Source organism: Natator depressus, chromosome 10 (assembly GCF_965152275.1).
Source record: "Natator depressus isolate rNatDep1 chromosome 10, rNatDep2.hap1, whole genome shotgun sequence".
In the NCBI taxonomy this organism is placed as follows: Eukaryota; Metazoa; Chordata; order Testudines; family Cheloniidae; genus Natator; species Natator depressus.
In genome coordinates this window covers 67,310,667-67,375,852 of record NC_134243.1, presented here as the reverse complement: position 1 = coordinate 67,375,852, position 65,186 = coordinate 67,310,667, and the positions used below count along the sequence as shown (strand labels likewise).

General features: G+C 40.8%; 2 protein-coding genes across 2 annotated transcripts; both read right to left on the bottom strand.

Annotated features, from left to right (window-relative positions):
* Positions 1-5,602: 5,602 nt before the first annotated feature.
* Positions 5,603-10,817, bottom strand: STARD5 (StAR related lipid transfer domain containing 5). The gene is made up of 6 exons (XM_074964797.1): positions 10,612-10,817; positions 9,572-9,621; positions 9,301-9,433; positions 8,251-8,368; positions 7,142-7,235; positions 5,603-6,500 (listed from the first exon to the last, which is right to left on the bottom strand). The coding sequence occupies exons 1-6, from the start codon at positions 10,699-10,701 to the stop codon at positions 6,314-6,316; spliced, it is 672 nt and encodes a 223-aa protein (XP_074820898.1). The 5' UTR covers positions 10,702-10,817; the 3' UTR covers positions 5,603-6,313.
* Positions 10,818-11,253: 436 nt separating this feature from the next.
* On the bottom strand, positions 11,254-42,879 carry TMC3 (transmembrane channel like 3). Its single transcript, XM_074964796.1, has 22 exons — positions 42,624-42,879; positions 41,106-41,249; positions 39,339-39,414; positions 35,120-35,201; positions 33,084-33,190; positions 32,119-32,217; positions 31,874-32,016; positions 29,741-29,888; positions 28,283-28,326; positions 27,976-28,123; positions 26,939-27,048; positions 26,695-26,773; positions 25,904-26,158; positions 21,188-21,316; positions 20,148-20,215; positions 19,775-19,903; positions 17,882-17,992; positions 17,098-17,223; positions 15,309-15,387; positions 15,067-15,109; positions 13,529-13,814; positions 11,254-12,816 (listed from the first exon to the last, which is right to left on the bottom strand). The coding sequence occupies exons 1-22, from the start codon at positions 42,731-42,733 to the stop codon at positions 11,952-11,954; spliced, it is 3,381 nt and encodes a 1,126-aa protein (XP_074820897.1). The 5' UTR covers positions 42,734-42,879; the 3' UTR covers positions 11,254-11,951.
* Positions 42,880-65,186: the final 22,307 nt, after the last annotated feature.

Below are 65,186 nucleotides of genomic sequence, written 5' to 3'. Positions count from 1 at the left end.
GCACATGCATCTGAAGAACATTGTACCGCAGCACAGTATTTACTGTGAAACAAGAATCTGAAAAACCCTCACAATGCCCAGGCATTGCGTTGTGAATTAAAAATATCCTAAGTACAGGGTTGAGAATTTTGAAAGGCATTCAGGGATTTCTCTGCTCAGCGCTGCAATGCCTAAATGATGCAGGAGCCTAAGTCATCAAAAGTCACTTAGCAGCCTACATTTCATTACAAGTCAATGGGTCCCTAAGTGTCGAAGTCACCTCTGAAAAATGAGACTTGGGCTCCTAAGTCACTTAGGCCTTGCAACACTGAGCAAAGCAATACCTAAATGCTTTTAAAAATCTGGGCCAGAGTAACAAGGACATTTAGAACTGAACCTGGTTATCTGAATATATAGTTTGTGTAATTTTTAACATCACTGCATTAGTATTTAAAACGAAAATACCAATGATTGCTTATGGGATTTAAGGCTCGTTGAGCCAGTTGGTGACTGGAAATACTAAATACTTTGGGGACAGATCTGGCATTGATGGTTACACAAGGCATGCCATTGCTTCAGATGGAGAATGCTGTGTAAACATTGATAGCGTACTACAGCATCTTTGTCAGGGTTTGTACGTACACCCAAGAATTGACCAGTCTTCAATACCTACTAGTACAATGCCCTGGAAGATATTACCTCCTTGACCTCCTCTATATATTTCTAGCACTTACAATAGAATTTAAAGTAACAAAAAGTTAATGCAACCGTAACTTATTTACTTAATTTATTATTGTGCTAAAACTAAAAGACAAGAGGGGAACAAATTCTGTGATTCATGCTAGTTCATATACAGTAAATGAATGTATGACCAATACGAATGACAAAAGAAAAAAAAAAAGCCCTAAGAGCATCAGAATCCATGGTTCAACAGTCCAATTATTTCCCCCCGTTTGTTTAAAGAGATGTTGCTGAAAGCAGCACCAACCACGGATTGTTCCACTGTTACCACTGCTAGTAGAATTTTAAGAGGTTTTGTTATTTTCAAAATACGCAATGGACTTAAACACGGAGACAAGTTTTTGCATATTTTTATTGGCCCCAAGTTTTCAAAATAAGTCTCTTGTGTACATGCACCTAACACTGCATTATCACTAGGATTTGTATTATCAGAGCACCCAGGAGCCCCAGTCATGGACCAGGGGCTTATCTGAAAGATGCTGTATAAACAGAACAAAAGGACAGTCCTTGCTCCAAAGAGTTGTCTTATGAGAGGTTAAAGCTGCTGCTTAGTTTGGTCAAGACAGTGCCTCTTTGCCCTGTGGTCCTTTTGGTCTCCTCAGACCTGCTTTGTTAATATAGGGACATAACATTAAGATCACTGATTATTACATACCACAGTGTTAATCCTAAAGGGCAAAAGCAATTGTTATTCTTTAATCAACAGCCAAAAGAAATATTGTAGCAATAGGCCATGCGAAGATAAGCAATACAAGAGTCTAGTCAAGCCATGATTTCCTTTTTTTGCACAGTACATATTTTACAATTTCTTGTTTAGCTCCCTCTCTTTCTCTCCCTACATGTGAAATCTCATCTGGTTAGCCACTTCTAAGTAAATATCATTTCCGCAGTGTGTATACAGGAGGATCAACATTTTTAAAGCAGCTGTCCATACAGATCAGTGGTTCTCAACCAGGAGTATGCGTATTCCTAGGGGAATGCAGAAGTCTTCTAGGGCAGGGGTGGGCAAACTTTTTGGCCTGATGGCCACATCGGGGTTGCGAAATGGTATGGACGGCCGGGTAGGGAAGGCTGTGCCTTCCCAAACAGACTGGCCCCCGCCCCCTATCCCCGCCCCCTGACTGCTCCCCTCAGAACCCCTGACCCATCCAACGCCCCCTGCTCCTTGTCCCCTGACCACCCCTCCGGGACCCCGCCCCTAACCACACACCCCCTGCTCCCTGTCTCCTGACCCCCCCCACCTCCACCCCATCCAACCGCCCTCTGTCCCCTGACTGCCCCCCAGGACCTCCCGCCCCTTTCAACCCCACCCCCACCCCCTTACCATGCCGCTCAGAGCAGCAGAACAGGCTTCTTAGAAAGCCTGGGAGGTGGGCGGGCGCAAGCCGCACTGCCTGTGTGGCGGTGTAGCTGTGGGGGAGGGAGGACAGCAGGGGAAGGGACTCCCCGGCCGGGAGCTCAGGGGCCGGGCAGGACAGTCCCGTGGGCCGGATGTGGCCTGCGGGCCGTAGTTTGCCCACCTCTGTTCTAGGGGCTACATCAACTTATCTAGATATTTGCCTAATTCTACAACAGGCTACATAAAAAGCACTAGCAAAGTCAGTACAAACTAAAATTTCATACAGACAATGACTTGTTTATACTGCTCTAGATACTATACACTGAAATGTAAGTACAATATTTATATTCCAATTGATTTATTTTACAATTATATGGTAAAAATGAAAAAGCCGTTTTTCAGTAATCGTGAGCTGTGACACTTCTGTATTTTTATGTTTGTTTTGTAAACAAGTAGTTTTTAAGTGAGGTAAAACTCAGGGGTATGTAAGACAAATCAGACTCCTGTACAGGAGTCTGGAAAGGTTGACAGCCACTGACACAGGTAACACGAAAAATCTGAATCAGTGGTCACTCTAGCGGCTGTACAGTGAAGCAGGCCCTGAGCTCCTTAGTTCTGTTCTGGCTCAAGTCTGCAAAAGCCAGGTCAAACTCTTTTTGTGGGTTTTCACAGCCTTGCTCAGAAAGCCTGAGAGATTGTATTAGATAACAGACCTTGTACAGGGCAGAAAGAAAGATTGTATTAGATAACAGTCCTTGTACAGGGTGGCCTGCGCTAGCATCAGGTTTAGTCATTAACAAAAAAATCATCCAAAACTTCAACCAAGCTTTTCAAAGGTTGTAATAATTTCAGATCACCCGTGTGCTCCTCCCTCTCCTGGCTACCAGTCTTTTAGGTTTCTGAACCTCTGCATTTCCTGGTTCTGGCAGAGACCAAAAGCAGGAATGCCAATGTCCCATGTAAAACAGAAGTGTCTCCCAATATTCCAGTCTCCCCCAAAAGCAGGAAGTCCCAGAAATCTTACAAGACAGCCAGTACTTACAAATTTCCAGCCTACTTTGGCAGAGTAGAGGGCTCATGGAGCAGTCCTGTGATGGGCTGAACACCCTCAGATTCTATTGAGCCGAGTGTGCTCAGCACCTCACAGGACTGATCCTTTAAATTATTCAGGTTCTGGTTCTGCCCTTCTGAGTAATATTTACTCATGGGTAATGCCATTGACCTCAAAAGGACTACAGGTATGAGTGAAGGTGGTTGGATCAGGCCTAAGGTTTAGATAAACCCTTGATCTTTTGGGTACTTAAAAAACACAAGACTACACACATGCTTAACTTTATGCACAGTGAGTGGTCAGTAGGACAACTCAAGGTGTGTAAAGTTAAGCATGAACATAAGCCATTGCAGGACAGGGGCCCAAAACTCTCCCTCACAGAAGCACTTGTCATTCTTCATAGTTGCACTATGCAGCAGTCTAAGTTAAAAACAAAAAAAAAAAAACAGGACTAGACAACAGCTGAAGGGCTCAATTCTGCAAGATGCTGAGTACCCACCCCCATCACTAAAATATCTATCTCATCCTGCAGCCATCTCCATAGTGTCTGAGCCGCTAAGGGCATTCCCAACCTCACAGGATTGGCCTAAAGCCCCAAAAGAGCACAGAGCGATCTTGAAAGGTGCAGAGCTCCTTTAAGTCTCATTGGCAATGGGAGTTGAGGGGACACTATGACAGAGTTAAAGGATAATTCAGAAGAACAAAAATGTGAAACAGAAAATATTTTATTTAATTTGCTACACACACTGGCAAGTTTTAAAAGCCTCAGGCACAAAAGAAACTAAATTTAACCCCCCTTCCCTAAAATTCTATTACATACATTAAAAACTACAGTGGAAATATTTGTACATAAATGTCCCACAAACCACAACACATGAACAGAAATTTAAATGTATTAACATAATTAAATACATAATAAAGTAAAAGCATTACAATTGCAACCTGATTAACATGTTTCCAACTCAATCACAAATGATCATTTTTTCTTTTGTAAAAGGATAATAAATGAATAGTATGCTGTTTATAATAACTTCTGACATTACCTAAGTAACCAGATACATAAATATCTTTGAAGACTGCACACATCACTGTATTTTACATAAATAGCTGATTTCCTAAGATATGCCCTGAGGTGTGTCCGTCTTGGAGACGGAAACAAGAATGTCTTACTTTTATGAACAAGTCAGTCAAGATTAGTCCACAATACTTTACAGAAAGGACGATTCACAAGTTCACAACACTTTCAACAACATATTGGAAAATTGTTCAAATGCATGATCATTTCAAATGCAGTTAGAAAAATGACAAGTAAAGTACTTCAATACATCTCTTTATTTATTGCCATTATGTCAGTGCAGTTTGGTTTATGACATTTTGTAAATCAGAATTTTTTGGTAGAAAGGGGATGATGGGAGAGGACAAGGCCCAGGGATCTGTGAATTGGTTGAGGATATTAGGCCCTGATTCAGCAAAACACTTAAGTATATGCTTAACATTAGCACTGAACTCAGTCGAACTTCAGTGCATGCTGAATCAGGCCCTTATAGTCTAGAATGAGTGGGTCCATAGGTTCTCACCTACCCAATTCATTGTGGTTTATCCCATTTTTGGGATTGGTCCCAGTGTAATATCTCAAACTATATTGATGTCAGCAGCAAAGGAGCTAGCTCTCCCCCTTCAGAAAGGAACATTGTTTCATATGGGTCATTAGGTAGAATCTGAGATATAACAGGGCTCCCTCGGATCTCACTTATACTGGTGGAACTATATTGACTTCAGCAGAGCTGCTCCTGGTTTTACTCCTGGGGGAATTCTGCACCACTGTGCACAATTCATGTCCCCCGCAGATTTCTTTGCTTCCCCGCAGAAAAATGATTTTCTGACAGGGAAGCAAAGGGAAGCTGCAAGAGTGGTCACGCACCCTTCCCTAGCAGTGCAGGCACATCATTTCAGGCACCCGGAGCAGTTCGTGGAGAGGTAAATCACTATAGTGGCTCTTACCCTGACCTGGGATCAGCTGCTAGACCCACCCCCAGAAACCTTCCCTGGCTGTAGGAAGCTCAGCATCCTCTCCCGCTTCCTGCCAGCATCGCTCCTCAGCCACAGGGGAGGGGTCGCTGTACAGGGAGCTGCTCCCCTGTCCGCCCAACCCCCTGTATTGAACCCCCCATACTCAGACCCCCCCCCCAAGCCTCACCCCATACACCCAGATGCCCCAGAGCCCTCCATACCCGAACCTCACCCAGCTGAATCTAAACCCCTACACCCAGACCCCCACCTCTGCACCCAGACCACCCCCTGCAACTGAATCACCCTGACGAGCCCCCCACACTGACCCCCAGCTAGCTGTACCTGGATTCCCAAGCCCCACTCCTCCAGCACCCAGACTCCCCCCCCCCCCCCCCGAGTCCCCCACACCCAGACCCGCTGCTGAGCCCCAACCACCTGCACCTGGAACCGCCCCCCCAAAGAGCCTCTGTGCATCCAGATCGTTCAATACAGAACCCTCTCACCCCACACCGAGCCCCTCCACACTTGGATCCTGCCTGGTTGAGCCTGCTTGCCCCACACCTGGTACATCTGGCACGGAGGATCAGGGCCCTGGGGTGTTTCTGAGGCAGGCCCTGCCCTGGTGCTGTGTCAGGATTGGGTGCAACCTCACCACGAGTCAGTGTCCTGGGAGTGGGGAGGGAGGGAGGCTGGGCAGCAAGTGGCCTGTGCTCCCCACTGCCGTGCTGGAGCCTCCACATTTGTTTGACAAATAAAACTTGCAGAATTTTAAAATATTGTGTGCAGAAGTTTTTTAGCGCAGAATTTTAAATTTTTGGGGCAGAATTCCCTCAGGAGTAACCTGGTTTACACAGATGAAATATGATCATAAACAGGCCTGAAGTGTGGCTTCTCCTCCAGGAAGGGGCAGCAGAATTTCCTCTGGAATACTGTCACTTATTTTAATAGTTACAAAAATACAGTATCACAAGGTAGTGCATTTTTAAACAGAAAAGCAGGTACAAAAATTATAAATCCTATATTAAAAATGGACTTTGAGACAAGGAACTGTTCCCACTTCAACTTTCCTACCTATCTATATTGTTAGAAAGGCATTGTAGGTTGGTTTCTGATCCCATTGTTTCTTCCATTTTTATCTTAATCTAATCTGTAATGCCACCAATCATAGCTTTTCTAACCCTCCCTTTTAAGTCTCAGCAACGAGACTCGTATTTCCTTTGAGAAAGTGCTGGTTGAGTTTTCACTGTCTTTACCGCTTTGGACAGATTGCTGTAAAATCCAGCCATGCTGCTCGGAAAGAATGAGTCCACTACAGTCTGGGGAAGATAGCCACCAAGATCAGTCTGAAAGAAAGTGAGGACTTGGGTCTTGTCTGGTACCCTGGAAAAACAACACATCAGTGCAAGTCATCTTACAAACAGAAGAGTAAAATATTAAGAACTTTATAAGATTTCTTATATTTCGGTTATGTGTTATCTGTGGACAAATATTTCTATGCCTGTTCCATAGAATGGGCACAAAGCAAACTTCCCAATTACTCTCCCATCAATTTGCCTTTACCTACCCCTACAAGGAAAGGATAGTAAATTTCCCAGTTAATTTAGGCTGATTCAGCAGAGCACTTAAGTATGTGCTGAACTTTAAGTAAGTGAAATTGCCTCACTGAAGTCAGTGGGACTAGCCATATACCTAAAGTTAAGCACATGTTTATTTGCTCTACTGGGTCAGATTTTTAATCCTTGGCTTCTCAGCTGAGAATGCCAATGAGGATACCCACTGTGATGATAGTTTCTGTAACGTTAACAGATGTCCGCTAGGAAATGGAAAAAAGAGACTAACTCATTTCATGTAGGGCACTGAACATCACTAAGTTTAAATGACAATGTCTACCCAGCCACAACCAGATATAAACCAGTAACTGGCAGAGGGTTCTCTGTTGAATGGTGCACATTAACACACACACGATAGCTATGGATAGGACTTTCAAGTACAGCATATGTAGTATTCAAATAGATTCTTACCCTGGAACAGGTATACAGAAACAGCCACAGGGATAATTAAACCCTCTAACGTATGTGGGTTGGGGAGGACTGAGTGGATGTTCCACATTGGTTGCTATAAGAAAAAAAATCACTAACAGTAAAAGTTTTCTACCACAGTAAACCCGCCAGCTGACAAGCATTTACAATGAAAGCTAATCAAAGATTCTTGAGGTTGAGGTTCTTTGGCCTGTGTTATGCATGGTGATCATAATATTCCTTTCTGGTCATCAAATCTATAAATCAAAGTACTGCATGCATTATAGGAATGATTTCTGCTGGTATGGACTGTACATCAAGGCACTTCAAAAGACATTTACTGGGCTTGTACAGTATTATGGCACCACAGTGTTTTAATAGTAACTTGAGTTGCTTGCACTCTGAAAGTAAGATAAATGCATTTCACAAAGATGATCCTCTCTTGGTCTTTTGAGAAGGCATAGGCTCACTGCACTATCTATCTACAGAGAGCGCGCGCGAGAGAGATTCCTGCCTGGTGATCCAAAGAGGCATTGTGGGGCACTGACACTCTTGACTTAAGACTTAATGAAAGATGTAAATGAACGTGAACAAAGAAAGATGAATATATGCACATAGTACCAGCAGCTTGAAATAGTTGCTCTCTGCAGGAAAACTAATCACTAGTGGGGTACTCTATGGGCACATCTCTTCACTGGCTTTAGTTAAGCAAAATTTAACAGCTTTCAGTACATCTTATGAAGTGATCAGAGGCAATGCCTCTAAAGGGACTTTCTTAGGCACTTCTACAAGCTCTAATACTAACTGAAATATCTATTCCTTCCCAGAAGAACACTATCAAAAAGAACAATCGGCAAACAGTATAATCACTGACTGAAGAGTGTAAATATTGCTGATATTCTATATGGAGATAATGATGTAATTAAGCACTAATATATGCTAATAACTATTGACTAAGCATCTTCTGACCAAGATTTTTATTGTATATCCAACAAACATATATATTTTGAAAAACAAAAAGAATATATCCTGGAAGAATTTTCAGTTATATTCACTAACTTACTGTTAATATAAAATATAATATAAATGGATTGGAAATTTAACTATTTTACCAGCAGATGCTATAGTCCCGTCTTCATACTGCTTAATTAGCACCACATCTACAAAATCTCTTGGAGAAATAATCTTCATGAAGGCTGATGGGGTAATAGTTCTGCATATAGAGATAGTCTACAAAATACAAACAGCATTAAATCACACTGTATATGTACATATAAATGCAGTGATGTGCTTCTAACATAATAAGAGAGAGATTGTGATATCTGTTATCATGCTTACTTGACAAGCAGTGCCATTTATTTCAATTACACAAATTTGTAGAATAACTTACTATTCAGCGTGAATAAATGTATCCACTAAGTCTTGACTCAAGGGCATTTTTATGGGACAATGCAGTGATGCAAGGTGGATCCAATGCCATAAGAACAAGCAACACAATGCTCTTTAAGAAGAGAGTCACCCACAGATATACTCATAGATGTAATAATTTACAAACTCCAATTTCAGGGAGATAATAACTTTGTGGCATCAAACTTGGTGTATAGACCTATTATCCCACAGGAAATTTAACACAGTTCCCTTGTATCTAAACATCTGCTCCACCACAATGGTGAATGTTATATAAGCTGGACAAGTCTGTACATACAGAATGGAAAACTCTCTCATAAGTAGTTTACAAATGTATCTTTTTGTATTTAATTCTAAATAACGTGAAGATTCTCACAAGCTGATAAAAATAAAAGGCTCTGAAATTCAATTGAATGTTCCCTGCGCTCATGTTGGTGTGCTTAGGTACTGAAGAAAGGCAGGATGAGTTCAATGCAGAATGTGTTGTGGTGGCAAAATGCCTTAAACTCAAGGCTCTGAGTTAAATATATAAATGACTTTGCATTTGTTGGGTGGTGATAAACCTCTTCATTAGTTAAACACAGATGTGTATATTTTATTTTTTTAAGTTTACCTTCTTTTACCAATAACTATTGTTTAAAATATTATGAATGAACACTTATGAGAGTAAGCATGATAAAACAATATAACTCTGGAGTTATGTGATGTGATGGGAATTTAACCACAATGCTCCGTAACATTTTCATGGAACTTACATCACTAATAGTTTCAATCAGCTCAAAGTCCTTCACATTTTGGTCCCATTTTGTTCTAAGTCCACCAGCTTCTGGTTTTAAGCACTCCCAGACAGCCTCAGGACTTGCAGAGATTATTCCATCTCCTTTGTATCTGTAGGAAAACAAACATGAAACTAAAATTAACTTTGCATTTTTCTCCTGCTCCTTTACCCCTAACAGGCAAGAGTTATTCACTCACACACAGACAGACACCGCCCTCACCCATGTAATTTTTGAATACCTTACTTACATGTTGCCAGAAAACTCAGTTGATGGTCTCCAGTAAATTGAAACTTCATTCTATCAAAAGTGAAATAAGTGAAGACAGCCTTCAGACTTCATGTAGCAATTAACAGGCTAATCTCTTTGCCACAGCTAGCTAGTTGACATGCCAAACCCGTGGAAAAAAAGCAGAAATTGGGCTTACTTTTGGTTTAATTGTCTTGTGAGTTGTTTGTTGGCTAGTTTTTGGCTTATAGATTGTTTTGCTTGTAGCTTGTCGCAACTTGTTCCTTTTTTTTTTTTTTTTTTTTTTTGATTGGCTCCTGGCAGCTGGGGCAGGGTGAGGGGGTGGGGAAGCAGGGGTGCACAGCAGGCCCACCACACTCCCAGGCTGCATGCTGGGGGGATTCTAGTCACATAGAGTGTTGGGGTTCTTAGGGATTTGCTTGTTTTGAAATGGGATTAGCTTGATTTTTGGCATATTGTGAAAGTCGGGGTGCTTATTTATCGCGTGAAAGTTGGCCACTGTGCTAGCTAGTTTTCTTTGTCAGTGATTACTGACCCATCTAAAGGGCTGGCAAATAAAATAACTACCTAGGATTTTAATTACAAATCCTACCTCAGAGCTAACCGTTAGCAGAATTGTATAAAGGTCTGAACTGTCACAACAAAGTCCTGATCATTGTTAGCTGCCAACACTTTGCCAGGAGAGTCACAAATCTGGGAAATAACTTCCGGCCGTAGTCTGCAGGGGGCTGAGCGCCTCCTACTAAGTCCCCCGGCCACCGACCCTTGTTTGTCATTGGCGCCCAGACACGAGGGTGATGGGCATCCAGGAAGACCAGCGAGAGAGCAGCAGCGGGACCCAGAACCCCGCAGGGCCGGCCACGGTTTGAGTGCTCCCCCAGGCGATCCAACACCCTCCTGCGGCAGCGCCCAGATGAACCAGTGACCGGTTCTGCCCTGCCCCGAGGGAGGAACGGGAACCGGGGCCGAAATGGAAGCGGGGCGGCCGAGCTGCCATGTCCCCAGTGGACTCGCTCCGGAGCCCGGGCCCTGCCTGCTCACCGTGCGCTTACAGCTCTGCCAGCCGCTCGGGTCCTTCCGGTAGAGCTGCACGGTGTCCGCCAGCGAGCGGACCCGCTCCTGGTAAGCCATGGCGAGCGCCGGGCTCCGGCGCGGCGCTGCACCGGGCCGGCCGGAGGAGCCACCGCCCACAGGGGGCCGGGCTCTCGCCGATAGGCGCTCCCCGCCTAGGCCGAGCCCAGCGCCTCCCACTCACCTGATGGCGCTGCCCGTGCCTTTTTGGGAGGGGCGCCGGGGCTCCTGGGCGGGCCTCCCCAGGCCGCCAGCGCCAGCCTCTGCTCCCGGCGGCGGCGGCGGGTTAGCAGCGCCCCGGTCCCTGGGGGCTGCTCCACCCGCTCGCCGCGCGGCCCCGCCTACTCGGCCCGCCCCCAGCACCGCGCCCTGCCCCCTCTTCCCGAGCTGGCCGGGGCTGAGAGGGAGGGGCGGGGCGTGCGCATGTGAGAGGAAGGGGCGGGGTGTGTGTGTGTGTGTGTGTGTGAGGGAGGGAGGGAGGGAGAGGAAAAGAGGGTGTGTATGTGGGGGGGGGAAGGAGAGGAAGAGAGGGTGTGTGAGAGGAATGGAGGGTGTGTGTGTGTGTGTGTGAGGGAGGGAGGGTGTGAGAGGAATGGAGGGGGTGTGTGTGTGGAAGAGGGAGAGAGGGGTGTGAGGAATGGAGGGGTGTCAGAGAAAGGGAGAGAGGTGTGTGTGTGTGACAGAGAGAGAGGAAGAGAGGGTGTGTGAGAGTGTGAGAGAGAGAGAGCGCACACGCACGCATAAAGCAGGCCATGGAACCTCACCCAGTAACCTCTGAATCAAGCCCATAACTTCTGTTCCAGCTACAGCATAGCTTTCTGCTAGACTGACACACAACTATAAAATGTACTGTAAGCAAGAAGCCTTTATTTTCAGAGAGATGGGCTGGATATCCTTTTCCTAGGATAACACAGACCTCTTCAAACTATGGCATTTTCAGGTGGGACTGGGAAAATTATGCACATATTTGAGAGCTTGAAGAAGGTAAAATAAACCTCCCTGACATACTTTTGCATGGGTTTAATTATTCCTGGAGCCCCATGTACATATTTTATTTTTACTGTATAGTAATGAGCAATAATGCAGAAATACTTCTCTCTCCAGATTTTTGTAATGCATCTGTGATGCGTACTGTACTTGGGTACAATTAAAATTAAACAGAAAGCTAAATACTGCTTTCTCCACATCAAGCAGTTGCATATACTGTCGTTCAGAAGACTATATTTCAACGGTTCTCTGTGGTTCAAATGGCAGCCAAAAGGTCTCCACAAATACATATGTTCATAACACAAAACAAATGGAGCATTTTCCTAGACATTTGAACATATCAGTTCATTAGATTCAGACATGTTTAGATCAACGCTGGTCTTTGATTTCTTTCTGGTAAGCTTTGCCCCAGATTTCAGGTATTTCTCCTTATTATGAATGACTTGGATGTATTGGTCGTTGCTGCTGGTTTGCTGATCACTGCTAGATCCAATGGAAATGGAATCTGACTCTGTTAGAGATTGTTCAAGTTCATGCTTGGATTTAGGTTTCACTTGATGCTCTGGATAGTGCTGATCGAGATCCACATGTTTCATGTGTGACTTTTTGTGGGAATGTGGGTGCCTCTCTCGTTCTAGCTCAAAGCCATCGTCCCAGGATTTGTAGTGCACTTTAGCTAGATTCTTGCCAGTAAGGAATTGACTGTCCACACGTTCACCAATGTAAAATCGGGGAGCTGGGCGAAGATCTGAGAGTGAGCGTGGACGGTAGGATCTGCTTATCAAGTCTCTCCTTAATTCCTCCTCCTCCTCCTCTTCCTCCTCACTGAAGTGAGGGAAGTATGTCCTGTGTGGTGTTCGAACCACATATCTTCTGACGTTCCTTGGATATAATTCAACTATGTCTCCTGACTCCTCCATTCTGAAATGCCTTGGGAGCCGGGAAGTGGAACGGAGAAGCTTTTTGCGGGATTCATGTTCGTTAACAATAAAATACCGTGTGGTGGGCACTTTGCGTCCCTCAAAAGCTGGAGCTCCTGCCCCAAGAGTGTCTGGATTTACTTGTTGGATACCTTTCCTAAAAAGAGGCTCAGAATGAACATCTTCAACACGCTTTTTGAAAGTCACAGGAGTGTAGGGCTTTGTTTTATAGAGCTCACTTGCACTTCCATGTACAACACTTGAGTACCTTTAAAAAAAGGAAGTAACATATTTATCCCCAAAATAGTCCTGCAATGAAGGTAAATAGTCAATCAATTTTTTAAACAGCTGCGGAAACTAAGGCACAGAGGTTTGGGGACAGATTGTGAATCCCTTACTTACACAAGTCCTACTGCAGTCAAATAGGCTACTCATGTGAGCAAGTGATCTACAATGTGAGTTTCATTCATAATCTGGCCTTAAGTGACTTGCTCAAGGTCACAGAAGAAAATTGTGGCAGAGCAAGAAATCCAGCTCAGACATCCTAAGCAACAAGCAAATGCCTTAATCACAAAGCCATCCAAAATATGTAACAATTAATTTTCATTAAGGCTTAGAGAATCCTCTGACATATTGCTTCACCTTTACTATATTTGTCAATTTCATGAAAAGAATATCCTATTTGAATTGCTTTTTAATGTAGTGTAATTTGGAGGGTTTTATCTTTACTTTAAACAAGTTTAGGAACTTTATAAACTATATCCGCACAAAAGTACTATAATCCACTCTAGCAATCAAAGGTGATTGCTACCATTCCATAGTAGCCAAGTGCCTGTGAGCAAAGCTGTTTTAAAAAACTATTCTGCCAATGTTTTGTTCGTGACAGAGTTAATTTGGTTACACAAATTTTGTAAATAAAAACAAGTATTTCATGGACATATTGAAATACATTTCATTTCAGAACTAGGAGACAGCCTCACCTGTTTGCAACCTGCTCAATTCTACGCTTCTGTATGCTAGGAACAGTGAGAGTTGGTGTTAAGGGGATTGGAGTTGTTGGAGTTATATTCACTGGCCTAGAAATATCAGCTTGCAGTACAGATTGTGAGATTGTTTGTATTCTGCTGCCTTTGGTCACTGGAGATTCAAAATTCAAGACGCTGCCATTCTTTCGGGGTGTTGATGACCGAGCTGAGGACTCCTGACTGGTGAGGTCATTCTCCTGCTCTGGTCTTTTGTCATTTCCCTCTAAATTCTGGATTCTGGCTAGAAAAAGCAGAGAGTGATTGTAACTTGAGCTGTCAGACCTTTAAGAAGGAAAACAAATTGACTGAACTTCAGCCTGCAGTAAATGGATGGCGTTCCCATAGAATCCTCTGGGCAAATTCAGTGGAGACAAGCACTGAGCACCGAGATGGTGTGGTGATCGGAGTCAGTATAAGAACCCAGCTGGATAGATGGTGCCCAATGCATGTCAGGTGCTTGTTGATCAGAAAATTGTTGAAAGTGGCAAAAGTATTGTAAATTGCACTGATTTAGCATTTAGTACGTATGCAAAATTAGTGTAATTTACACTCCAAATCCATGAAATGAGGATTATAGGAAAAGAAACCAACTGGAGGATATAAAGATAAGGCCTTCTCTTCCCAAGAGCATCAGTTGAGCTTATGTTCCACCTTTATTAACAGCAGCTGGGCCAAATTAAACTCTAATGTAAGTGGGCGAAGCTTCCATCGACTTCAGTGGCATTTGCACCCACCAATGCCAAGAGCTGAATTTGAGCCCCCCCCAAACCATACTGGTCTAATTTACTGTATACTACCAATTGTAAAATATTACTGTATACTATATTCTCTATTACAAATAGTATACTATTGCTGCATACTACATTCCTACTTCTTGACCCAACAAATAACATATACCACCATTTATGTGTCTGTTGGATTTGGCCCAGTAAGAAACGTTTATTTTTGAATGAGGGGTTTCATGAATGTATAAGTTTGAACACTACCAGCTTTGTTACACAGTAATTAGTAGATAAAGGTGAAACTGAACAGTCCATCTAGATTTAAATTCTTTTGCTAGTCTATTGCTAATAATTCAAACTAGTTTACACTACATAGGCCAGATTCTGCTCTCATTACATCAATGTCAATCCACAGAAATTCCGTTTAAGCCAATGAGTTACTACAGATTGACACTAGTATAAATGAGAGCAGAATCTGGCACCATGCTTTTAATTTGATTAGGCAACCTAAAGCCTTTAGAAGGTCTTCAGAGAGATCCACATTTCACTTATTATCAGTTGTAAAATGTATAATAATGTCCTCATCGCATAATCACCTCATAGGATAAAAACAATTACAGTCAATGCTAGGCTAATGCTAAAACTGACACTAGAAGTAGCAGGTTTATACTGCACCCAATATATTTTTTATTTGTACTTACGGTGCATACAAGAGATAGAAATGGCCAAATGCTTTATTTACAGACGTATTTATAAAAGCTCCCGACTTACCTACTGCTATGTGAACCACCTTTTTCTTGTCTTCGGTTCTTTCCTAAAAAATATAAATATATGGATGATTAACTAATAGTTTGGATGTTAGAAGGCAAACGAGTTAGCAAATAAGAGGTATGAATACAGGATTAGTTTTATGATACAAAACACTTAAATCAACTTTAGAATTTTAGTTAAGATTAGTGCTTTGTGAAAAGCCACCAAGAAGCGTGTAATAAATGTTTTCAGTCAGTACTTACACTTTGGATCTGCATCCGCAGTTGCCTGTTGGTGAATTTTAATGACCTTGCAATACTCTGCAGGTAATAAATTAGCATGCTAGAAGAGAGGAACACAGGGCTATCTGTGAATCACATCTGAAACATTCCTAGCAATGTTCTTTCAGAAAGGCTCACATGGCACAGAAATGGAATATGATTTCTGTTCCTCTCCAGCTTTGTCCGTTGCATTGGGACAGGGATGCAAAAGACAAACAAGCTTTTTGAAGGTCTGGCAGTTAATTCTTTGGAGTTCCACAGCTTAACAGATAGGTGACATTAAAAACTAAATTTTCAACAGACGTTCCCAATTGTGCATGCATTATTTTCACGTGCAAAAATCCCACCTTCTTGTTTAACATATTTAGGACCAGATGGATCTGCTCTGATTCACACTAGCTGAGAATCTGGACCTTCATTCTGAGTACTGCACACAGAAACAAAATAATACACATTGTGGCATTCACTCCCCCCCCTGCTCTTTTAGCTTTCAAAACTACGTTCTTTTTGTGGAGATGGGCAGAATATAGGAGCAGCTTTGAGGACACCATACAAAACATAGTAGGTTTGCATATTCGATACACAATGCAACTTAGTATAATATAATGCTTCTGCACATTGTGAAGTGTTTGCTATGCAATGGCTATTTCTCTTAACATCTTTCTCACCTTCTGTGGAGAATGTGTGCATGAGGGTTTTTTTTATGAATATCATATACACCTCGGTTTACCTGCTTGTTGTTATCCTGCCTGACTGCATAGAGTTAAATCAAACGAGGATGTTAGGTGGAAACTAATAGGAAACAAAACAGTAACAGAGATAAGGTACAAAAGATCTTTAAGGGAACAGTGGAGGAGTTATTAATTAGGAAATGCCCATCTGCCTGGCTCAAATGAAGTGACCAGGTTAATTTTTTCCAGGCCTGATCATAGGAAATTAACATATCCAATGAATATGAAGGAGAAAATATGGGCTGAATGATATTTTGTGAAAGTGATGTATCTTTCAAACAGCTCAAAATAAATATCAACTCCCAGATGTGATTATTTAAGGAGTGGGGTGGAAAGGACTGGAGAGACTGCAGAAAACTATATTAAATTAACATTTGAGAGCAGGCCTTGATAATTAATTTATCCTGTCAGTAATCAGGATGACTGAGTAGCTTCTATAGATGACAGATTAAGCCCTGTGTGCAGTCATATACTGAACTACTGACCAATAATAAACAGAAAATTGGTTTCTGAGACACTCCTGAAAGAGAAACAGAGGTCTGGAAAGCTCATAGAACTACTATTAGGCCAAACCTTGACAGCAAGTAACCTTACTGAACACTAGGAGAGCAAACCCAGTATTCCACGTCGTTGGCAATGGTTGTCAACTGTCTCTCAACACTTTACCACTACTGGCCTTTGCTGGACCCATAAAGGGCTGTTGTGCTAGGTTTTGTTGCTTAAATTAAAGACTAACATAGATTGGCTCATATGAATCTGAAAATCAAATGGCCATATCATGCCATCAAATATTTAAGAGCACTCACTCCAGTGAAACTAATGGAAGGAGGAAGTGTTTATCTTAAACATTTGATGTTATGCTTTAAGCATGTTTCCACTCCCGACTGATCCCTAATCCATAAATTCAACGAGACTTTTCCAATTGGTTTTATAAAATTACTGTCACGCATTATTTTCCCCCAACTATTAAGATTTAACTATTTACAGATAGATACAGTACTGATACAGAGTAATATCACTATGAAATGTAAAATACTTACAATAGAAGTAATAATGCAGGGAGGACAACTACAGGGCTGCTGATATAATTAATCACTGTGTTGAACCATACAGGAAAATCTGCTTTAATTGTTTCAGACACAATATCATATATTTTCTCTTGTCCACTAAGGGGGAAAAAGTTGAATTGAACTCTAAGAAAATTGTCAGCATTTATCATTTGAAAGTAATATTGCATTGAATAAAACATATTTTTATGCAAGACCATTATGACTAATCCAGCTCCCATTGAAATCAATGGAAAAATTGAATGGAATCAATCTATTTTTAAAATATGGCCAGAATTTCCACGTGTTCACCAATTTTGGGTGCCTCAGTTTGAGGGTGTCTGACTTGAGATACTTTGTTCTAGCCCACGAAAGCTTATGCCCAAATAAATTTGTTAGTCTCTAAGGTGCCCCAAGAGCTCCTCGTTGTTTTTGTTCTTGATGTTCAGAGATGATGTGACTTGTAGTATATTGCATTACATCACGCAAACATATTACAACTGAACTATGCAGATAATGACAAAATGTCTGCAGCTGATAAAATAGATTAAAAGACTTGGGTCAGATACCATTGTATATATTCAGGTAGTTTAACACCATTTTATGTCTGAACTAGACATTTTTGGCATAAGTAGGACACCATATATTAATTATAAGTAGGACATCAAATTAACTTTTATTTATCAGTAATCCAGCAATATTTCCATTGAAAACTGTTTAATTTATTGAGATAAGGGAACTAACAACTCACTACAGTTATTATTTCAGTACAACTTACCTAAATGGACCGCAGCTTAAAGATGGTTTATATCGGGCAATAGCAAAAATTGTTGGTAACATGCACAAGAATAACATAAAGAGCAACATAGCCAAGTAGAAGTTATTAGATCTGCAAGAAAACATAACATTTTTCATGTTGTATTAACGATACAGACAACCAGAGCCAATGTGCAGGATACATATCTACATCAACCTGACAAGTGCAAGAGCTACACTTCTGAAACATCAATATTGTTTTCCGTTATGGTCAGGAAATAAATCTGGGCAGTCCGTACACACTGGCCTTGCGCAGATTCTTAATGATCAAAATTCTATTTGCTGTGTTCTCTAGATATCACTTATACATCCAGATAACTATTTATAGTATCCACACTGCAAAAACTGAGGTTGCTTCAAAGTTCTGTTTAAAAAATATTTATGAAGGTTTGGGTATTCATTTATTTTTAGATCTTAAGAACATGTTATTTTTGACATGTTTTAAAGACTTGAAAAAAAATCCTTAATTATTTACCTTTTGGCAAGAAATTGAGGTATTGAGGGAAAAATGTAACAAAGGTAACACTGTTGTGTAACATAAGGTACAGTAGTTGATACTTCATAGTACATATATAGGGCCCTAACAAATTCATGGCCATGAAAAACGTACTGTGAAATCTGGCCTTTTGTGCGCTTTTACCCTATACGATACAGATTTCACAGGGGAAACCAGCATTTCTCAAATGGTGGGTCCTGACCCAAAAGGCAATTGGAGTGGGGGTCGCAAAGTTATTTAAGGGTGTCACAGGATTGCCACCCTTACTTCTGCACTGCCTTCAGAGCTGGGTGACTGGAGAGTGGTGGCTGTTGGCCGGACGCCCAGCTCTAAAGGCAGAGCCCTGTCAGCCGCAGCACAGAAGGAAGGGTGGCAATACCATACCAGACCATCCTTACTTCTGCGCTGCTGCGGGTGGCAGCTCTGCCTTCAGAGCTGGGCTCCCAGCCAGCAGCCGCCGCCGCTCTGCAGCTGCCCAACTCTGAAGGCAGCACCGCTGCCAGCAGCAACACAGAAGTAAGGGTAGCAGTACCACAACACTACAATACCCTACAATAACGCTGTGGCCCCCCACCCCACAACTCCTTTTTGGATCAGGTCCCTACAATTACAACCCAGTGACATTTCAGATTTAAATAGCTGAAATCATGAAATTTACGATTTTTTAAAAATCCTATAACCATGAAATTGACCAAAATGGACCGTGAATTTGGTAGGGCCCTATACATAAAGAAACACTAGGCACCGATCTTGCAAACACTTACTTAAATGGTTGAATTCAGTGACAGTTTGGAGTATGATTTTTTTTTTGCAATGTTTCTATGCCCACAAAAGCTCTAGTGTGTAGACACAGTTATACTGATGTAAAAAATGCTTTTGCTTGTGTAGCTTATTTTACTGTGGAAACCAGTATAAGCTATACAGCAAAAACATTTTTTTGATAGTATAAGCTGCATCTACTCTACTCTATAAATTGGATACTCCATATGATTTACTCTTAAAGGGCCGGATTCAAACCCCAACAGGCATCCAGTAATAACTTACAGTCACTACTGACTTTGACCCTGTGACGTAGATGTGAAAGGTTCTGTGTATAATCACAAATCCCAAGCTACACAGGTCCCTTTATGCCCTTGTGATGCACTTTCATTTGATAATTCTCTCCAATACAATGCTGCTTTCTATCTCCCTCTCTTCACTAACTATATTTTCCTTTACAGATTTTTGCTGAAGGCCTCAAAGTTAATATATTAAATCTAATTTTACTTTTTATTTCCAGCATTCAAGGCTACTCATTTCATTTAGTCAGATAATACATTTCTTCTCCTTACATTGAATATTGTCTTTATTTTAACTAACCTTGAAGCTCTGAAAACCTGCTGATGTGGTACGTTACATGTTAACACAGCCCAGCTCCTCAGGTACATAAGCCCAATCAACTTCAGAACATTGAATGCTGGGAGGCAGGGTGAAAAGAAGGCTCCCATCCTAGAAAGAAATATATAATTTCAAAGTAATCAACATGCCTCCAGTCAATTTTAGTTATGTTACAATAAGGTATATGAGTAGTTCTAAATAACCTCTCATGTTGTATCAGTGTGAAAATGTTAATAATCATGCAATGCTCCCTTACTAAACTCCTATTTGGATATATGGTGAGTTTGAGGTTTAGGTAATAAATTATCTTGGTAACCAACCAAGGACAAGAAAAATGCTTATATATATTACATACCAAATCATTCCTTGGTTGTAGACCAAATGTAGCACATTCTCTGCAATTTTGAATTCTCCATATTCCGGCTACAAGAAATACAATGAATTGTGAACAACTTGTTTCAATATTTTTAATATCTACTATCTAAAATATGAGCCTATATAAATTCATGGAATAGATTGCAGTCTGAAATCTCCAGTGTAAGTATCGCTCTTCGACATGCAGCAGGCATGTAGTCAAACCTGCACTTGGGGGGTTGGGACACTCAAGCTAATTGCACTCCACTCCACTTTTTAAATTAGCTACTAAAGACAAGACTGTATATCAGGATTTCATGGCAACAGCTGCTCCCTAGCCAAGCATTACTTACTGTGATCTTTATTTTTCAGGACTGTGTGCTTATAATTATTGTGTCTTGCATCACTTGATATCTCATGGGGCATTGTCATAGCTGGAGAGGAAGCTAGAAGCCACCCACTCTCTCCATTTTCAAAAGGTCCATCTATTAGTCATCTTTGACTGTGGGACTGATCCATAATCTCATTATGAGAATGATGTGGGAGTCAGGGCGTTGGCCACAGCTGGCAGCGAGCTTGAAGTAATCTCACTGTTTGCTCTGTGCCCTCCAGTTTAAATTCAGCCTACCTATGCCCTTAGGACAAGTCTACACTTCGAGCTCAGGGTGTGATTCCCAACTCAAGAAGACATACTCGAGCTAGCTCAGGGTGTAGCCATGACAGTGTGAGTGGCTAGCCCCCCTGAGTACCTAACCTAGCATGCTCTGATAGGCACACACTTGGGGTGGCTAGCCCCTGCCGCTGCTCGTGCTGCCACGACAATGTTCTATTTTTAGTGCACTAGCTTGAGCAGTGCTAGTGCAAGTATCACATCCCCAGCTTGAAGTGTACCTATATCCTTAGGCTTACTGTGCCCATATGGATAACCTAATTGTTGCCAAAGAAACTACTGATGAACTCAACGGCCTTAAGGGAGACTTAGTCTGTCCAATTTTCATCATATTTCAGAATGATTTTACTAAAATAAAAGTCTGTACTTACAAACTTGCTTTCCAGATCCCAGCACCAGCAATCACTTAAGTATCGGACAAATAGTCCACGGAAAAAGTCTATTAGTAGGATGCTTGCCACTGTGAAAATCATGTCAATAATTGACAGCTTCAGCATTTCCTGAAACACAGTTTGTACCAAGCTATTGAGTCATGTTCAAAGCAAAGGATTTGCATAAAGCTCTAGAGATATTTGCACTTGACTCATGCTTACAATCCTGATGTAACATACCCTGAATCTGTAACGTACCCTTCAATTAGTTTTTCCTGCTTTAATGTTTCTTTACATGTTTCTGTTCCAGGAAGGGCAAACGTCTGGTGCCAGCGTTCATCATGCTGCTTATTGCTTGCATCAGATAAAGTACTGGTTATAGTGAATTAGAATGTTCTTTTTAATGACTCAATCTGTCTGTTTTGAAAAGTTATCTTTATTAACTAACAAAGTTTTTCACTTCTGCTATAGCAGTCATGCTTCTGGATTTATTGTACATGGTTGTTTTTAATGCATTTTTGATTAGTGCTGAGAAGTACTGCCTCTTAACACCAAGAGCATAACCAGTTAAAGATGAGATCACAGTGCTCTGAAAGAGACACACTGGATCTATTTATTATTACAACTTGTATCTGTGCATGGCTATCCAAGGTTCATGGGACTTTAACAGAGTCTTAAAAAATACACAATTCAAACACATAATTAAACAAGAAAACTCCAGCCCCAAACAATTTTGGCGCATACTTTTTTTAAAAAGTCAACCAATTATAAATAACTACCTTATTCCTCTAAGAACTCCAATCATCCAAATCTTTCAACTGCTCCCAAACACAAGACAATAAATAGAACCTGTAGGATGTAGTTGGATGTAAACTGGCTGAGTGACACACTATGACATCAATATTCTCTTCACCCTACAAGAGTGCAGGTCCTAATGATTTCATTGGGAGCTGCATACATATAGGGCAAGGAGAATATCAGAATAGAGATCTGCCAGACAAATCCAGAAGGAGAATTTTGCCCCAGATGATCAAACCAGACTAAAGAACCCAATATTTTTGTTATTTTTTAAATAAAGAGTTCTTGCTTGATGAACGTGATTTGTTGGGGAAAAGTCAACATGGCTTTTGTAAAGGGAAATCATGCCTCACCGATATATTAGAATCCTTTGAGGGGGTCAACAAGCACATGGACAAGAGTGATCCAGTGGATATAGTGTACTTGGACTTTCAGAAAGCTTTTGACAAGGTCCCTCACCAAAGGCCCTTATGCAAACAAAGCAGTCATGGGATAAGAGGGTAGGTCCTCTCATGGATCAGTAACTGCTTAAAGGTTAGGAAACAAAGGGGAGGAATAAATGGTCAGTTTTCAGAATGGAGAGAGGTAAATAGCTGCATCCCCCAGGGAAATTGTACTGGGACTACTGCTATTCAACATATTCATAAATGATCTGGAAAAAGGGTTGAACAGTGAGGTGGCAAAGATTGCAAATTTACTCAAGATATTTAAGTCCAAAGTAAATAGTGAAGAGTTACAAAGGGACCTCACAAAACTGGGTGTCTGGACAAGAAAATGGCAGATGAAATTCAATGTTGTTAAATGCAAAGTAATGCACATTGGAAAACATAATCCCAACTATACATACAAAATGATGGGGTCTAATTAGCTGTTACCACTCAAAAAAGAAATCTTGGAGTCATTGTGGATAATTCTCTGAAAACGTCTGCTCAATGTGCAGCAGCAGTCAAAAAAACGAACAGAATGTTAGGAACCATTAGGAAAGCGAGAGATAAGGAGACAGAAAACATCATAATGTTGCTATATAAATCCATGGTATGCCTGCACTTGGAATACTGTATGCAGCTCTGGTCCCCATCTCAAAAAAAGATAGAATAGGAAAAAGTACAGAGAAGGGCAACAAAAATGATTAGGGTATGGAACAGCGTTCATCTGAGGAGAAATTTAAAAGACCTGGCCTGTTCAGCTTAGAAAAGAGATGACTAAGGGGGAAATGATAGAGGTTTATAAAATCATGACTGGCGTGGAGAAAGTGAATAGGGAAATGTTATTTACCCCCTCAGATAACACAAGAACCAGGGGTCACCCAATGAAATTAATAGCAGCAGGTTTAAAACAAACATAAGGAAATACTTCTTCACACAACGCACAGTCAACCCATGGAACTCGTTGCCAGGGGTTGTTGTGAAGGACAAAACTGTAACTGGGTTCAGAAAATAATTAGATAAATTAATGGAGGATAAATTATTAGCTAAGATGTTCAGGGATGCAACCTGGTGCTCTGGGTGTCCCTAAGCCTCTAACTGCCAGAAGCTGGGACTGGATGACAGGGCATGGATCACTTGATAATTGCCCTGTTCCGTTCATTCCCTTTAGAGCATCTGGCACCAGCCTCTGTCGGAAGACAGAATACTGGGCTACATAGACCATTGCTCTGACCCAGTATGGCCATTCTTATGTTGTTTTTGAACAAGGGGCTAAACAATGCAGAGGCCCATTAATCCAATGAGGTTCAGGCCACCAGACTGGAAGTGTGGCACTGATAAATGAAGCCCTTTGAGACCAAAACACATTGAGACATAATGGAGTTAAATTACCTTTTGGGGGGTGGGTGGAGTAGAGTTAGTTCAAATTTCCCCTTAGTATTTTTGTTCTATCATCAGCAATCCAAAATAAGGGCTACAAACAAATCCCAACCTCTCATAGGGGCAATCTACCAACAACTATTATCCCAGGACAGATAGTTTTCTGCAATAACAAGCACATCTGCACACTGTACATCTCTTTCTCCCCCACATGCATCCATACTGATGAACTGGCAGGGGTTTGAAAACAAGTTTCCTATTGTGTAAAGTACTGGAAGAACATCTAATTCCCTTCTGGCTTAAAGAACAGAATGAATAGGTCATGCAGAGACATGGGACAATGTGCATGTGAACAATCACCTGATTGGTTTAGGTTTCAGTCCTGCATTCAGATCTGTCCGGGTGGATCTCTGAGTCTGTGCACAGTTGCAGAGGTCTTCCAGTGCAGATGTGAATGCAAGATCAGGGCTTTAGAGTATAAGCGCTGAAAGAAAAGGACATTTCACAACACAGAAACACTGTCAAAGCATAATGAATAATAACGTCCACATCCATCCCTGCAAAGTGGACAGAGAAAGTGGTGGAGAGCTCAGATCCTCCCCTTGGTCCATCCGCTAACCAACCTGGGCCCCGGGACAGACTTTCACAGCACTGCCACTGATATGTGGAACTCCCCCCCGCCACACCCTTCCAAATTTGAAAATATGCAAATTTTGCCCATCGGGCAATTCATTGCAAAATTTTCACACAGTTCTAGTTGCAATGTGCTCTCAGTATCCTGAGTATGTGCTGGTTGGTTGCTCAGTCTAAGGCCTTGTCTACACTACAGGGGAAATTCGATCTAAGCTATGCAATTTGAGTTACGTTAATAGCATAACTCAAATTGATGTAGCTTAGATCTACTTACCGCGGGGTCCACACTACACAATGTCGATGGCAGATAATCTCCCGTCGACTCCCCCTACTCTTCTCGATTCAGTGGAGTACAGGAGTCGATGGGAGAGCAATCTGCGGTCGATTTAGCGGGTCGGAATTCACTAGACCCGCCAAATCGACCGCCGATGCATCGATCGTCGATCCCTTGGTAAGTGTAGACAAGCCCTAAAAGACAAGATATGAACAGTAGTACACCCCTATGGGCTTGATGCACCAGGTCTAGCTGAGCTGTGTTCAATGCAGGATCTATAACTGGAGCAGGAAGAAGGACTCCAAGCCATCTTTCCATTGATTTGACCCTCAGTCTAACTAGAGCCCCCCCCCCCGTCAAATGTAGAATCTCCTAATGTCTGAAACAAATATCTAAGTTACATCATCTACAGAGGTTCCCTAGGGACTGTTCTTCTGGCTGGCCATCACCAGATCAGTGTGCTGTGCTGTGCTCTGCCTCTTTCCAGTCCTGGACTGTCCAAAAGTGCCCTCTATGCCACCCAGGAATTCCTTTTACCCCCAGGGGAACTCCAGTTGCCCGAGTAGGGTAGGGACTTATGAACTACGAGGCCTGAACAAGGACTGGTGGGGTCTGGCACTCATCTTATTTTTTAAATTTAAAATCTTGAAAGTAAGTGGCAATAATTACCTCGGGTTTTCTATGAGATTTCCTTATTCATTCCAGCTCCCACTTATGTATCTCTGTCAGGCACCCAGCAGGACTGCAAATACCAGAGGGGAATTCCCTGCAGGGACTCCACCCAGCCACCCTGGGACTGCTGTGGTGATGACTCTGAGTGCAGGGGGATTCATGCTTCTCTGCGTTCTCAGAGCTGCCCTGCTTGGATGAGAGAGCCCCATTCTGTGCCCCCACAATTGCTGGCTAAGTCAAGTCTGATTCAACAGCTGGATTTTCTGTCTTTGAATCTGGCATATAAACAGTAAATCAGGTGGGTTGTCATTGTATAAGGGCAGAAGTTCCAGGTGAATTGAATGGGAGGGTTGGTCAGAGAGAGACAACAGGTACTACTTATTTTAGATCCATGTCACTCTGTATATTCTTAGGTCTGGCCTTGATAAGGTCTCTGGAAAGGAATATAACACCTCCATCTGATTTTTTAATTTGTTAGTAAAGCAAAGCAATGTATTTAGTCTATTTTTCTTAATAGGGAAAAAAGGGACTTACCTGACCAACGTATGTTTCCCAGCACTGATCCTTCTGACTTTGCATGTTGTAGGGATGGGAAGTTGTCTGGTTAACCAGCACGAGAGGTATTGTGTAGTTCTGAGTATGACTCTTTTCCAGAGTCAATGTACTGTTTCTCCTAATTCTTATATCAGGGATAGTTGTAGATAAGTTGTCTTCTTCGGGAAGGGTTCTGGTGGCTAAGAAGGTGGTAGAATCTATCCAGTTACTTGCACTGCTGTTAGCTTCAGCTTCCTGAAAGAATGGAACAGAAGTTTAATCTAAGTGTCTAAGTGCTACATTTTCAGCTGTGGTCTCCATTTGTCTGAAAAACTGTGCAGATGTCCATGTGTCCAAAATTGCAAAGGCACCCATTTATGTGCTCAGCCATGTAATTTCATGGACTAGTTAGGTGGCTAGGCACCTAATTTCCTGATTTGTATGTGCAAATGATCTACTAGTTTTGTAGGCACAAAACAGGAAGTTGATTTTAGACCAGGTTGAAATATTTGGTCTAAAATGGTGACCTAGTTTACCAAAATAGTTAAACGATGCACAGAATGGCTATCTGTGTTATTTATCAGCATCCCTATGGATCTGAATTTCTAGATGACTGAAAAGATTTATAAATGAATACCACAACTGATCTTCTAATCAGAGTTCCACTATATTTCAATAGGCATATTTGGGTTTCAAACAAATTTATTTTGGACTTTAAATATGCTACAATAATAGTTCTATGTGTAAAGTTAGCTAGTTTTAAGACTTATAATAATAGCAGCTATACTTACAGCGATACTCATGCTGTCCACTTTATCCAACAGAGCAATAATTAAACTGTAGAGGTTTCCCAGATATAAAACGAGAACCCTGAAAACAACAAGCATAATATATGGGGGACAGTCATCCAGCAGGGTTATTCCGAAGACTTCTATTCATGTTCTACACTGGCTGAAGTAAAATGTGTCATCAGTACATTTCTTCCCTCCCACCAAACAAACCAAAAATTGCTTTGATACTGAATATGCCTAGTACCTGGCAAGCTGAAAGCGAAGAGTGGTTCTAGGGTGGTACATCTCTAGCGCTGCCACAAGTTCAAATGCAGAGGGTGCAATCATAGTAATTAGTGAAACAACAACACTCACCTACAGAATGGAAAGACAGTCTTTATGATGCTTTTTCATAGCCTTCTTTGGTACTTTAAGAATTCTTTGCTTGCTGATTGAAATCTTGATGATGCACTAAAAATACTTAGCGGTGATTGCGATAACTCAGCAAATTCTACTTTTAAATGTGTCATTGACAAGAGTAAGGACATTTGTGACCCAGAATTTTTGATCTGGAATATTGCTAAGAAGCCTCCCACCTTAGTAACTACATTACAGTTTATGTTATTATAGAAGTATTACCTTTATATTAACAATAAGAAATCTGAAGAGTGTTCTTCTCTGATCTGACTCATCAGTTGCTATCCTCAAGCTAATACTTTTGAAATAGTTGTTATTGCCCATGGACCAGCATCTGCTTGGCTCTTAACGAGGATGCACAGAGAGCTTCCTCCTTTTGCGGCCCATGTAAGGGCCAAGTAGAATTGCAGGCCCTGTGTCCTGAGGAACTGCTGCATCCCCACTCCCACTGTGGCCACTAAGAATCCCTCGCTGTGCAGTGGAGGTGGTAATTGTGCAGGGGATCCATGTAGCAGAAGCTCCACCCCCATGTCTCCCCTGACCTATTCTCGCAGCCCTAAAACGCCAGTGCAATCGACCCTTGCAGAATTGTGCTCCATTACGCATAGGAAGTGCACACTTCCTTCATGGGTTTAAGGCCCTGACTCTGAAAACAATTACGCATGTGTTTAACTTTACTACCTGGAGTAATCCCATGGCTCATCTATACCCATTGAGGGGCTGCTGGGCAGAGTTTTTCCCCATATTATGGACAGATATCAGCAAAATCAACAGTAATTTGTAACCAGCCAAGAGGCTTGTGAAGACTTTGCAGAACACAGAACTCTAACCAGAATGCACAGTTACAGACTAACAAAGAGGTCAAATACAGCTGACATACTGTACCTCATTTTTCTCCCAAAGCGTCAGTTCCTTTTTGGTGCGCTCTAATTTTTGGGATCGATCCACAACAAAGTAAATGATGTAAATACTTCCAGCAAGCGAGAGAAGCACAAGGATGTTTGCAATAATCCTTAAGCATATTGTCACAGCCCTGGAAAAGAGTCACACAACAAATGCTACAGATAGGACACCTTGCACAAGTAGGTGTTTCCTGCATTTTTTTTTAGGTCAGAAAACAAATAGGTCAACATTATGTTATATCTGCATTTAAACAGTGGTTTTGAAAATAGCCTCAGCCATGTATACATACAGGTTTTTGCTTTTCTTCTTTTCCTGCTCTTCCAATATAGCTTCCTTGAAAGAAACACAGAATTACCATTTTAGCAGCATTCAGTAAAATCAATAAACATTTCCTCTACCCGTTACAAACCATAGAAGTTAAAATGGCCAGATCCTGCACTGCATTAGGGAACAGCTGACATACGGCTCTGTGCTTCTTTACTTAATAAGAGTACTGCATGCTGTGGGTTTAAGCAGTAAAGGAGATTTTGGGGGAACAAAGACATTAAGAACTTTATCACCCTCTCTTTCCTGGCGTATGCTATATTCACTCCTTTCTAATATGTTCACTGTTTAGATCCCAGTCCTGTTCTAGGATTCACTAATGTGGATCTGTGGGTTGTGTTGTCTCATTTGCTTCAATAGGACTGCACCTGAGGTCCCCACTAGCAGTTATGACTGTAGGATGGGACCCTTAGATTATGAGTTGTTCAGAGAAAGGACACATCACCCGTGTGAGACAAGGTGGCTGAGGTAGTATCTTTTATTGGACCAACTTTTGTTGGTGAGCGTGACAACCTTTTGAGCTTGCATTTCAGAACAGCTCGGTGTAGTTCAAAAGCCTGTCTCTCACAGCAACAGAAACTGGCCCATTAAAAGATATGACCTTACCCACCCTGGTCTCTCTAATATCCCGGGACCAACACAGCTACAACAACACTGCATACAGCACTTGCATGTTTCCCATGAGGCATGCAACACCCACATGTAGATGTTACAAAATAATATCAGCATAAATCATCCCAGTGTTTGAGATACAAATCAAAGTGTTTATTGGTTTGTCCTAGACAATTTGGAGTCATTTGGACAAAGGGCTTTTAGTGACGATGTGCCAAGGTTATGGAATCAATTACTTCTGGATATTAGGAAAGCTGTGTCTGTTTTTAAAAATCTAAATGGAAAAGGTTCATGTTTAATGCAGCTTTTAATGTTGATCTAGGTATAAAATGCCCCTGAACTGTTTTGGCAAAAGTACAATATAAATGCATATTATCAGGATATTAAAAGGATCCTGATTCAAAGATTCATTAGAGTTGCAGCAAGGAAGAATTTGTCTCAAGGTTTTTAACTCCAAAAAACACATGTAATAAAGGGATTAAGATGTTGCTGTCGGAACATCACACAATAAATGAAACGGAACGACACTGTTGACAAAAATGTCACGTGACAAAGTGATGCGAAGCTCTAATTTACATATCATGCCTGTTGACCATAACTCATGTCATCAGTGAAAGTTGGGCGCACAGATCAAGTGCATGAAGCAGCAATAAGATATTTGATACTAGCCCTCTGCTAGGTAATCAGAGTCAGAAATAAGCAATGCACAACAGGAAAGAAATAGTATGGAATGGAACGGATGAAACACCACTCTGCTATTTACAAAGCAATAGACCTAATCTATGCTTTTGTTCAGAGTCTAATTGCTTACCCTGATACTATTAACTATTGCAGCAGCTTTGCTTTCTGCAGCCTCTGGATTTCCTATTAAATAGTCCCAAGCACAGAACACTCTCCAGCAGAAAGTATAATTTTCATCAGAGGCACTTGCTAGACTCATTCTTGAGTTCTTTGCCATTCTGGAAAAGAATAATAATAATAATAATAAATGTTAATTGTTGTAAATGTGTGACGGTTTATGTGATGTGAATTGGTTCACAGGTGTCTATACCACAAAAATGACCAAAATTGGAATTAACTGGTATCTTTGTTGGCAATCTCAATAGAGAACCTAAGAACAGAGAAAGATACAGAGACTGAACTATTCCTTGTCCCCAGGAATGCATACTCCAATTCACAGTTGAAGCACATTGGTTGGATAGTATGGGAAAATGTGCACTGCTGCCTGTGTCTGACTGAAGACTTCAGTCTCAAGGGCTATCCATCTTATACCTTTCACCAGACTAAATTCACTTTTAAAACCCCTGTGTAGGATCTGACTGGAGGAAAGATGTCATAGCAATGTCAGAGCATTATCACTATGATCAAGAGATAGCCTGGCAAAAATGTGATGATCTTACACAGGATCGACGGCTATCCTGTATTATGAATGCAGATAACAATAGTGATGGCACAGTAAAAAGACAACAGATAGATGAAAAAACTAGTGATACTTTACTCAGCTATTGTTTTAAAAAATAGCCCACCCTTCTTGAGTAGACCTTCTTAAGGATGTAATAAATCAATTTAAGGTCTTTAAAGAAGTTAGGTGATCATTACAAAAAAACTACCCCAACAATATGAAAATAAATTATCTTGTTTTAATCAAAGATATTTGTGCTCTGTTTTCTTCAGAATATTAAATATGAGTTTGTGCTGTAGAATACATTAAATGAGACCATGTTTCTCTCTAAGTATCATAGAAAATAATTAAATAGGTAGAATTTTACTGTACAGCAAATAGTTGGTTCAACTGTCTTCATTGGATCAGCGTAGCAGTCAGAAATTCAGTCACCTCCTCCTTTTCTCTGGACATTTGGCCCATCTGGGTATGTAATAGCCATATGGGCCTACCAGCGTATGCCATTGCCATATGACTATATATTATTCTGCAGATGTTTCACATAACAGAATACAATGTGCATCTGGTGTGGCTTACCAGAGGCTAATAAGAACTGTTTCACCTCAGATAGGAAATGGTAGAAGGGTCACAACAGATGGGCAAACAAAGAGTCAATGATCTAAGGCAGCACCCTTTGCGGGTAGAGAAAAGCAAACTTCATCCAGAACCTGAATGTGTAATCACTGTGTGAACCAGTGTCCAAAACACTGACCATCCTGACCTAAAATAACACATCTAATGAAAAAAAGAGTGATAATTTTTGTGTCTGACACAGCTATTACAGCTCATATTAAAAATCCTCCTGGGCTGCAACTTATCAGACAATTAGTTACCCTGAGAGGAAGGGAAACTGAATGGAGAGAGGATAAAGTGACCTTGCCCCACTAAGTACTGCACATTTCTAGATTTATTGTCAGCACTGGCAGGCTCTCTTGCCTGTGTTACTTCCAGTCCTTCTACCTGAATAACAAAGGAAATAAATAGGCCCACATTTGAGTACTGTGCAGTGTTCCAGTGCAAGCAATGCCAAGAGTTTTATGACAGCATTCTTATATTTGTATTTGACTGGATGGGAATCGTAGTACAGAAAATGTACAGGTAGCAGTTTAAGTTTCTTGTCATAATACTTGCCACATAAAGCCCTCAGTGAAAATCAGGCCCCACATCTTCAGTGCACTGTACAGACATTAACTACATAACGCCCACAACACCCTGAGCATCTGCTAAACATTGCCCTCATTTTGTAGACAGGGAAGCTGAAGGAGACAGGGTAAGTGACAGCAAAAGAACATGCTACAGGTAGAGCTCAGGAGTTCCTGGATCCCGGTCCTGTCCTTAATCTACCAGTAAAGATGCCTCTCTGATATTAGCAGGCTTGAATACGATACAGGAATTACAGAATTAAATACAGGAGGAACTCTTTGAGGGAAGGGGAAAGAATATATCATTCAGACAGCCTGAATATATATCTCTGGGCAAACACCAATAAAAGGGAAACATTACTTTTTTAAGAGGATGATGAAGCTATAAGCAAACACTGCCATTCCAACAAGGAAGTAAGCCAGGGGCAGCCGATACCCAGCTTTCCCAATCTTCCGATCTCGGCCATAGTAGCCGTAAAATAAAACGGAGTACTGGAGATAACCCTGCAAAGACAACATACAGTCAACATCAGCACCCACACCTGACTAAATTAACACATGAAGAATTCATGCAACAAAGCAATGAAGTGTGCTTTTAAGCCTTGCCCCCAGTGACCAGATGGTGTCCAGGTCCTGTGCTGATGCAAACTGCTCCTTTGGGATGGTCTTGCTGATAGTGCTTCCAAATGGCGCTCCTGCCAGGAGCTGATAAGAGAGGAAAGGTCTTAAAAACTGTGTAAAGCAGACAGTTCTATCACATGGTCTGTCAAGCACAGCCTGAAACAAGCTGCAACAAACTGCCTACCTGAGGGGAAGTATCAGAAGTACTATTACTGTCATTCACTCTCCTAAACTAGAAGCATAGTGACAAATTCTGCATTCAACTCTTGCTGAGGTCAATGGGTGTTGGGCCATGTATATCTGATGGCAGAAGTTAGCCCCTGAAGTCTAATTTTTAGGTAAGTTATTACTGTATAGACATAAGAGCTATTAAAGCACAGTCTAATGTATGGGGAAGATCAATTTTTAAATAATTTACACTGATATACATTAAAACCTGCTTCCTATTATATTAGATTGGTGTGCTAGACTTTTTCTCTTTATAAATAAGAAAATATAGACTCTAAAGGCCTGGTTTGCACAGGCAATCACACAGAGCTCCAGCTGAAGTGTCACAGAGTCGTGGATGCTCAGAACATCTGAAAATCAGGCTCTAAGGGCCAAAAACGGAGAGAATCTGAGCACCGATTTCTCCAGATGAAGTGAAGAGAAGCTTCGGGTGTTTAACACATGCTCTGCACCTTGCAGGATTGGGTCCTTTATATCAGCAATCAGAAACATCTAAATTACATTGGTCAGTTGGTATAATGTCATGTCATCTGAGACATTAATGGCAAGTTTCTCTTCTCCTCTGGCAGAAATAACGCTCAACAGAGGAAGGTATTTTAAATAATTTAAATTGTACACTCGAAAAAAATCATTTATGCCTTTGAGCAGAATATTTATTTAATTTAGGAAGGGAAATGCTACACTCAGTGTTTTTCCTATAGATATTGGAGTTATGTCCTAACCTCTGGTAAGACCACAAATGCTCCTGTCATTATGGTAAGCACAATATTGATTCCAAATAGCCATCTCAAAAAGATGAAATAAGAGGCAACTCCGGATCCAAAATGACCTGAAACCACAGGAAATACTTATATCAGCTGGGAAGTCTGTCAGAAGCTGTATCACTTATTAATGAAGTATTAGTTGATCATTAAAAAAAACAACTTTTCCTTCTCTGCAATGCACAGATCAAGATGGAGAAAATGCTATAACATCAATATACAGCACTGTAATATAAACTGCTATTCATACGTTTAAAAATCACAACAAATATTTACAGTGAAGTAGTTATGATCACAGGAATCTTCTTGGTTCAGGCTATACATATCTTCTTATTTGCTGTTTATACAGAAACTTGTGTCAAAATGCATGTGTAGTAGTTAATCTCACCTGTTTAGATCAGCATCTAAGAATTCTCATCTTAAGTTTATGCAAACCATTTTGGTCTGTAAACCAGGCTGGAAATTTAATAAGATCAGTCTTTTTTTAAAATGTGATATTTCCAGTATCTCCTGATTTTGTCTGGACTGAAAATAGTGGTTCCAGTTCTGATTTTCACAGTGCATCTTCATTGGCTACAGCAGAACTATTCATAATTCATAACACCATTAAGGAGTAGAGAATCAGGCCCTCTTTGTTTACAATTTTATTACACAAAAATTCTGATTTCCACCACTGTCCACATGATCACAATTGGTCCTAAGTATTGCACGCTTTGTGCAAAGCAAGTCACATGGGGCCTCAGACTGACATCCACAATCTCCATTATATAGGTGGGAGTAGGGACCCCAGCACACGACTGGTTGGGTCAGCAATGTTGGTCATTAAGGTGATGCAGAAGCGGATAAATGGGCAGTCTGGGTGCTTGTAATTTCAAGAAGGTCAGAAGGGTTTTAACAACTAGGTGTGTGGGGTGGGGGCAGATTGTATTAGGCCCTCACTGCATGTTGGGAGGGAGCACTCCACCATGTAGACAGGGAGAATGTTTGCCTGTCACCTGGAAGGAGCAGGAAGAGCCCACTGGTACGTACACTGCTGGCTCCCTTAGTTGCTACAAACAGGGAGCAGTGTAAAGAGTCTGAATGGTCTGATCTGAACATTCATTTTACAGCTAAATAAATACAGTAGTTGACAATAAATTGTCATAATTGTGGAGCAGTTTTTATCCACGTGAAAATATCTGCAATACAGAAAAATCCCTTCCACTTAGAACAAGATTAGAGCTAGATGTGAACATTGTCAGGAAAATACATTTTCCATTTTTTACCACCTTTAATATAGTTATTACAGGTGGTCAATCACAATACTTAGCTCTTACATGATGCTTTTCATCCATAGATCTCAAAGCACTTTACACTGCAGGGAAAGTTTAATTTTTAAATATAGACTATATGTGAGGTCTTGACTCCCGGCTCCATTCCCTTTGCTTCTGACAGGGCAAGTGGAGACTCTCTGATTTAGGAGAATTTCCCTTACAAAGCTGGCTCTGTGACATCTGCTCCCAGCTTGCTGATGTAACAGGCAGGTCAGGGATGGACAAGAGTCAAAAGCAAATGTGGCCTGAACTGCCACTGTCTAAATTATACCAGAGGCCAAATGGCTGGATAGATGGCTTTGATCCAGTTTTCCTACTCCATGTCCTGTGCTGAGCACATCTTGGGCCAGACCCAGTACAGACATCTGGCCCTATGTCTGTATTGCAAAAATACTTCAGCAGTTTATAGCACTACAGGGCCTTTTAAACTGTAGTCGCCACACTGTAGTAACATCATACTAGTATCGCTAAAGACTATGACTGACAAACGAATGTGGTATCTAACACACCAAGAGTAATAAATGTGTTGACTTTTAATGACAACCACATGACTTTGATGAAACTTTGAATGTTTTTATAATATGGTTATATTTTTCACTAATTCAGTGAGTTCAAACATAACCCTTAAACCTAGTATTTCAGCTTGGTTTGCATTGCACAATCCCACTAAATCTCCATACTTACTTTCTATTTTCTTTATTCTCATTTCCCAAGGAATGAAGATTACCACAAAGTTATATGCAAGCCGAACAAACTTCTTCCAGAGCTAAGAAAAGGGCACAGAAATAAGAGATTTGTAACTTTTGCACATAAAGCAATAACTGTCAAAAAGGTGTCAGAGTATTTTGTCCAGTTGTAGCATCTTTCATCTAGCATCAGAAAGCATGTTATAAAAAACAACTAAAAAGTTTCACAGCTCTCCTGTGAGGTACGTAAGATGCATAAACTGAGTCATGGTGGGGGGACGGACAGTTCAGAAACTTTCCAGAAGTCAGAGAGCCAGGTAAAGAACCCAGGAGTCCAACTTCCAAGTGCATGCTCTAACCACTAAACCACACATGCATATATAAGAGAGAAGTTTTAAAGATCTTAAGAGAATACATACAAAGAGTATTTTCCTCCATTCTTTTTATATCTGGAACCACCAATGAGGGTACCCACACAAAAATACAATATATTTTAAATTTAGACCCATTTGAAATATACCTAGATATATTTTCATATATCAGCACATTATTTGTCTGAAGCGGTATATATTAACAGCGGCACAGAACCTTCAATGCTTTGCATAAGAGTTACATTCTAAGTTGAAAGGAATTCCTCATGTAACATATCTCTAAAGTCTATGTCCACACTGAGGATAACACCCTACCTCTGCTTTCAGCGAATGCAGTTACTCCTTTAACTCAAATGGTAGAGGCCTGGGCTTCAGTGCTCAAGATTCCAAGTTCACTGCTTGTGAGAATTGTTACACTTACATATCCTACACGGTAAAAGCTTTGCTGTGGAACATGTAGGTCAACAGAACAAGAAGATTTATTTTGCTTTGATGTAGGGGATCATGCCTTATTTGCTCCCTCTGCCTACTCTGTAGAGACTCTCCTTCTGGAGAGATGCAAACATTGCTCTCTCTCAAGCTCAAATTCCATCTACAGATCATCATCAGGGATAAACTCAAGGAGAGTTGCACAAAAGTGACTGAGGGCACCCTGTGGCCCTTAGACAAGAAATAAGAAAGATAAGAATAAACTAAACCTGTGACAAGGAAAATGAACATTTAAGTGAAGTAAAGTATGCATCAGAAAGAGAATGCAAGAATAGATTAATTTATGAGCACAAAGAATTTTAAACAGATTCAGAAATTACCACCAGACTAAGGCAGCATCACTGTGTTTATGTAATCTATTAAGGAATCCTACTGAATAAGAAACCAGATTTCTTATTGGATGAATGAATACAACACCTAATTTTAAATGTATAAGAGCAAGTAACTCTGAGCTAAGTCCTAATTCTTCTTAGAGACAGCGATCATTAATACTGAACTGCGGCATAATCACACGGTCTCAACTCTATGTATGAGGATTTACTTTGAACCCATTGGGCACATTTTCAAAGGGATCTCAATTCAGCCTCTAATTTGTGTGTGGCTAATTATTTTCATAGACAATAGGTAGATTTTTCACACACAATGGCATTTGCATGTGCAAATGAGACTGCACAAGTCACTGTGTACGCAACTGAGGACAAATTTTGAAAGTCCTTGAAATAAAAATATAACCTTAAATATGCACTCAGATTATTTCATGCCAGTAACCTCTACCCACAAAACATTATAATAACTTTTCTTATTTAATTCAGAAATGAATAATAACTGTACTATATATTGTAAATTGACTATATGCAAGTGCAGTATTTTATCAGGTAATTCAAGATAATTTCATAGACATTTTCTTATGCTATCTGCTTCTGTTTAGTCAAAAGTAGAGAAATATTGTGTATTCTGTTCATTACTGAATTTCAGGATGGCAACAACATTTATGTACATTAGTCATTTTTAAACACAAATTTACAGTAGATCTTGTTATTTTGAATGAATATATATATATATATATATATAAGCAAATGGCAATGTCAACATATTACAAATAGTCTAATCTGCTAAAGCCAAAGCAGAAGCAAACTTTTAATTAACAAATGCATCAATCTACATGGTCAAAGTTAATTAATTTTTATGATGCTATTAAGGTGTTATTGCAAGAATTAATAGATGCTATGAACTGCACCAAAGTTGCTACTTTAATTGGAAGGCAGTGTTCATAAGGCTGAGAAAGGGATCAAGCAACTTGTACAGGTTGCACTGCAGGTATTTAAATTATATATATCTGGATGTCAATGTGAAAAAACCTCAAGCAGCAGTGATTAAAAAAATGACTTCTAGTCCTGCATACTGATCACCTAATAAAAAGGAATAATAATTTTCACCTTCATAGTCATGTTTCTGTATAATTTTTAGATGAACAAACATTGATCTATTAGTTTTAATCATAAGGAACAATACTTTAGAAGTGATTTTATCTAATTGCTAGAAAATACTACTACATACATTTGCCAGCTCTTTTTTAAAAAATATGGCTACAGTGATGGGTGCAAAAACTATGGAAGGGTTAGTAAACTCTTACAAGTTGCTAATTAAGTATCCTTCTCTCAGGATATTCAACCAGTGAATGCTTAGTTTGGTGGTGTAACGCTCCTATTGTGTATTTCATGGTTTGCCAAATGGGCCATCGGTCAATATTCTTCTGGAAAAAAAAACTGTCTAAACCTGTCTCCCTAGTTTAAGGAACAATTCAGCTCTCTCGCTTCTGCTGTTGAATTTAACCCTTTTTAAAAAAAAAGTCTTTCTAGTTTCCCTAATTCATAGCTGGCAAAGCCAAACACAATAATTACTGGTAACTAACTTCTGAAATATATAGATGTATTCAGAACAGAAACAAGTAAAAACACACAACATGGATAATTAGATGAGATACCCACAGACTTTGAGGGCATTGTGAAGTGTAAAGTGAAAGCCAAAAATTTGTTATAATATAGCAAGTATTAACTAATGATGAGTCCAACCTGTGCATTTTAGCAGTTGTCTGCATGCTCAGAGTCCTTAGGCACTCAAATCTTTCAAACCGAGTGAAATTTTGGCCCCAATGAAGTCAATGGCAAAACTTCACTCATAATGCCTAATGTGTGTGTGCGTGCACACATGTGCCCGACCCCACAGACAGATGAATAAAACACAATCTCCACTATCCAGGAAGGTTGTATTTTTTATCAACTGTTTCTGATGACATAAGAGCAAAGCTAAAGTACTGTTGTTTATGTGTCGATAGAACAAAAGATAAATATATAGCTTTAGAAATTTTAGTTGGCTGTACTGCATTTTATATTCTATTTCACGCACACTCCACCCCAAAGTACAAGCACATTATTAACTTTGTAAATGCAAGCCCTAAGAAGTTAGGAAGTACCAGAACAGAGGTTGCTTAATCAGTCTCCTTGTGCGTATGCATTATGATACAGTCTTTAATTACACAATCACATTAGGGTTGCCTGCCACCTGTCTGGTTTTCACCCGGACAGTCCGGGTTTCTGCTTGTGTCCCTGGATGCCATTTGACAAGCCCTGATGTCTGGTTTTTTTTGATCTGTGGAAAAGGTGGCAATCCTAAGTGGAAGGAAGGAGGCAATGCAGCATCAGTCGCTCATGCAGCTGGTGGTGGTGCGTGGCCCTGTGCAGCCCACAGGTGGCAGACAAAGCAGCCTCGGCCGTGTTGGTGAAGACCCTGTGAGTGACAGGTGCAGGACCTCAGGGGAAGAGGTGGAGCAGGGGTGGGGCCTGGGGGAAGAGACAGGGCAAGGGCTGGGCCTCGAGGGTTTGGTTACCAGTCGTTAGAAAGGTGGCAACCCTAGATCACATACTATCTTTCCACAGGATCTCTACCATAAGTGTTCATAACAATACCTTGAAAACAAAAAGGCAGGAACACTCTTCATACTAAACGACTGTACTCGGTCTCCTACTTCAGCACAACAACTCTTTATAGAATACAAATTGTTTGGCTCCTGTTTCCATCACCAACCTTCTGGCAGACCCTCATTATTTGCTGGAGTATTTGAAAAGAAAAAATACTCATGTTACTGGAATGAGGCCCATCCCTCATACATTAAATTAATTTGCGAAAATGTAATTACTAAATTCTTAATAGAAAAAAGAAGCGTATAACTGGATTTTTCTTCCACACAATTCTTGAACTGGGGAGCAGTGTTTCACAGAAAATAGGTACTTCTGTAAATGAGAATTCCAGATAATTGTTATAGGAAAGAGCTGTAGTTTTAATGAAAAGCAGACATACCTCTGCACCGGCTGCCTGGTAACCTCTTGTTCTAGTGAGCCTGCCTTCATATTTCAACACAATCTCCTTAGCTTGTCTGCAGAGGAAGACAGAATCTTCATTTCATGTAACCAAAAATCTTATTACACTCTGAACATGGGCCATACCACACATAAATAAAAGTTGCCAAGTAATGGGAAATATTGTCACAACAGACTACCTGCCCAATCCTGAAGTCCTTACTCAGGCAAAACTTCATTTCCTTAAAATAAGAGTATTGCTAGCCATTTAAAATCAATGGGAGTTTTGTCTGAGAAAGAACCACAGGATCAGATCCCAACAGTTTGCAAAACAAATGTAAGATTTTCACTTTAGGGAGAGCTTCAGTAAAATTTTTTCCTGTGCCCTGCTCCCTGGTTTCTAGAATTTTTCTGTAATAATGTAACCAAAATCATCTCAAAGTAAAAGCATTATAATACCTCATTCAGTTCAGTTTATGTGGATACCAACACTTCTTCTGAAAGTATAGTCTAAAGCATGGGGTTTATCAATATAGCAATTGATTAATATTAAACTACTGGTTACATTTTAATCAGAGGTATCGGACAAGATATGCATACAGGCCTAATCCTACTTCCACTGAAATTAATGGGAATTTTTTACTTTTGTGGGAGCTGAATAGGGACCATAGACAATCAGACAGGACAGGAACAGGGCATTTGCTCATCCATGAAGGTGGCTCGGGTTTAGCTGCAAATTACAGACTCTCACTCCAGGGATATGAGAAAATTCTCCCTTTGCTTCCTAAGACAAGGCAAAGGTGGGCAGAAAAATGAACCTACCTTGTTAGTAAAGTGCCATTCCAGCACACAGTGAGGTGACAAGGGAGAGATTTCACAGAAGGGGAAACAAAAGTCAAATGGAATGCACAGTGAAAGGACTGATGCAGTTTAGATAAGATATTGGAGAAAGTTATGAACTTTTCTACTGTGTTTCAAATTTGGAACCATTAACACTTATGGCTTTAAACTCTGTTGTCATGATGATACTACATTGCATGCTGTCAACAGTCTACACGTACCTCATTAATCTGCAAACATGGGCACTAGTCTCTGGTATTTGAAACATAATTTAAAAGAGGAAGTGCCAAATTCTGTCCCCTCATCCACCAACGCCTCATTACTTTCAAACACAGCCTTCCTGAATAGTGGGAAGTTGTGCTGTTTTTGACAGTGTTTCACAGAGCACGAGGACAAAATTTGGCCGATAACATATTGCTGAGTATCTTTGACAGAATGTACAATACATATGGTGACATCTCAGTGGTCCTTCCTGAGCATTCTAATGCAGAATCATTGAATAGTTTTAATATTCCAAATGGCTCAGGAAAATCTCTGATCACCACTAACCAGCAATACAAAGATTCTGAATTTGGTGCTGGAAACAAGGCTGAAATGGTAAAGAATGAAGAGCTGTGTGATACCTACGGCACCCTGTAGATGCTGGGCAAAGATAAAGACAAAGCTCTTCTGCCTTATCCAAAGTTCAATGAACACATACAAAAATGAGCTGTAATCAACTTTTAGAAGCTTTTTAATTTTCAAAATCCTATGATTCCCAACCTTGTACTACTCTATGATGGAGTAGTAGAAAGATAGCTGCTGCATGATTTTCTGGCAATTCTAAACCATTCCCATGCTCACACCTAATTTAGGTTAACAAATTTGTGAGAGCTGGAAAAGCAGCAATAAATGGTGGGATTGAAAGTGTCCATGAAAACTCCATTACCTGAGTGCCCTCAGCTTGTGTCTCATAGGCCATGGTCTGCAACGGATGTTTGCCATGATCTCTTTTTGAAATTGTATATTCTGGAAGATCTGCTCTGGGTCATTGCTGTCAGTATTTAAATCACCATTATCATCACCTGAGTTACTGAAGAGACCCAGACCCATAGGGGACAAACACAAAACAAGTTATTGCCATTCAGAACTATTGCAAAGAATAGACACATATACAATCCAGTCTATAACAACAGCATAATAACAGGAGCCCACCAAACTGGAGGGAGGATTGGGCTGATTTCTCTGCTGTAGATGGAGTCACCGCTTTCCTTGGCTACTCTTAGACTATCAACGCCAGAGATGACATTTATCCCTGTAGCTCAGAAAAATACTTCTGAAGAGCAATTTTTTTTGCCTTTGGAAAGCACCAGCTTGCACGCAGTATCAAGCATTTTGGGGTACCCCTGTATCCCTCAACAGGAATTCAAACCCTCTAGCTCCCCACATTTCAAACCATACAGCTGAAACACCATGCTGTCCTGTCCTCAGTATATTTTTCAGGAACTAAGTGCTATGTAAACATTTCCAGCAAGTGCACTTAATACAAATGTATTTGCCAGGAGCAGCACTATCTTCTACTTTGATTGTGATTAGGATACAGTGTCTCTTTGTTAAAATGGGGACAACAAATGCCTAGAGTGCTTTAGCTCTTCAATCCTCCACACTGAGAGTACTGGGGATTAACTGTGGGACCCCCTGTTACAGGGGCACTGTAAGAGTAGCACATCCCTGAAAATGAAACATGTACCCAGACACTGGCTTCTGTGGATAATTATCTTTTTCTGATGTTGTTAGTGTATTTGTTGAGCTAAACAGTGCTTAATTTGTTCTAGGGCTTGCCAAGACTGAGCCCCGGCACCTCTAGGCTTGGCAGTTCATAGCCCTGGCACCTCTGGGCTTGCTGCATCTGTTATGAATGTTAAAAAAAAATTACTTGAACCCTGACACCTCTTTCATTACAAATTAAACAGTGGAGCTAAGGCTCTCAGTCCCTGTCTGTAACGCATACTGTGTACTGTAAGTGAAGAACAAACAATGTTCATGCTTACAGGGGAGCTCCGGCAATTAAGATTTTCCTTTATATAAACAGAATTGCAATGCTACATGAAACAAAACCAAAAATTTCGTATCAGCTTCCTACATTTGTTGGGAATGACACCCACTAAAACTTCCCTGCAGCTTTGTTGAAAAATATGATACCTTTGGAATCACTCAAATAAATCCTCACTGGAAATCATCTCACTGGAGATGATTTTGGTCCTATAAGGAACACAATTTAAAAAAAAAAAAAAAGGATTTAAGGAAAAATATAATGAAAGGTTTCCTCTCTCTCTTCATGTTCTTATTCATCATTTGGATAGATTATAGCAGAAAAAACATTAGAGGGATGATGCCTCTTTTCACTCAGATCAGTAATAGTTTTATCCAATTTGCATTACAAGTGGAACAGAAGAAAATCTCTCACCTGTGGGGTGGCTCCTTGTACACGTACAGGCTGGCATGCTGCCTTACACTTTTTTGCCTTTTGCAGGACTTTGTAGTTTTCACTGCAGCAGACCCACGTACTGTTGTCATTCTGGCAATACCTGAAGCTGTGTTAGCCCCAGTTGCAGCAGATGGAATTCTGGAAGGCTAGAAGGAAGACTTAGGCTCACAGGTGAAGTACCTTAAACAGCAAACCTTATTATCTGGAACTAGAGAGCACAGAATGACTCCCGAGCCCTGCAGAAGCAGAACACTACTCGCCTGCATCTGGTGCTCCTAAGAGTGGGAAAGACCTGAAACCTGGCAACGCATAGATAGTCTTAAAGTGGCAGTACACAAGATGCTCAGTCTGGTATCCTTGAGGCATTCTACCTAGTTTCCCAGAGTGTGTCTGGGCATCCTGCAGTCCAAAATCCAGAGCACAGATGCCATTGCCACGTATGATAGTGATAATCTCTAGGATATGTCTGCACTGCAGTGTAAGCCCAGGGTTCAAACTCAGGTTGAAGTCTAACCACTTCCACCCCATTTGTTTACACACAAATTGTGCTAACCCTAGGATCAGACCCCAGAGTTCCAGGAGCCCCCAGCGGTAGAGGGTCCGAGCTTGAGTCAAGCCGGGACCCAGTGTTCAAGCCCTGTTGCTTTGCAGTGTAGATGCAGCCCCACTGGATTCATGCTCTGTAAAAGTATTCTACAATCCCACAGGCCGACTTTCTATGTCCTCTGGACAGTCCAGTTTGATGGACAGTCAAGTTTTTCCACTCTGGATCATGAACAAAGGGCTCCTTTTGGGAAGGTGCAAGGAAGTCTGGGATACGGGTAGTTGGATGCAGGCCTGCATAATGCAGTGAAGATGCTGAACCCTCAGGTTGGGACCCAGGGTTCAACAATTCCTAACCTGGGGTTACAACTGAGTGTAGACTCACAAGTCCTAGGTTAACAAATCCAGGGTCTGCTAAGGGTGAGGGTGCTCCAGTGGCTCAATTGGCTACCCCCTAGTACTTATAGAGCAGTGCTGAGTAGAGACATGCTGAAGTTGTGACTTCAAACCTCACCTGGAGCCCTGGTTTTCATTAACCAAATGGCTTCTACTAACCCTGGGCTTACACTGCAGTGCAGACATACCCTTAAAGGGCCAGAACCCACACCACTGCACTGAGGTGAAAGCACAAGTTCATATTAACATCTGAGTAAGACAATCAAATGCACTGGCCAGGCTGCCAGAGTCTCTGCCTCGCCACCTTGCAAGAGGGCCTCGGGCAAAGTAGAGCTGTCAACATTTTTTCTTTGTCTTTACTAACAGCTGAAAATATGATCTCCTTTTCCCACATAACTTATGGATCTTGAACTTTCCCCATTGGGGAAGACTCAGGCAAAATGGAAATAGACTCTGATCTACTGAAGAATCCTCCCTCTCTTCTGGACTTCAGGCTGCAAAAACCTATCATGTTCACACAGCCATTGGGTGTAGGAGTTAGAACTGCCAAAGCACGAAAGTCGGTAGGGCATTTGATAGAAACAGCTTAGAGAGGAGTACCTAGTTCACCAGCCTGACAAGCCTTAGGCAATGACTCCTAAAGCAGGTAATTCCAGCAGATCAAGGCACCTATAAACAGCAGGCACTCTTCCTGCCCCCTTACAATTTCAGAAAAGGTTTGGGAGAAAACTACCAAACATGGCCCAGGGCTAATGTCATCACAGTAGCAGCGGTTGTGGGATGGACCTAGACAGTTATGTGGCTCCATTGGCCAAAATCCCTGCACCTGGGTAGGTGGATGGGCATTGGGCATGGCTGTTACAGCAGCCTGTGTGCTGTAGCAGTGGCTGCAGAAGAATGCCCTGAAGTTCCCAACTAGGGAAGGAGGGAGGATTCTGTCCCACCCTACCCTTACGGAATCATGACTAGGGCTTTACTCAAAAATCTAGGATCACACCTTTTATTTAGCCTATTTGTTAAAAAGTAAGCTCTGATATTTATCCTCCGGAATCACATCAATCATGGACCCAATGGATTCAATTCCATATCAGCGCAGACCTAGGATACAGTAGCAAGCCTAACAAAATACATACATTAATACAAGCACCTTGTGCAATACAAATATGTAAATATATCATACAAACATGACATGGCATTTGTGATGCTTCCCAGGGGTAGCCACAGTTATGAGGCACCTCGCTACTACCTGACCTTACCATGTGAAAGCCCTGTCTGTGCTTGCTGCATGTCAGTCCTCCAACACCACCAGCCTGTGGCAACATCAAGCCCTGCCTCCCAGGTCTCGCTTTTGCTTTACAAGTTAATGATAGGAACACATCAACCCCAAGTCCTCCAACCATCCCTCTATAATGCCCAGCCCCAATCCCCTGGACACACACGGACTTCCTAGATCCTCTGTTTCTAAAAAGGACCAGCACACCACAAAACACAGCTCTGCTTAACACACAGCATTTAGATTTGTTTGTAGAGGAAGCAAGTATAAATTTATTTAACAAAAAACAGAAATTCAAATGATAGTAAGCAGAAATACTGGCAACAAAGGGTGACAAATAAAACAAAATCATAGGATGCATTCTAGACTCTAAACTTAACTAATAAGACATTGTCATGTCACAGAGAGCAAAAGCTCACCCTAAATTCTGCCAGTGTATTACAACCAGGTTTGGCTGTGGTCTTCTGTTCATGAAACAAGCATGCTGCCCTCTTGCCTCCTCAGTGGAAAGATCCAGAGTTCTGCTCTGTCCCTCCTGTTATAGTCCAAAAATCCATTGTCTGCATTTGCAACCAGGATCCCCATCCTCATTTGTATTTTTCTGTCAAGAATCAACCCTGGAGACTGTGCAATTACTTGTTAGCATTTTGCTCAGACTGTAAATGGGTACCCATTGTGAACCATACAATACTCAATTTATATGTTGACAGACAGATACATAAACATCTCTTGTCTGAAAGAAACCCGTTTCTCACCTTTTGATCACAGACCTTAAGAACATAATTTTCAGTACACACACATAACTTATTCCTACATATATTTTACCCTGAGTATGAAGACCAGTGTGACTCAGGCTTTCATTAGACACCTTTCATGATACTCTTTGGTGAACTTCTCTGTGGATACCAGACCCAGGGGAATCCCTGATGCATTCTGGTGCCCTTTACCATGTGGCACCAAGAGATCCCTGGGTTACAGCATTAACAGCCACAGGACACAATTCTCTAGAAAAGCCTGAATTTATAGGGGTATAGTCCTCCAGTACCATCCGTGAAAGCCATCCACACGTATCTGGGGAGAATTCAGTGCTTGAAGATTGTACTGAAGATAAATCTCAGCTCCTCTTTACCTTAATTCCTTTGGGTCAAGGCACCATGAAGAACGTAAATATAGAGGGGCTGTCTACAGTGTCTTTGCTTTGCCGACTTAGAAATCATTTTTCTCTCAGCACAAATCAAGAGTGTGAAGAGGAGCACTTAAAGAGATGGAAGGCATCACAAGTGATGCATTGCAACAAATGTAGCACAGTCAAACTGATTTCTTATAACTGTGATAAACTGAAAATATGGGGCTAGATTTTCAGCCTCTGATCCAGCTGCTTTGCAGTGCCACAGCGTAGCACTGTTCCAGAACTTCAGCTGACCTAGATGTCTCTATGACCTCTAAGTCTTTTTCAGAGTAACTGTTGAACAGGATACAGCTCCCCATCCTGTAAAGGTGACCTACATTCTTTGTTCCTAGATGTATGACTTTGCATCTGGATGTATTAAAGCACATGTTATTTGAATGAGCACAGTTTACCAAGTAATTCAGTTTGTTCTGTGTAACTGAGCTGTCGTCATTTACAGCTCCACCAATCTCATCATAGAATCACAGGACTGGAAGGTATCTCGAGAGGTCATCGAGTCCAGTCCCCTGCACTCGTGGCAGGACTAAGTATTATCTAGACCATCCTTGTCAGGTGTTTGTCTAACCTGCTCTTAAAAATCTCCAATGATGGAGATTCCACAATTTCCCTAGGCAATTCATTCCAGTGCTTAACCACCCTGACAGACAGGAAGTTTTTCCTAATGTCCAACCTAAACCTCCCTTGCTGCAATTTAAGCCCATTGCTTCTTGTCCTGTCTCACAGGTTAACAACAACATTTTTTTCTCCCTCCTCCTCGTAACTACCTTTTATGTACTTGAAAACTGTTATGTCCCCTGTCAGCCTTCTCTTTTCCAGACTAAATAAACCCAATTTTTTCAATCTTTCCTCATAGGTCATGTTTTCTAGACCTTTAATTATTTTTGTTGCTTTTCTTTGGACTTTCCCCAATTTGTCCACATCTTTCCTGAAATGTGGCACCCAGAACTGGACACAATACTCCAGTTGAGGCCTAATCAGCACAGAGTAGAGAGGAAGAATTTCTTCTTGTGTCTTACTTACAACACTCCTGCTAATACAGCCCAGAATTATGTTCATTTTTTTGCAACAGTGTCACATTTTTGACTCATATTTAGCATATGATGAAGTGAGCTGTAGCTCACGAAAGCTTATGCTCAAATAAATTGATTAGTCTCTAAGGTGCCACAAGTACTCCTTTTCATTTAGCATATGGTCCACTATAACCCCCAGATCCCTTTCCTCAATATTCCTTCCTAGGCAGTCATTTCCCATTTTGTATGTGTGCAACTGATTGTTCCTTCCTAAACGGAGTACTTTGCATTTGTCCTTATTGAATTTCATCCTATTTACTTCAGACCATTTCTCCAGTTTGTCCAGATCATTTTGAAATTTAATACTATCCTCCAAAGTACTTGCCACCCCTCGCAGCTTGGTATCATCCGCAAACTTTATAAGTGCACTCTCTATGCATTATCTAAATCATTGATGAAGATATTGAATAGAACCAGATCCAGAACTGATCCCTGTGGGACCCCACTTGTTATGCCCTTCCAGCATGACTGTGAACCACTGATAACTACTCTCTGGGAATGATTTTCCAACCAGTTTTGCACCCACCTTATAGTAGCTCTATCGAGGTTGCATTTCCCTAGTTTGTTTATGAGAAGGTCATGCGAGACAGTATCAAAAGCCATACTAAAGTCAAGATATATCAATCTTTGTGTCATCTTCAGACTTTACAAGCAATATCTTCCAAATCATTACTAAAGATATTGATTATCACAGGGCTGAGAAGGTCCCACAACAGAAAAAACTGCCATTTGATGAAGATTCTCCATTCACAATTACTTGTTGAGATCTATTAGTGAGCCAGTTTTTAAATACATTTAACAGGCAGGATACTGATTTTGTCTATATGATATGTAGACAATGTATGTCTGCTTTAAAAGAAATGATCCTATGGTTCAGGCACTAGCCTAGGACTTGTGAAACCTGGGTTCAAGTCCCTGATCCTCCACAGACTTCATGTATGACTAAGGGCAAATCTCTCTGTGCTTTGGTTCCCCATCTGTCAAATGGGGGAAACAGCACTGTCCGGCCCCACAAGGGTGTTGCGAGGATAAATCCATTAAAAAGAGTGCGAAGTGCTTAAATACTACCATAATGGGGGCTATATAAGAACCACATAGAATTTACAGTTAGACAGAAATCAGTATATTTTTTTCAAGAAATAAATGATTTCCCCTTCTCCCCATGGTGTCATGTTTTTCCAAGGGTGGAATGTTAAATGTTTTTTCCAAGGGTGGCAGGCTACCACAGATAGGCCTGAGGCACAAAGCTTAACTCTGGGGCCACACTTTCCCCAGCGTTCAGGGCCATTCACATGTATGATTTTGTTTTGGACTTCCCTATGTGCTACAGTGTTTTATGTAATATATTCCTGTATGATAAACTGAATCTAAAATGGCCTCTGAAAACCCACCCATTCAATTGGAATGAACCACCATGTTTTAAGTCATATTCCCAGAGCATAAATAATTGGGGGGGGGGTAGATGGGGATGTTGCTGTTGCTTTAAGAACTTCAAGACCTTATAAACCCCAGGCTTTAGCAAAGGCAGATATCAAAACCAAACATCCCTAGCCACAGCCTTTATCCATTTTACATTTTATTTAAAAAGCAGTTCATCTATATATGGCACTCAGCTCTTACAGTGCACTTTTCACGTACAAATACATTGTGCTTTACCCGATTTACATTTTTTTTGTGTTGGCATAGTTTTCATAACAGTGATGATCAGTTCATTTATTGTCACAGACAGTCATGCACTTGGAAGAGGAGTGATATTCATTATACTGATAGATTTACAATTTTTACAAAATTATTTAAAATGATTTTAAAGTGACTTTAACACGAACAGGTGGGGGCCTATTATTTATACCCTGATACAATTTAGCCTTATATTGGGGGAAGGAGGGACCAAATGCTGGCACTTTGTGCCAATCCCATTGTGCTGTTCCAGCAGTGCAATAGGAGCAGGAGTTAGTTGCATTCCCCCGATGGGAACTCCTCTGACATAGAAGAGCCACCAGCTTGAGCAGAACTTTCATAGCTGATGCCTTTGTCGCCTCTCCTTTAGCATCTTAGAAATTTCTACCAGTGGTGGAATGTAGAACAGGCCTCAGGCCAAACTCTGCTGGGACTAAGGCTGGGGAAAAAACTAGTCACAGGATCCGAGAGCTGTAAATAGCTCCTTGATAGTCTTTCCCTTGAATTGCACTCAGATGAGGCTTGGCGGAGGATCTGGATCAAATTATAAAAAGAGAACAAAACTACAACCCACAGGCCCTGAAATCAATAGATTTTACTGACACAATTTGGCCCTTCCACTTTAAAAAAAAAAACCCAGCAGGAAAAGATAGTGCTGGTTCCTAACTGGGTATTTTCTCTCCATAAAAGCTCTGTACGAGATGGGGTGTAAGGCTTCAAGTTGCATAAATCAATGTTCCATGGTACTTACGTTTTATTTGCATCCTCTGACAAGACAGAACATTAAGTTCTCTCCACTAGATTTGCTGCAGAGTACAGCATGGAGCCTGCTTTCATTCATACCCTCGACTAATCTACAGTGTTGAGGCTTGCAGAGAAATGTCACTTTTTGATGGTCATTGTTACAAACGTAACACAGCACACAGCTAAGTAAGCCAAATGCTAAGTTGTCACAGGCTTCATAATGTATTGTCTGTAACTGGGTTACTCAGCAGGTTTTATGGTTTAATTTAAATGAATTTGGTTTAATTCACTGTACACTCTTTACCAGAGAGGGAAGGACCAGGTTTGATAAAGAATTGCCTGTGCTCTAAAAACTTCCACAATGAGGCCCAATTCCACAGTTGCTTCTTGTGTGGAGCTCCCATGAAAATCAGCGACACACACACACACAAACTGGATCCCCACCATGCGGTAAATAAATGTCCACATTCAGGATCCAGTCTTGTAAAATCACTCCACTACGTGCCACTCTATCCCCTTTAATCCTCCTTTTATGATGCATGTTAGGTGTCCACAACACCTGAGTGCACCAATGTGCAGTAAAAACCAGTAGTGCAGAAACCACTTTGAGTAAGCTATAAAGGAAAGTAGCTGTTTTCTACTTTTGCATAAGGTGAATTTATTGGGACCAGTACTGCCCTGAGCGTCTTTGATACACACCTCCTCTAAGCCCTCTGGAGGACTAGGATTTTGCTTGCTAGTTTCCCATAATCTTCCCTCCCACTGCACCCCCAACAAGAGGTCTATATTGACTTTCTTTATGTTACACTTTAATATTCTCAATAATGAAATCTATAAAACAGAGACTGCTAGAACTCTGACACATCAAGCCATGTGTACTTCACGCAAATCCACCAGCCTGGGGACAGCATGCTTGTTTGGCTACTAATTCACGACACCCCAAAATCCCCTGACTACATAGCTATGTATCAGAACATAAATCAGGTTAAAGCAAGCAGCCAAGAGTCACAGGTATATCAGGACAGAAACACACACTTCCTTTTTCTGACATTAGAAGGATTATCACCTCCTTCCAGCTGGAATGAACAAACAAGAGGACTGTTTGCCCATGAAATCCTTTATGCTCATAAACATTATTGTAAATGAGCCTGAGCCACAACTTGTTTGTAGTGCTGCTCGATAAGCCTCTAATTTTATGATTTAAGGGCAATAAGAAGTCAGTTCAAGTATATTTCCTATGTTATGTTTCGTCATTTGCCTGCCCATCTTGGTCCGTGACGAGTTATTAGGAGCCAGATTCTGCCATTTTCATTCATGCTGAATAGCCCCCCTTCCTCCACAAGCTGAGCCTTTGAAAACCATTAGTATTATTTATTCCAGCTATATTCTGATATTTATCTGTTGCTCTCATTTTGAAAATTAAAATATTTGCACATATATGTCTCTGAAAGCACATTACCAACATAATTCAATTAAGCCTCCACAAAACTCCATGCCGCATATTATAGATTTCAAGCTGTTCACCTTAGATAACTACCATGAAAAAGAAATTAATATGCTTGATTTCATGTCACATGTGATTCAGTTCTCTGTGAAGTATGCTGGTATAGCCAACTGCTGTCGCACGACCTCTGATGATTAGGATTTTGAAATTCATGACCTAATTGTTTTGTTTGTTTCACATTAACTTAAAGTAGAGGTGCTTTCAAAAAGGTATGCAAAAGACAGAGCACAAGTTGAACAACACAATAAAACCTACCTTCTGAAATGAGAGAAATTTCAAAGGTGTGTCCACATATAGTCACATTAATGATTAAAATGTCCAAAAACACCTATCAGGTTTAACTTCAAAGCACATAAACAAAGATTTCAAACAAACAAACTCTGTTAAACATTTGTGGGAACTTTACTGCATAAAACTATCAAGAAATACTGACCTTAGGCTTATTTTGTATTTACATATGTTGCCATTTGTACACTGCTTTAGCCAGTCAGCTCCTTTCAGGCACAATCTAAAGGCCATCCACTTAATGGGAGTCCTTCCATTTACTTGGCACTTGATCCAGAGCCCACAGAAGAACATATCCTCGGATGATTTTACTGATTTATATAGCTAAGACGGGTTCTTAACTTTGACAGTCAGTGTGATAGAACAGGCCTCACAAGGCGAGTGGAGGCCCAGACTGCTGGTTTGTGTAGAGGTAAATGGGTGTTTTTTACAATTTAAATCTTCAATGCAGCCCAAACAGGAATAGGAAAATAGAAACCAACTCCAGGATTTGTGCTACAGGGTGGGTATCTCCTTTCCTCTTTTTGATTCCCCTTATTCAGAAATAATAGCCATTTATACACCTTTACAGTGGAGTAGTGTGCCAGTGGCATTTTCTTGGAATTGGGTAATACTGATTTTTGCTGCTAGCTGCTTGGGAGACTCCTTTTTGGGTTAGGTGGAAGGAGCTGATTGGCCAAAACCCATTAGTAGGTAGGACTAAGATTAGAAAAGCTTGTTTTAGCCTAGAGAAACTCCCGGCAGTTTGGAACAATGGTTTACCGGTATTGCCAACCTCAAGACATCAAAAAGACATGAGTCCCCTCACCAAATCATGTGATTGGCCCCCCTAAAATCACTATATATATATTTTAAAATTATATTGTGTTTTCAATCTGTCTTTTGATTTTTGAACTTCGTGTGTGTGTGTGTGTGTGTGTGTGAGAAAATTAGTGTAACCCGCTCTCTAACATCTACTGGGTAAGGTGATTTTGGCTCTTACTGCAGGAACTCTCACCCCCACATCTGCTTGTCCCCTGCCCAACAATTAATCATATCCCCAGTCCTCCCATCAGTTTTGTCCCCACACAGTGCCTGTCCCAGCTTCACTTCTGGTCCTCCTGGGATTCTTCAACTCCTCCCCCCACTTCCCAGACCTGGGGGACTGCAGCACACTCCCCTCTCCTCCTTCCCAGAATGGGGGGACAGCTCCAGGGGCTCTTCAACTGCCCTCCCACCCCACGCCTTCCCAGACCGGGTGCTGCAAGAGGGAGGAGCAGAGGTGCTATCCCATCTCCATTGCTCACAGGAGGAGAGGAACTTCCCTAAGACAGCCAGCCCCCACTCGTGAGAATGGCAAGCAGTGAAGAGATATTCTGTTGGCTTCTGGCAGGGCTGAACTTCACAATAGGGCTGGCGATTCTCACATCATCATGAGACAGGTGCCAGCTCAGTTTGAAATCCCATCACTTGTGAAAAATTGTGAGAGTTGGCAACATCGGTTTAACCAGGAACCTGCTCTCACCCTGAGAGTGTCAAGACTGTTTGGAAGCTCAGAATAGCCAGGGTCTTGCTCTAGCTTTGAGGCGCTAACTCAAGTCAGGGAGTTTAGTACAGCTGAGGAGTTTACTTCAGCAGGAGTGTGGTATAGCCTGGAGCTGCCCTAGTTGTTTTCCCAGTCAGTGCAGAAAGTGACAGTCCCCCGAGTGGCTCAGCAAAAAACAAAACAGCCAGTGAATCAGTGGAGCAAAGGGGTGGGAAAGGTGGGGGGTGGGAAAGCTCAGCAGCACAGCAATATGGCAGCGCCCAGTGGAAGCTGGTGCCCAGGATAACCACCGTGCTCAACCGCTCCTAAAACTGGCCCTGGGTGTGGCTCAGACTCATAAAGCTAACTCTACTTTTAAAGGTTTCAGAGTAGCAGCCGTGTTAGTCTGTATTCGCAAAAAGAAAAGGAGTACTTGTGGCACCTTAGAGACTAACAAATTTATTTGAGCATAAGCTTTCGTGAGTTACAGCTCTAGTCCCTAAGGTGCCGCAAGTACTCCTTTTCTTTCTACTTTTAAAGCATCTCTCAAATATTGACACTGGTAGGACGGAGCAAAGAAGCTAGTGGCAGAGTAATGGTGAATAGATGCCAGGCTCTCTATTCACATCCCTGTGCTCAGCCCATTAGCCCATTGCAGCAAACAGCATCTGGTAGAGAACTGTTGGTTAACAGCGTGCTGTAGGGTAAATCCTCCAAGAAACAGAGATCATAGAATCTCAGGGTTGGAAGGGAGCTCAGGAGATCATCTAGTCCAATCCCCTGCTCAAAGCAGGACCAATCTCCAATTTTTGCCCCAGATCCCTAAATGGCCCCCTCAAGGATTGAACTCACAACCCTGGGTTTAAGCAGGCTAATGCTCAAACCACTGAGCTATCCCTCCTACACTTCTTGCTGGGGAGCAAAAACAAAGGTGCCCAGGACAGGGCAGTCACAGGCTACAGCCAGAGAACAGAAGGAAGTTTTGTTACCGTATTGCTGTACTTAGTTTCTGTTCCCAATAAAGGATTTATCTTGAAATTGGCTTGCTCCTCAGTAAGATACTACGTGGCACCAGTGGTGGAAGGCACAGTGTAACGCTGACAGACCCCGGTAGGCGGGATCGAAAGTGGGACCTCTGAAGCCTAGTGTCTGAGTCGCTACTGCATGAACTAAAAGCCACATGGCCCTTAGCTAAGCCTGTAGCAGGCTCGTCAATCTCTAGCTGGGCTAGGTGCCGCTAGAGGGGGACAGAGCACCACATCAAGCAGGCAGGAGTTACAACAGAATACTAGAAGCCCCAGTGGGAGGGGTAATATTGAAGTGGCTCCTACAGAGCCCGTGCAACTTCAAGTAACTCCCCGACCAGGCCTCAGAATCAACGGAAATGCGGAATGTGTCTGGAAATGCTTCAAACAGCAATTTGAGCGGTTTATGAAAGCCACGGGTGCAAACGGGAGGATGAGCAAAATATTGCTCTGCTGCTAGAGGCAAGGACAAAAGTGCGAGGTGTATGCAATGCATCCCATAAAGGCGGTGGTGAGGAAAGAAAGGAAAGCTTTGCAAAAACAATGAAAAGGTTTGCGGATCATTGTGTCCTCTGTAGAGGTGTTTGTCACAGGGTTATAAGTAAAATATCAATCCTGTGAATATAGAATATTAAATCAGACTCGCTTGTTAAAGACCAGACTAATCTGGGGTGTAACAATAAGAATGTCCATGAACGACTAAGGGAGATGAATCGGACTTTAGAAAGGTCAATATGTGTATGCTAAGCAGTGAACAAACAGAAAGCCTAGAGAAAGGCACAGAGCATGAGACTTTTTGCACAACAGTTAAAGCAGCCAGGGAGAAGTTCACAGAAATTAAAATGGACAAGGACAGAAACACGGAAAGCAGGAAACAATGCCAGTGATGTGGCAACTTGCATGAGGACAGGAAATGTCCAGCACGGGGGCTAATATGTATGAACTGCAATAAACCCAACCATTAAACTAAAATGTGCTGAGAAAGCAGGACATTTAGAAAGGGATCTAAAACAGGAAAGTGTGCTATAGAGTAGCAGGTGCCACACTTCTTGTACAATGTCATGTAGTCTTTGAGTTTCCTGAGACACACTTGCTGCTGGGCAGCCAACGCAAAGAACCCTGGACAGTGAAGTTGCAGGCTAAAACCAGAGGGTAGCAGAAAGTTTTGTGACCTTATTGCTGAATGTAGCTTTCATTCTCAAGAGTTTATAACTTGAAACCAATCTGCTCATTGGTAAGATACCACAATAGAACCTAACATAGGCACCTCAGAGAAGGACATGTTCTCTGCCTCAATGAGCTATTAGTCTAACTAGTCCAAGTGGCACAATAAATCAGGCTGACAGAGAGTAGGGAGGGGACAGGGAAGGAAAGATGCGGATTACCGTGATACATCGATTTTGTTTCTCAGTAGTAGACATAGAGCAGTGATGCTGAGTGATGTAGTTTTGAGCAGTCTCAGGAAGCTACATGCCATGACTGTACTAGCAGCTGAAAAGCAAGCCCAATGGCTGCAAACTCAAGGCTAAGATAAAACATTAACACTCCCACCAGGGCATGTTCAGTCAATAGAGGTGAAATTTTGCTGGATCTCTCCTCTGGCCAGAAGCTACCCTTCTCCACAAAAGGATTCTGCTATCCCACTTAATTTACCGCAGTTTTAGTTGAAGACCTGGGGCCTTTTATATCTCCACACCTTCAGATGTCGCTGGAGAAGTTTGATTGAAAGGGCAGCTGTTTTATTCATGGTACCTAGCTGCCTCACATCCTTCTAGTCCAGACAAGGGATGACTAACAGGTAGCAGAGAAACGGCCCAAACCCTCATTCTGTTCTGCTGTTCCTGGCAAGACTTCCAACGTTCACCTTAAACTGGGCTCCCAGAAGCCCAAGATTATACTTTAGGGAATTACACAAGAAAGATTAAGGTTTAATATTAGTTCATTATGGTTTTTTCATTCCATGAATAAAACTGTGTCCTTTTATATGCCAGCAACAGTATGCTGCTGAGCTAATGAAAAACAGAGCTTGAGAGAATGCTAGCACTAATGATGCAGGGGAGTTTTATAAATAGATTTAATTGGCTAATGTTTCCTAACTTGTCAAAAGGGAGGATATTAGTTTCCCTTCATTAAAAAAAAATAAAAAAAAAATCCTTGAAGTCTAATCTTAAAACAAGGAGACAATTTAGCATAGCATAGCTCTAATGCTGCCAGTGCTGGAGTTAGATTACTGACATTCATTTGAAGTTACTACTCAATGCTAAAAGCACAAACAAAAATGAACAATAAGAGTCATGAATTGTGGAATTGTCTTATACCCTGGGATGCAAAGTGCGCTCTCTGAGAGACTGGAAAGCAGGTGCAGAGCACTCACTGGACAAATTGGTGGCACTCTACCATTATCCATCATTCCTGCCATTCTTGTGATTCTATTTTTAAGAACAGAACTATTAATTCAGAGCTCGGTGCAGAATCCTTTGCTAACTTTTTTACCCAGCAGGTTAACAGCCAGAAAATCCAGCTGCCGATTCCCACAAACTGTATTTCAGCCAAAAATGCATTTTGACTCATTCTCTTTCTTGTGATTATTACAGTGATTATATACTTCATTCTAATTGGTGTTTTCATATTTTATAATCCTCAGGGTTCCAAGAAAACTTTAACCCTTTAACATATGCACATAATTGCTGCTATCTGTGCATGACAGGGAGATTTGTCATGCAGCAACTTGCATATATTTAAAAATACATACAGCACAACCTTGATTTTCTGAACTCTGATTAGCTGAAATTCCAGGTTAACAAAAGGTTATGTTCCTTGAGTTTGCATATTCCTGTGGAGCTTCAGTGTTTGGGAGATCCATGGGACTGAAATTAAGCCCTTAACTCCCTGTGAAGTTTCTTTGCTTAGGAGAACCTGAAATTTTACAAAGGTTACAGATGTCCTCTAAGAGCACCATAAAATCAGGATTTGCATCCATCTAGCCTTCTAAGTTCTTATATGGCTCTGTCCCTGTGGTATCTCCACACTTTTCTATATATTTCGAAAGCTTGGAAAATGAGCACCTTGTGCATTTTTATTGAACAGCATTCTGAGACATGCTAAGCACTTTATGCTCTGCAGAACCCAGGTTACACTCAAAGCAAATTTTATTTATTTACTGTGGCCAATATCCAAACTCACTGAAAAACTCAGAGACACAGTTTGGGGGCCCTTCACTTTCACAGCAGGTTGAGGCTAAGATTAGAAGACAATACAGTTGATTGTGAAAGAAAGAAAGAAAGAAAGAAAGAAAGAAAAAGAAAAAGAAAAAGAAAAAGAAAAAGAAAAAGAAAGTTTGCTCTTAGGTACAAACATTATAGGGTGATCTTATGTGTTATAAATATGACACAGGAATTCTGGTATGAAATTGGGAGCAGATTCTCAGTTGGTGTAAATTGTCATTGGTTCATCTTCTTTATATCTTGGTCCACTTATCTGAGATGGGTCTGGGTTGATATGATGGGGCCAGTTTGCAGCTGGTAGAAATTTCTAAGAATGAGAAATGTCAACGAAATTTTGTATTGAAATTTTTAAATTCAACAAAAAGATGAGAAAATGGTTTTGAAAAAATTCTTACGAATCTTACCTGCTAGTTTTTGATTGCTCTAGTCAGTATCCATCAACTTTAGTAGGCCAATGTTTTCTTATTTTAGGCAAGGTTAATTTCTCCAAGGAAGACAGCAAAATATGTTACAGGATTTATAGAAATAAAATTAACCTTTTGAACTGACAATATGACAACTTTTAGAGGAATGTCTTTACATTCTTTCCGTTGTTTTTGATGTATTTAATCAAATTAGTTCTACAACGAATTAACCTAGGAATATTCGGATGCTCTGATTCTTAAGAAAAATGAATATTGCAGCATCCTATATTCAATAAGCTCAATGGGACAAATTCTTTTCTCATTTACACCTGGGCAACCCCAAAAAAGTCAGTAGAGTTTCATGGATGGAAATGAGAACAGCAATGAGGTTTCTAAATCTACTAACTTTGCACTGAGATGGTAAACTGAGCTTTTGGACCAAAATCTGACTGAATTATCCTCATACAAATTATTTGAATAGAGCTTTAATAATAATGGTTTCATTTTCCCATTGCCATATGCGCATACTTCCTGCTGATATTAATGAGAGATATGGGCTTGGATCACGGGGAAATAATCCCATCAATTTACCATATTGCATTCAGATCATGCATAAAATCTGAACTTCAGTTTAAAAGGCTCCTGGTTAGTTAAATGAATTTCCAAGATCACCAACACATCATCAGAAGGGGATTATTTTTATAAATTGCATGACTATCATTGTACATAATTCTGTGGCGTCACACACCATAATGAGAATTTAGAAGTGCATCAGATTTAGAAAAACACCACAAGCTAAGTCATGACCCCACTTATGTGAGCATTTTTGAGCCTATAATCAAAGGCTAAGCTCCGTGTACACAAGTAGGAAGGGAGCATACGCACATGTGCCACACGCCGGAGAAACTGGGCAGCGGTACATCTAGCCCTACTGATGGCATGCACTGTCCCACGGACAGAACTGCAAACGGAGATACAGGCCTGCACCAAACGGGACTGCTACTGCAAATACTCCCTCTCGATCGATTGTGTGACACCAGCAAGCAGTACTCAGTGCCGCCATCCCTAACAAACTGTGCTGACTGGGACAGCTGGACCAAATTACCCGGATGTAACGCAGTGCCTCGAGTGAGGTGTGTTGGCTGACCACAGACAGCCCTTTGCAATCAGCACAGCTATGCACCATAAATAACCAGTGCGGTGAGGTTACTACTTCTGCTGAAGTAGGGGTGCCCCACCCACTCCTCACACATGCGGGTGTACTGCTGATCTGTCACGAGGGCACAGCCTTCCTGACTACTGGAGCCAGGCTTTGATGTTAGGCCAGGGTCTAGCCCTATATGAATTTATGCCATAAATACATCAAGTCCCTCATTTAAGAAGGTTGCAGTTTTCAAGCACTCCCTCTCAATCACAAAGCCACTTACTTAAAAAGAAGTAATGCAGGTGATTTATTTCTCTGGGGCATGCAGCTGTGCCCATTCCACAACGTAGCTGTGAGGAGAAGGCATGCAGAAAGAGTGGAGTCTTGCATCTTGTGCTAAAAATGAAGAGACTTTGACGTGGCCTGGGTTTCAGTGGAAGTGAGTACCTTTCTCTGAATATGCCCTAGTTTTGGCCCCACGGGTTAGAATCTGGGCTCTGTGACTTACAGCACCATCTGCTATGGTGGGAAGAGGAGCAACTATGACCTATAAGAAAGCTTGATTCATTATTGCCAGAAGCCGTCTACTGTTGCCATTAGAGGAGCGGTACTTAGTATAAGATTCCACTCTGCCTGATTCCAGTCTGACTGTCCTTCAGAGCACATCAATGTGTTAAGTATATTACAAACATATTAATTTCACCAGGGACTTCATTGAAAGCATGTTAACCAAATTATTTCCTAGCTAACATGAATCATTACAAGGCAGACATAGGATGCAGTGAAAAAAAAATAATTAGCCTATTCGTGAGGGGAAAAACCTTAAGAAATTCAGCGGTTGGGAAAAACAGCCAAACATTTAGATGCTTTTCTTACCCTTTGAATATCTTGACTTGCAGACTTGCCCTAGAAAGCTTGTGAGCACAGACTCTCGTGAAATTAGCAATGTTGTCTTTTCCCATTTCTGGCCAGCTCCAGGAAGTGTAGAGACCTGCAGAAATGAAGGCTAACGTGGGAGGGGGGTGAAGTTAACCCAGACCTGTTTGAGCATCAGAAAGTTTGGTTGTGGTTCAGTTCAAGGTTCAGTTTTTTATCCTATCTGTGCTGTAGTTGTGCCAACCTAACCTCGGATGTAGACACGACTAGCTCAGCAGAAGAACATTTCCGTCGACCTGGCCACGGCAGCTCAGGGAGGTAGGTTACCTCCAGGGTTGAAAAAACCCCTTCTGTCGGTGTTAGATGCATCTACAGTCATAGCTGTGCTACTATACTGCTAATAACGTAAACATTTGCTGACTATCTGCTTCCTCAAAAATTCAGTGGGGTGGACCCCTGCACGGTGTGAAGCCCCATTGACTTCACTTGGCCTCTGCACAGACCCAGGGGGTTTATTCATATGGTACATCATGCTAGATTAGGGGCTTGGTTTCTAACCCATGTTGTACTACCGCTTACTTGTTGAACTATGGGCAAATCATTTCACCTCATCGGTAAAATGGGTATAATACTTTATCCCACACAGGGCTGTTATGAGATTTAGGGTTTAATTCATTAATATTTGTAAGCCACTTTGAGATCCTTGTCTGAGAGGCCCCATAGAGAAATTCAGTTTATTGGAGTCAGAGCTATCCCCCTTTTACTCTGCAGTGCTTTGGATTTCAAAATGTTTTCCAATATTATATTTTTGTGAAGCCCTAAGCCACCACGTGCATAATGGGGATGATGGAAATCATCCAATACTGAGAGCAAGTACAGTCAGCTGTCTAGGCTGCAATGTAATAAATGACATAATGACAGCACAATCAAATGCAAAAAAATGAAAGTGGTAAATTGCAACAGAAAGTCTGGCAGGCCCATGAATGATGATGATCATCTAGGTTAATTCAATAGAGGATGCTCTCTGCTCTGCAATAAATCTGAAATACTGTGTTGAGGGAGTGTGTCTTTATACGGTTCAAAAATAACATGTGCAGAATCAACTTCAGCTCCAAAATGAAATGATATAATTTGCATTCCAATTATTTCAATTGCAAAATGACTTGTTAGAATCCTAGTGTCCTGGAATATCGATAAGAAACATTAAATATGAAGCACAAAGGCTTAATTTTAAAGGGTCTGTAGTGAGTATTTTGGATAAGGTTTTTGAGAAGAACATTCCATATGCCTGGCTAATCAAGTGAAAACCTGTTTCCTTGGTAAGTATTACTGCAGGAGACATTGGGTGTCTTAAAAGGGAAACTAAGAAAAATAGATGCACTGAAAGAATAATAAAATAATTCTTGCAGATTTTACCAGCTTTCTCCTTTAGTAACATTTTAAATAGAGAGGGGCCCAACCCACAACATTTAGATTCAAGCTTCATTCATCTCAAAGTTCTGAGGTGTTCAGACCTATGCCTTTGGATTAAACTACTATAAACATAGTGGGCTTTTTCAAATTCTAGTTCCAGATTTCAAACACTACAAATCTGGGGGTATTCAGACCTGGGGGAGGAGGGTTGATTCAATCATGTCTCTAATTTCTAACATGACGGGCAGTATTCTATTATGTGTTGGAAATTATTCACACCTGATGTCGCACAACGTCTTAACAAGGAATTGCATCAAACTCATACAACATTTTGGCTTGACTGAGAAATTTAGATCTGGACATGCTAAGGAAGCGGCTTTTAGGTCAGGAGCCATGGGCTTGAGCAGATATGCAGAAGGGACATTACGCAATACGCACAACCAGTGTTCCTTGTTTTTAGCAGCAAGTCAGTTCATTTTCACAGCATTAAAATTCAGTATATGCAGAGTGCACCACAATTTAAAAAGGCCTTCAACAATAAATTAAATGATTAAGTGATTAAATTATTTCTCTACAAATGAGGTGTTATCCAGCCCTAGCAATTCAGAAAGGGAAATCTAGCCCAGCATTATTTATCGTATACAATGCTATTATTATTATTCATTATGTACATTGTGGGTAAAGCCTAGGAGTCCAGTTGTGGATCAGGGCTAGATGCTCTCCAAACACACATCATGGATACATATTGCAGATTGCCTTCCTTTACTATTCATATGCCATTATGGAAATCAACAGCAATGTCATTAGTAGACGGAACTTATATTTTCTGACAAAAAACACTGAACAATTTTTAAAGCACCCGCTGAAGAGAGGTTTGTTTTTTTCCTGGAGAAATGAACCCAGCTTATTATCTCAAGACTGTAACAGCTTATACCTGAGTGGTGCTGAGAGAAGCTTGAAGGATGAAGATTTAGGAAAAAAAAATTCCTAAAAAGAAACCCAGCCGATAATCATTTGGTACAAAAATACTTGTTAATTTTTTAAAAATGGCTAGCTCTATCAAGAAACAGCCAAAAAAAATTATGAGAGGCTAATAAAACAATGTAACAAAATGTTAAACTCTGGAACGAAAAACATTTTAATCACTCTACACGTTGAGTATCCTAGTCTCTAAATGTCCTGGTAACTAGACATAACAAAATTAATAATCTCTAATTACTCTCCCCATAAGACACACCTTCATTTCTGAGAAGAATGACAGAAGATCAATGTTTACAGAAGTAGCAAAACATTTTTAGCTTTCACAGTCACAACACTGATGCATTGCTTGGGCTCTGTCCATGCCGAATGACCTTGAAATTGCTTGAGTCACGGCCAACTTCTATCTCCGGTTCCAAACAACCACCTTAAATCTTACACAGTGTCATGTTCTCAATGTCTGGGCTTTGTACTTCCCTGCCACTGAAGGATTTTTCACATAAATTATACAGGAAATGAAGCAAAATGTAATTACAATCTCCAGCAGCACCAAGGCAGATGGATAGCAACCGACATGGAAAGCAGTCCACCAGTCAGTTTTCAATAAATGTCACTTGGTAGAATGGGTATAAATGAAGCATATATCACTATACCACCCAGCTCCAGAATTATATTATTATCGCATCAAAAAGTTATAAGGTTATGGCTATTTCCAACGATCACTGTTAGCAGACTGCTCCAAAGGGACTTTCATTCTTTGCTTTTAAACCTCATTATATGGACTTCAAAATGTTTCATCAAATAATATTATGCTGCATTAAATTGAGTTATCCCAATGAAAACATTTCCACTAAGGTTGAATGAGGCATTTGATAATCCATTAGCACACCTTTAACTTTTCAGCATAACAGATTTTCTCATAATTTTTTTTTATAATTCTCAAAAGGAAAAGACACAATTATATCTCACGTTGGAGTAGTCCAAATGGATGTGATTTGATTGATCTGAACTGAAGGCACATTACAGTGATGTATAACAACATTTTTGTCCTTGGAAGAGCTCCAAATTAATTCATTCCCATTTTACCTTTCAAGGTACAGCAAAATATTTAACCCTAACTTAACGTAGTATTTATTTAAAAGAAGTTACTAGGGGAGATCTGTGCTACAAATAACAGCATTAACAAGGGTTAGCAATAAGTTTCATATCTCCAAAATAGATTTTGTATGGTGAAAATTTGTGGTGATATAACTTCCATATAAGAGTCTGCATTTATGATTAAATAACCATGGAATTCATTAAGCAAGACCTTTAAAATGCAGAGGACACATTTTAAAAGGGATACGTATGTAATGCAAATGTTTTTTCTAGTCTTGTGTTGAAGTTAGGTGCTTTCTTTTCCTGGCTTCCAGGTATTTGAGAGCTCACTAAGTTCTCCCCATTCCCCTTGCAAAAGTCTCCCAATGAAGGATACAGCAGATAATAAACTGAAAATATACATGATCTTAGCCAAAAAGCCAAGATGGCTGAAATGGGGATGAATTCCATTTGCTACAAAACCCTGCAATAGGATAAATGAGAGTGCAGGTCAGATTTGGGCAGGAGAAAATAAACATGTAATTTTGCATGGACTATTGTCTTCTTATGTCAGGTATAAATTTTCAAAGCAGTGTATTAAAATCAATGCAAGTCTCATAAATAAAATCTTGTGCATCTCTGTTATTTTAACCTCAGAATGTCTTTCATCAGTAAAAGCCTCCTAAAGTACAATGGGCACACTTACTAACTTCTCTTTTACTGTTTACTGTATTTGTGATATTTCCCTATTTTAGAATGATATATCAGTAAGTGAAACATTTGTAATGGTCCCCGATCTAGGTGCTTTAGCTACCATTTTGCTCTTCACGTATGTTGAGATGAGCTTGCAGAGGACAAAAGTTCTATTTCGCAAAGGATTTTGAAATGTCGAAATCTGGCTTCATTCCAAATCAGAGCAAAAACTAAAAAAAAAAAAAAAAGAAAAAACCCTCAAAACTTTAAAATTCTTCACAAAGGAAAATTTAAAATAATAATAATTTTGGGTTATTCAAAATGTTTTACTTTGATTAAATCGATTTAGACTTTATTTTATGTTGTATTATGGTATAATGCAAAATAAAAATTCAAAACAGGAAATCAAAATATTTCATTCCCAAAATATTGAAACTGAATGTGTGGATGTTGTCAGAACATTAAAAAAAATTAAACCAAAATTCCAGCAAAATTGACCTGATTTTCTGAAGCTTTTTGATTTGGACAGAACTGTATATTCTTATGCAATATGACTCCTTCGAAGTTTCTCTGACCAGCTCTAATACTGAGTTATAAAACTAGACTGGTCAGTTTCATTTTTTGTTTATGGTTATCATTTCCTGCTTCTGCTACCCTCATGCAATTCTGTTGTTCTTGGCTTCCAACATCATGGTAACTTCCATATACATTGTTTAAAACAGCTTCACTATTCTTATTAAGATTTTGAAGACATCTCCCCCTCTGGAGCCTACTTTTAAAATAAAACCTAGATCTAATCTACACACAAATTGTACTGATTTAATTAAATCAAATTCTAACTTCATTTAGTTAAATCGGTGCAACGCTCCTGTGTTGATGCCCTTCAATTGATTTAAGAGTAGCTAATATTGATGTAGGTTAATTTGGTAAGCAGTTTAAGGTGCCCACATAATTTAACTGTGAATCAGTTTAGAAACTGATTTAATTCAATCAGTGCAATTTGTGTGTGTGGACAAGCCCTGAAATTTGCATTCTAAACTAGAATACATTGTTCCCTTAAACAAAGAAGCTAAAAGATGGACTACAACTGTAACACGTGTAGTGGTGTGTATGTAATTAGTTCCCTTGTGACTAGCACTCATTGCCCGGTAGGAATGCCACCCATAGCACTAAGGCAGTGGTTCTCAAACCTTTGTACTGGTGACCCCTTTCACACAGCAAGCCTCTGAGTGCGACCCCCCCATATAAATTAAAAATACATTTTTTATATATTTAACCCTATTATAAATGCTGGAGGAGAAGTGGGGTTTAGGGGTGGAGGCTGACAGCTTGTGACCCCCATGTAATAACCTCACAACCCCCTAAGTGGTCACGACTCTCAGTTTGAGAACCCCTGCGCTAAAGTGATGAGATTATGTCAATGAGCAAATCTACAAAAAAAAAATAGTGAAAGTTGGCCCTCTGGTCTTATTTTTGCCAATTAAACGATTTTCCTTTGGACGTTTAGCTCCATGATCATGCAA

Bases quoted from the DNA above. Each gene is read 5' to 3' on its own strand.
- TMC3 (XM_074964796.1), bottom strand. From the start codon at position 42,733: ATGACAACAGTACGTGGGTCTGCTGCAGTGAAAACTACAAAGTCCTGC. The intron at 29,889-31,873 runs GTAATGTTTCCC...ATTCTTTTCCAG, and splicing joins TTCATCATCCTCTTAAAAAA to AATGGCAAAGAACTCAAGAA. The intron at 12,817-13,528 runs GTGAGGCTGTCT...CTTTTTTTAAAG, and splicing joins ATTGAGCAGGTTGCAAACAG to GTACTCAAGTGTTGTACATG.
- STARD5 (XM_074964797.1), bottom strand. From the start codon at position 10,701: ATGGCTTACCAGGAGCGGGTCCGCTCGCTGGCGGACACCGTGCAGCTC. The intron at 9,434-9,571 runs GTAAGTAAGGTA...GTTTTCCTACAG, and splicing joins ACTGAGTTTTCTGGCAACAT to ATACAAAGGAGATGGAATAA. The intron at 8,369-9,300 runs GTAAGTTCCATG...TGTATTTTGTAG, and splicing joins TGATTGAAACTATTAGTGAT to ACTATCTCTATATGCAGAAC.